At 45.5% G+C, this 72089-nt stretch overlaps 1 protein-coding gene across 1 annotated transcript; it reads left to right on the top strand.

The window, feature by feature from the left end:
• The first annotated feature begins 20999 nt into the window (after positions 1 to 20999).
• Positions 21000 to 57106, top strand: PLEKHB1 (pleckstrin homology domain containing B1). Its single transcript, XM_077451217.1, has 7 exons — positions 21000 to 21120; positions 29340 to 29394; positions 33654 to 33806; positions 36471 to 36573; positions 47829 to 47868; positions 50228 to 50327; positions 54222 to 57106. Exons 2-7 carry the CDS (start codon positions 29358 to 29360, stop codon positions 54353 to 54355), a joined length of 567 nt encoding a protein of 188 aa, XP_077307343.1. The 5' UTR covers positions 21000 to 21120; positions 29340 to 29357; the 3' UTR covers positions 54356 to 57106.
• Positions 57107 to 72089: the final 14983 nt, after the last annotated feature.

Here is a 72089-nt window from a genome sequence, read left to right as displayed (position 1 = left end):
GCACTGGGGCAGGATGGCACTGGGGCGGATGGCACTGGGGCGGATGGCTCTGGGGGAGGATGGCACTTTTTTTTAAACTTTTTTTTAAACTTTTTTTTTACTTTTTTTTTTTTTTTTTTCTTTTTTACACTGACGGCTGCTGCAGCCGTTCTTCTCTCCCCTCTCACACGCTGTCTGTGTGAGGAGGGAGAGCGGCGCTGAGAGATGATCTCATATGTTTACATATGAGATCATCTCCCATTGGACACGCCGATCACGCTGTAAACGGCCGCTGTGATTGGCCGTTTACAGCGATCTGTGTTTGCCTGTCCCCGGGGGACACGGCAAACACAGAACTTCCGCGATGCGCGCCCGCGGCGGCGCGCATTGCGGAAGTAAACACCAGGCCGTCCAGGGACGGCCAGGCGAGGGAAGCCGCCCGCCCTAAGGCCGTCATTCGGCTATAGGGCGGGCAGGAAGCGGTTAATAAAAATGCCATAAAACTATCCCCTATTTTGTAAACACTATAACTTTTGCGCAAACCAATCAATAATCGCTTTTTGCGATTTTTTTTACCAAAAATATGTAGAAGAATACGTATCGGCCTAAACTGAGGGAAACATTTTTTTTATATATATATTTTTGGGGGATATTTATTATAACAAAAAGTAAAAAATAATGCATTTTTTTTTCAAAATTGTCGCTCTTTTTTTGTTTATAGCACAAAAAGTAAAAACTGCAGAGGTGATCAAATACCACCAAAAGAAAGCTCTATTTGTGGGGAAAAAAAGGATGTCAATTTTGTTTGGGCACCACGTCGCACGACCGCGCTATTCTCAGTTATAGCGACACAGTGCCGAATCTCAAAAAGTGCTCTGGTCAGGCGGGGGGGGGGGGGGTCAATTCTTCTGGTTATTTTGCTGATGTTGGACAAGAAGACTTGCTCCACATGCCATGCTCAATAAGAAGCCCGGGCTCCACCCGGGCTTCTCCGGTTCCTCCACTCCGCACTCCACAAACTAGACGTGCCATCCTGCTGTAACAGAAGAGGGTAGGAGCATATGTAAAAAAGGGTAGGAGTGCACCTCCTGCTGGCTCACAAAGAAAGTGCAACATATTAATTATTATTATTATTATACAGGATTTATATAGCGCCAACAGTTTGCGTGGCGATTTACAACATGAGGGCAGACAGTACAGCTACAATACAAATCAATACAGGAGGAATTGTTAATAAACAATGTGTCATATTTACAGTATATAGTAATACACACGCACAGGCCATTTTATTAGGTACACCTGTTTAATTGTTTGGTAACACAAATTGCAAACTGGCCAATCACATGGCAGCAACTCAGTGCATTTAGGCACCTAGACGCGGTGAAGACGACTCGCTGAAGTTCAAACCGAGCCTCAGAATGGGGAGGAAAGGGGTATTTAAGTGACTTTGAACATGGTATGGTTGTTGGTGCCAGACGGGCTGGTCTTAGTATTTAAAAAGAAACAAAAACGGCTGATCTACTGGGATTTTCGCACACACAACCCTCTCTCTGGTTTACAGAGAATGGTCTGAAAAAAAGAGAAAATATCCAGTGAGCGGCAGTTGTGTGGAGGAAAATGCCTTGTTTGATGTCAGAGGAGAATGGGCAGACCAGTTCAAAATGATAAAAAGACAACAGTAACTCAAATAACCCCTCGTTACATCCAAAATATGCAGAATACCATCTCTGAACGCACAACACATCCAACCTTGAAGCAGATGGGCTACAGTAGCAGAAGGCCACAGCAGGTGCCACTCCTGTCCCCTAAGAACAGGAAACTACAATTGGCACAGGCTCACCAAAATTGGACAACAGAAGATTGGAAAAACGTTGCCTGGTCTGATGAGTCTGGATTTCAGCTGCGACATTCACATGGAATGGTCAGAATTTGGTGTAAACAACATGAAATTCTGGATCCATCCTGCCTTGTATCACCGGTTCAGGCTGGTGGTGGTGGTGTAATGGTGTGTGGGGGATATTTTCTTGGCACACTTTGGGCCCCTTAGTACCAATTGAGTATCATTTAAACCTCACGACCTACCTGAGTATTGTCGCTGACCATGTCCATCCCTTTATGACTACAGTGTCCCCATCTTCTGATGGCTCCTTCCAGCAGGATAATGCCCCATGTCACAAAGATCCGATCATCTCACCACTGGACAATGAGGTCCCTGTCCTCCAATGGCCTCCACACTCACCAGATCTCAATCCAATAGAGCACCTTTGGGATGTGGTGGAACGGGAGATTGGCATCATGGATGTGCAGCTGACAAGTCTGCAGCAACTGTGTGATGTTATCATGTCACTATGGAGCAAAATCTCTGAGGAACGTTTCCAACACCTTGTTGTATCTATGCCACGAAGAATGAAGGCAAAAGGGGGTCCAACCCTGGTACTAGGGAGGTGTATCTAATAAAGTGGCCGGTGAATGTATAAATACGGGAATAAAAAATACCCTTGTACTGAACCAACATACGCTGCAAGGGTTAAATGCTTGTTATGTGTGGGGCTGCCAGAATAAAGACTTGTTTTATTCCGGCCTCCCTCTATCTGTGCAACCAGGTCACTGAACCGCTAAACTTTTTTTTAACTGCCAATGGAAATGTATTTCTGCCCATCCAGTCCTGGGATTTATACAGCTCTGCCACCCAGCACATACCTGTGTTTTTTTTTTCTGTTGCACTTAAAGCGGAGCTCCACCCAAAAGGGGAAGCTCTGCTTGTTTGCAGCCTCCACTGCCACATTTGGCAGTTTTGGGGGGGGGGGGGTACCTGGTTTCTTTTTATATATTTTCCAAGTATTCCTAATATATGTTTAGTTCTTTGGTTTACTATTATATTTTAAGATGCCTAATTCATATCCATGTTCCCTTGTCCAACCAGCATTTACAATTCTATATGTTTATTTTTAAGTTTTACATTGTACTATCTGGGTAGATTTAACCCTTTAGGCCTCATGCACACGAGACGCAGTTAAACGCGCGTTCAGATGCAGTTGGACAGTTTTTTCAACTGCACCTGAACTCATTCAATGTTATCCTATGTGTCCATGCACACAGTCTCGTTTTTTTGCGTTTATATGCAGTTGCGTTTAATCACGTTTTTCCAGAAGCAAAAAAATGCGTTCAGAGACAAAAATTTCTGCGTTTCAGACGCAAAACGGGGCTAAACGCGGCTAAACGCGGCTGAACGCGGCAACCGCGTTTAGCCGCGTTTGCGTTTATATGCGTTTTTAAAGGTGACCTTTTTTTTTACATTAAAAATCTCAAAAATGATTGCAAATGATGAAAAACCATTAGAAAAATATTTTAAACAATTGCAATTGCAAGTGGACAATCCACAACTTGTGGCAAGTGACGTGGCAAGTGGACAATCCACAACTTGTGGCAAGTGACATGGCAGGTGGCAAGTGATGTGGCAAGTGGACAATCCACAACTTGTGGCAAGTGACGTGGCAGGTGAAGTGGCAAGTGACGTGGAAAGTGGACAATAGACAACTTGTGGCAGGTGACGTGGCAAGTGACCTGGCAGGTGACGCGGCAAGTGACTTGGCAGGTGACGTGGCAAGTGGAAAATCAACAACTTGTGGCAGGTGACTGGCATGTGACGTGGCAAGTGGACAATCCATAACTTGTGGCAGGTGACGTGGCAAGTGACGTGGCAAGTGGACAATCCACTTGTGGCAGGTGACGTGGCAGGGGACGTGGCAAGGGACGTGGCAAGTGGACGATCCACAACTTGTGGCAGGTGATGTGGCTGGTGACGTGGCAAGTGGACAATCCACATCTTGTGTCAGGTGACGTGGCAGGTGACGTGGAAAGTGGTGTGGCAAGTGGACAATCCACAACTTGTGGCAGGTGATGTGGCTGGTGACGTGGTAAGTGGACAATCCACAACTTGTGGCAGATGGCATGGCAGGTGACGTGGAAAGTGGACAATCCACATCTTGTGGCAAGTGACGTGGCAAGTGGACAATCCACAACTTGTGGCAGGTTATGTGGCAAGTGATGTGGCAGGTGATGTGACAAGTGGACAATCCACATCTTGTGGCAAGTGACGTGGCAGGTGATGTGGCAAGTGGACAATCCACAACTTGTGGCAGGTGACGTGGCAGGTGATGTGGCAAGTGACGTGGCAGCTGACGTGGCAAGTGGACAATCCAAAACTTGTGGCAGGTGACGTGGCAAGTGACGTGGCAGGTGACGTGGCAAGTGATGTGGCAAGTGGACAATCCACAGCTTGTGGCAAGTGACGTGGCAAGTGGACAATCCACAACTTGTGGCAGGTGATGTGGCAGGTGACGTGGCAAGTGAACAATCCACAACTTGTGGCAGGTGACGTGGCAAGTGACGTGACAGGTGAAGTGGCAAGTGACGCGGCAAGTAGACAATCCACAACTTGTGGCAGGTGATGTGGCAAGTGACGTGGCAGGTGATGTGGCAAGTCACGTGGCAAGTGGACAATCCACAACTTGTGGCAGGTGATGTGGCTGGTGACGTGTCAAGTGGACAATCCACAGCTTGTGGCAGGTGGCATGGCAGATGACGTGGAAAGTGGACAATCCACATCTCGTGGCAAGTGACGTGGCAGCTGACGTGGCAAGTGACATGGCAAGTGGACAATCCAAAACTTGTGGCAGGTGACGTGGCAAGTGACGTGGCAGGTGACGTGGCAAGTGACGTGGCAAGTGGACAATCCACAACTTGTGGCAGGTGACGTGGCAGGTGACGTGGCAAGTGAACAATCCACAACTTGTGGCAGGTGATGTGGCAAGTGACGTGGCAGGTGATGTGGCAAGTGACGCGGCAAGTAGACAATCCACAACTTGTGGCAGGTGATGTGGCTGGTGACGTGGCAAGTGGACAATCCACAGCTTGTGGCAGGTGGCATGGCAGATGACGTGGAAAGTGGACAATCCACATCTCGTGGCAGGTGATGTGGCAAGTGACGTGGCAAGTGGACAATCCACAATTTGTGGCAGGTGACGTGGCAGGTGATGTGGCAAGTGGACAATCCCCAACTTGTGGCAAGTGACGTGGCAAGTGGACAATCCACAACTTGTGGCAGGTGCCGTGGCAAGTGACACGGCAAATGCAAGTGTACAACTGCTCTCTATGCTGCTGCTGCTCACTCTGATCAAAATAGCAGAAATAGTTAAAAAAAATGCTTTGAGAGCTTGGGGAGGGTCTACATGATGTTATCTTTATAAACGCGTCTAAACGCAAACGCGTCTAAACGCGTCTAAACGCGTCTAAACGCGACATGCAAACGCGGCAAAACGCGCGTTTCTAAACGCGCGTTTCAGCTTTTTTTTGACAGAGGTTTCATCTGCGTCTCGTGTGCATGAGGCCTTACAGTGTGCGGTTTCCCTGATGAAATTTCAGTCTTTATGCCTAGCTTCATCTGACCAGTAGGGGGCCTTAATATAGATATGGCTGAGAACCAATGGCCTCAGTCAGGTGTACGCTATTAGTTAACTCAATCAACAGAGATACTGCTGTCGGAAGCCTGAAACACTTGATTTTATCAAAATTTGGCTGCTGTTAGGTACCATTGCTGGGCAACCGCACAGCATAAAGGAGGTGAGGTGTACGAAGATGGTGCCGCTCCCGATGACGTCTGCATGACGAAACGCGCAGGATGGAGGTTACAGCGTCACTAGGTCCCTTTTACGGTTTGGAGTTTCTGGTTTGTGGAACGCAACGCGTCCCAGACAAATTATAATACAGCTGTGGGAAAAGAACCCGCTCCAGGTGTCTGGGTCACAAAAAAATCTTCTCCTCCTCAAATAATGGTGCTGGCTCAGTATGCAAAATAGCATATAGAAAACGATTTAATCCGGATGGCCGCACTCCAACAACGATTTCTTTATTGGTTAAAAACCATAGAGCAAAAGATGAAATCAACAGCTGACATGTTTCACACCGTAACTACTGGTGCTTACTCATAGCTTTCCGGAAGCCTGAAACACTTGATTTTATCCAAATATGGCTACTGTTAGGTACCATTGCTGGGCAACCGCACAGCATAAAGGAGGTGAGGTGTACGAAGATGGTGCCGCTCCCGATGACGTCTGCATGACGAAACGCGCAGGGTGAAGGTTACAGCGTCACTAGGACCCTTTCCGGTTTGGAGTTTCTGGTTTGTGGAACCCAACTCGTCCCAGGCAAACTATAATACAGCTGTGGGAAAAGAATCTTCTCCTCCTCAAATATTGGTGCTGGCTCAGTATGCAAAATAGCATATAGAAAACAATTAATCTGGATGGCTGCACTTCAACAACGATTTCTTTATTGGTTAAAAACCATACAGCAAAAGACAAAATCAACAGCTGACATGTTTCACACCGTAACTACTGGTGCTTACTCATAGCTTTCCGGAAGCCTGATACACTTGATTTTATCCAAATATGGCCGCTGTTAGGTACCATTGCTGGGCAACCGCTCGGTATAAAGGAGGTGAGGTGTACGAAGATGCTATCGCTCCCAATGACGTCTGCATGACGAAACACATAGGGGGAGCTTACAGCGTCACTGGGTCCCTTTCCGGTTTGGAGTTTCTGGTTTGTGGAACGCAAGGCGTCCCAGACAAACTATAATACAGCTGTGTATATTATCTCCCAGCACTATTGAAAGTGCTTTTTATAAACTGTTACTTAAATAAATTTAACCACGATGGGATGCCCTCTTTCTTTACCTACTCCTATGTGATTGCACACAACGATGTTAGGTTTAGTCCCACTTTAAGTATTACATTTGTACTCCGGGCACAAAAACAATAAATTCCTCATTAGCCACGGAGAATATAAATCCACTTTATGTGTACTAAATACCTTTGCAAACCCAGGTATTATGTTGTAAAAGTAGAGGTGACATCATCACTGAGCTGTACATGGACTGTGTAGGGAGTAGAGCTGTGGGAGGGGCCCAGCAGGCCCCACCCACTACAGGCTGTCTGCAGAAAACTACAGGAAGGGGCGGAGACAAGACCGCTCACCCTGCGCTAACAGAGAGAGCAGCAGTGATCAGTCTTTGTTACAGAGGCAAAGTTTCACTCGGGATTACGGCACAGTAAAACATGAGAGCTACAGAACTGTAAAATAACAATGACTGTATAAAACCATAACAAGATTCTGTAACCATAATTGAGATAATTGGTCTTTAAACATATTTGAGTCTACAATTTAATTATAAGCTGTGTACATGTTTGCAGTCACACACATACACTTAATTCTCCTAAACTCTAATAAAGGAGATTTATTCTAATCACACATAAGAGGGATCTCCGGAATGTGAAGTAGTGGACATTATGTGGAATATGAAGGCTGATTCCAGGTCTCTTATTTTTGCCTTCCCTGGTTACTCCATACAGGCCCTCATACCTCCTGTCCCTTATTAGATCATTAATTTATTGACCAAGGCCCTCATACCTCCTGTCCCTTATTAGGTTATAACTTCTAATGACATAGTCCCTCATACCTCCTGTCCCCTATTAAATTACAGCTAATAATGACCAAGGCCCTCATACCTCCTGTCCCCGATTAGATTATACCTTCTAAGGACCAAGACCCTCATACCTCCTGTCCCTTATTAGGTTATAACTTCTAATGACATAGGCCCTCATACCTCCTGTCCCTTATTAGGTTATAACTTCTAAAGGCCAAGGCCTTCATGCCTACTGTCCCTTATTAGATCATTACTTTTGATGACCAAAGCCTACATACCTCTTGTCCCTTATTGGATCATAACTTCTGATGACATAGGCCCTCATGCCTCCTCCCCCCTATTAGATTGTAACTTCTAAGGACCAAGGCCCTTTTACCTCCTGTCTTTTATTAGATCATTACTTTAATGACCAAGGTCCACATACCTCTGGTCCCCTATTAGATTATAACCTCTAAGGGCCCAGGCCCTCATACCTCCTGTCCCCTATCAGATTTTAACTTCTAGAGGACCAAGACCCTTACACCTCCTGTCCTGGCATGAATAAGCTGCACTGATAAGGCGACACTGATATGCTGCACTAATGGGTACTGATATTCTGAACTGATGGGCATTGATAACTTCTAATGATCAAGGCCCTCATACCTCCTGTCCCCTATTAGATTATAACTTCTAGGACCAAGGCCCTCATGCCTCCTCTCCGTTTTTTTAGATCATTACTTTTGATGACCAAGGCCCACATACCTCCTGTCCCCTATTGGATCATAAATTCTGATGACATAGGCTCTCACACCTCCTGTGCCCTGTTATATTGTAACTTCTAATGACCAAGGCCTACATATGTCCTGTACCTTATTTGATCATTAATCTCATGCCCCCTGTTCCCTATTGAATTATAAATTATAAGGACCAAGGCTCTTATACCTCCTGTCCCCTAATAGATTATAACTTCTAAGGATCAAGGACCTCATACCTCCGGTCCCTTATTAAATCATTAATTTAATGACCAATGCCATCATACCTCCTATTTCCCGATGGATTATCACTTCTAAGTACCAAGGCCCCCATACCGCCTGTTCCCTATTAGATTATAACGTCTAAGAACCATGGCCCTCATGACCCCTGTCCCTTATTAGATCATTACTTTTGATGACCAAGGCCCACATACCTCCTGTCCCCTATTGGATCATTATTTCTAATAACCAAGGCCCTCATACCTACTGCCCCCTATTACATTATAACTTCTAAGGACCAAGGCCCTTATACCTCCTGTCCCTTATTAGATCATTACTTTAATGACCAAGGTCCACATAACTCCTGTCCCCTACTAGATTATAACTTCTAAGGATCAAGGTCAACATACCTCCTGTCTCCTATTAGATTATAACTTCTATGGACCAAGGTCCACATACCTCCTGCCACTTTTTAGATTATAACATCTAAGGCCCAAGGCCCTCATACCTCCTGCCCCCTATTAGATTATAACTTCTAAGGACCAAGACCCCTATACTTCCTGTCCCTTATTAGATCATTACTTTAATGACCAAGGTCCACATACCTCCTGTCTCCTACTAGATTATAACTTCTAAGGGCTAAGGGCCTCGTACCTCCTGTCTTCCTATAAGATTATAACTTCTAAGGACCAAGGCCCTCATGTCTCATTCCCCCTATTAGATTTTACCTTCTAGGGGACCAAGGCCCTTACACCTTCTGTCCCCTATTAGATTATAACTTCTAAGGACCAAGGCCCTCTTATGTCCTGTACCTTATTAGATCATCACTTCTGATGACGCAGGCCCTCATATCTCCTCTCCCCAACTCGATAACTTCTAAGGACCGAGGTCAACATACTTCCTGTCCCCTATTAGATTATAACTATTAAGGACCAAGGCCCTCATGCCTCCTGCCCTCTATTAGATCTAATAGATTCTAGAAGACCAAGGCCCTTACACCTCCTGTCCCTAATAGATTATAACTTCTAATGACCAATGCCCTCGCACCTCCTGTCCTCTGTTATATTATGACATCTAATGAATAATTACCTCTTATCTCTTGCCCCTTGTTAGACTGTAAGATTTAATAACTTGCGTATTCCCTCCACCTTGTACTCTCTGAGAAGCAGGGCCCTCGTAAATCCATTTCCCTATTAGACTGAAAAAAATGTAAAGAACAAGGTCCTCCTCACCTCCTCATACACAGATCAAAGGATTGGGCCTAATCTTTGTAATCAATCTCTTACTTTGAAGATCAGTAAAGCACAGTCACTGTGCAGAGTTTGCATATACTGTATAAGGGGTAAATATGTATGATAAAAATACATCCAAATAAAGTTTTGGGACATTATTAAGATTATTCACATCAAGCTGATCCCATTCATTCACGTAGTTGAAAAATGATAGCTTGACCCTTAAATATTCTCAGTGGTGACATCAGTTTGAGTAATCAAAGGATGAGAAGCTATTAGGGCAGGCTTTCCATAGGAAGGAGAGACAGGTGGATAACATACAGGATATGGTCATTAGGGAACGGACTTACCTCTTATCTGAATCATTGCATCTCACTTAGCTGAGTTATTACAGGGATTAGACCTTGATCTGTATTCTGCAAATGTGTTCAGATTCCACAAGAAGGAACACTCTGGTCACTGTCTGTAACTAAGTTGGCCACAAACTCTATAACTCAACGTAGTATTTCCATAGCTCCCAACTGTCCCTGATTTGGAACAATGTCCCTCTGTCCCGCTTTCCCCCTCATTTGTCCCTCATTTTGGTCTAATCCATATAGTTGTATATAAAATGCACTTTTTATCTTTCAAAAAGTGTTTCCCAGTGCTAAACCTTTCCTCCAAATTCTAAATTGCTGCATTTGTCAATTTAAAAAGCCAATATAAAGGAATAGTAGTGATAAAAAAAAAAGTCCTTGTAGATTTACCCCCTTCCTTCGATTTAACTGACAATTGCGCGGTCGTGCGACGTTGCACCCAAACAATTTTTTTCCCCACAAATAGAGCTTGCTTTTGGTGGTATTTGATCACCTCTGCGGTTTATATTTTTCGCGCTATAAACAAAAGAAGACCGACAATTTTGAAAAAAAAAAAAACAATATTTTTTACTTTTTGCTATAATAAATATCCAATTTTTTTAAAAACAAAAAACAAATTTTTCCTCAGTTTAGGCCGATACGTATTCTTCTACATATTTTTGGTAAAAAAAGCGTACATAGATTGGTTTGCGCTAAAAGTAATAGCATCTACAAAATAGGGGATATATTTATAGCATTTTTCTTTTTTTACTAGTAATGGCGGTGATCTGTGATTTTTTTTTGTGACTGCGACATTGTGACGGACATATCGAACACTTTTGACAAATTTTTATGACCATTCACATTTACACAGCGATCGGTTCTATAAAATTGCACTGATTACTGTGTAAATGTGACTGGCAGGGAAGGGGTTAACACCAGGGGGTGCTGCAGGGGTTAATATGTTCCCTATGGGAGTGATTCTAACTGTGGGGGGAGGGGACTCACAAGGGGAGGAGACCGATCGTTGTTCCTCTGTACTGGGAACACACCATCGGTCTCCTCTCCACTGACAGGACGTGGATCTGTGTGTTTACATACATAGATCCACGGTCCTGCTGTGTTCCCGGGCAATCGCGGGTGCTGCAGGGCACGCGCACTGGGTCCCGAGCGACGGCGCGGGCGCGTGCCCCTTTGGCAGCCGGGAATGGGAGGACGTCATATGACGCCCACCCAGGATGGGAGATCCCATCTGTGGGTGTCATATGACTATGGGTGGGTAGGGAAGTGGTTAATGAACCTTTTTTTTAGTTAATTCTCCTTTAAGCACTTCCCGACCAGCGCACGCCGATGTACGTCGGCAGAATGGCACGGGCAGGCATATTGGCGTACAGGTACATCCAGTTTTAAATGCCGCCCTGCCATGTAGGGACCCCCGTGAGTCCGGTCATGGGTCCCACGGACTCGATCGCCGCGGGGATACCCGCGAATCGTCTCACGGGGCGGCTGAATGAGGAGATGCCGTTGTAAACAGCATCTCCCCGTTCTGCTTAGCAACAAGTGACACTGATCTCTGCTCCATGTGATTGGAGCAGAGAACAGTGTTCACTAACAAAGCCCAGCCCCCCACAGTTAGTAACACACCCCCAGGAACACTTAACCCCTACACTGCCACCCCCTGGTTAAACCCTTCACTGCCAGTGTCATTTACACAGGAATCAGTGGATTTGTATAGCAGTGATTGCTGTATAAATGACAATGGTCCCAAAAATGTGTCAAAAATGTCCGATGTGTCCGCCATAATGTCACAGTCACAATAAAAATCGCTGATCGCCGCCATTACTAGTAAAAAAAAAATTATTAATAAAAATGCCATAAAACTATCCCCTATTTTGTAAACACTATAACTTTTGCGCAAACCAATCAATAATCGCTTATTGCGATTTTTTTTTTACCAAAAATATGTAGAAGAATACGTATCGGCCTAAACTGAGGGGAAAAAATGTTTTTTATATATTTTTGGGGGATATTATAACAAAAAGTAAAAAATAATGCGTTTTTTTCAAAATTGTCGCTCTATTTTTGTTTATAGCGCCAAAAATAAAATACCCAGAGGTGATCAAATACCACCAAAAGAAAGCTCTATTTGTGGGGAAAAAAGGACGTCAATTTTGTTTGGGAGCCACGTCACACGACCGCGCAATTGTCAGTTAAAGCGTTGCAGTGCCGAATCGCAAAAAGTGCCCTGGTCTTAAGCCAGCAAAATTGTCCGGGGCTGAAGTGGTTAATATTGATGTTGTATCCTTTATGTGGATGGTAAAAGCTTTTTCCCCTAATCATACTCATACACTGAGTACAAGAAAGACGAGGGAAAGATCCAAAATTAGGAGGACCTAAAAATGTTAAGCCAGCAAAATGGTCCGGGGCTGAAAGTGGTTATGGGGGTATATCTTATACCTACATACGTTTGCAAGTAGGTGTCCCTCATTCCCATCTCAAAATGTTGGGAGGTGTGCTATTTCCAGTATGATATCCCAGGCTTCTAACGGCCAGATCTGTTTGCAAGTAGACACAGGAAATCTGGCTGTATGATGGACCGGAGGTGAGGGGGAGCCTGTGCATGTTCACAGCCCAACAAGATCCTAACAAGAAGTATGAGGGCCCTGAGTGGTAGAGCATACACTCTTAAAAAGGAGAGGCGGTATGAAGATGTCCTGCAGCCAGGAAATGAGGTGGGTTATATCTGATTCTGCAGCTTCTAATTCACACTGTGAGAAGCTCACAGTGTGCAGTGAAATCAGAGTAAGCCATTTCAGTCCAGGAGAGGAGTCTGTACAACAAGGCTGGAGGTCAGATTGAAAGTGAACCTGTTTCTTTTCCCCTCCATGGGCTTAGTCCAGGTTGACTTTACAATGTAAGAGGGAGCTGCAGGTATTAGACCAAGAATCTCATCTCCTTTTCAGTACAATGTAGATATGAGTAGCAGTAATCTGGTATGTCTCTTTCCTCCATACTTCACCTCTGGGTCGGGGTGTAATGCAATTTTACATAAACTGTGCTGGGTGACAGTTGGACGCCGTCCAGGTAAACAGATCTTACATGGAGTTAAGTTGAGAATGATAACACCATAAATCTCCTCTGATCTCCAGCCTGACTATAAATAGGTACCTGTTACAGAACGGAGCAAAGTGGATTCCTGGTAGTTCCAGGATGTGGTATTTATAACGTCACTCATACAGGACTCTGTATACTAATCCCACTACACTGCTGTTTAAAACAATCCCATGCATTAACCAGAACAGCTCCCCGCCCCCCCATACCCCTTATAGACCAGAGAAAGTTTTACATTTACACTATAGGCCTTGTTAGTACGGCAACAACTTTATCATTTTGTCATTAATTAAATTGGAACTTCACCTCTAAAAGGGAAGTTCCTCTTTTTTGACCCCCCCCCCTTCAGCTTTTGGACACTAAGCGATCCGAGTGGATCCATTTAATGATGGGGACCATGATGTAAGAGGGGAGGACTCTGATGGGGATCATGATGTAAGAGGGGAGGACTCTGATGGGGATCATGATGTAAGAGGGGAGGACTCTGATGGGGATCATGATGTAAGAGGGGAGGTCTCTGATGGGGATCATGATGTAAGAGGGGAGGTCTCTGATGGGGATCATGATGTAAGAGGGGAGGACTCTGATGGGGATCATGATGTAAGAGGGGAGGTCTCTGATGGGGATCATGATGTAAGAGGGGAGGTCTCTAATGGGGATCATGATGTAAGAGGGGAGGACTCTGATGGGGATCATGATGTAAGAGGGGAGGTCTCTGATGGGGATCATGATGTAAGAGGGGAGGTCTCTGATGGTGATCATGATGTAAGAGGGGAGGACTCTGATGGTGATCATGATGTAAGAGGGGAGGACTCTGATGGGGATCATGATGTAAGAGGGGAGGTCTCTAATGGGGATCATGATGTAAGAGGGGAGGACTCTGATGGGGATCATGATGTAAGAGGGGAGGTCTCTGATGGGGATCATGATGTAAGAGGGGAGGTCTCTGATGGTGATCATGATGTAAGAGGGGAGGACTCTGATGGTGATCATGATGTAAGAGGGGAGGACTCTGATGGGGATCATGATGTAAGAGGGGAGGACTCTGATGGGGATCATGATGTAAGAGGGGAGGTCTCTGATGGTGATCATGATGTAAGAGGGGAGGACTCTGATGGGGATCATGATGTAAGAGGGGAGGTCTCTGATGGGGATCATGATGTAAGAGGGGAGGTCTCTGATGGTGATCATGATGTAAGAGGGGAGGACTCTGATGGTGATCATGATGTAAGAGGGGAGGACTCTGATGGGGATCATGATGTAAGAGGGGAGGACTCTGATGGGGATCATGATGTAAGAGGGGAGGTCTCTGATGGTGATCATGATGTAAGAGGGGAGGACTCTGATGGGGATCATGATGTAAGAGGGGAGGACTCTGATGGGGATCATGATGTAAGAGGGGAGGTCTCTGATGGTGATCATGATGTAAGAGGGGAGGACTCTGATGGGGATCATGATGTAAGAGGGGAGGACTCTGACGGGGATCATGATGTAAGAAAGGAGGACTCTGATGGGGACCATGATGTAAGGATGAAATGGATAAGAACTACAAACTAGTTTGAGGTTATCTGCTGCTATTTCCAATTAAAAAGTATAAATGTGCATGCACATTAGAAGTAAACACTCTCTGAGACACGTTCAGCTCAGGCTACTTCTAAATACTGATTTATTGGTGGGCGGTGTTAATATTTTATACAGAAAGATACGTCATTGCTATGTCAGTCTAATTGGTACATCTTATTGGTTACAATACAAGAGAAATGAAGAAACTGGATGCTTGAAGTTTGGTTGAAGCTGGTTCTGTTATCTCAAATGCATTCTTCTAACGCGTGGGATGTAGGGTATAGACGCCATCTTTAAAACTCCGAACAGAGAGTCAATCTGCATACTACATAATAAGTAAGGAACATGTATACACATAAGCAAATAGACATTTTCTGATTATAATTATTTACATTAGATTCCTTAACAAGGGGAGGACTCTGATGGGGACCATGATGTAAGAGGGTAGAATTATGATGGGGACCATGATGTAAGGGGAGGACTCTGAGGGGAACCATGATGTAAGAGGGTAGAATTATGATGGGGACCATGATGTAAGGGGAGAACTCTTATGGGAACCATGATGTAAGAGGGTAGAATTCTGATGGGGACCATGATGTAAGGGGAGGACTCTGAAGGGGACCATGATGTAAGGCCCATCAAATCTTGGATGAGAACCTCCTTCCCTCAGCCAGGGCAAGGAAAATGGGTCGTACATGGGTATTCCTGCATGACAATGACTCAAAACACATGGCCAAGGCCACAAAGGAGTGGCTCAAGAAGAAGCAAATTAGTAGCCTAGCCAGCCTCCAGACCTTAATCCCATAGAAAATATGTGGAGGGAGCTGAAGGTTCGCGTTACCAAACGTCAGCCTCTAAAACCCTAATGACATGGAGAGGATCTGCAAAGAGGAGTGGGAAAAAAATCCCTCCTGAGTAGTGATGGATGAACTTCCGACGGGACGTTTCGCGAACGCGGCCGAAAGTTTGCGAACCGCAAAGTTCCCGACAGGCCCCATTGACTTCAATGGCAGGCAAACTTTAAAAACCTAAAGGTCATATTTTCAGCCACAAAATACTTACTAGCTGTGCACACATAGTCCCACCACATGGACACTGACATAACACATGTATGAGGTGAATCTGGGATCGACAACGACAAGCATTCTTTTTTTATCTGTGAAATTTTGACAATTCAGGACTCGGGAGCGCATGAAGGCAATGGAGAAGAGGAAAGGTCAGGGTAGGTTATGAAGAGGGTGCAGGAGATGATCATCAGCACCGTGATAGAGAGCACTGACACCAGCACCGTGATAGAGTGCACTGACACCAGCACCATGATAGAGAGCACTGACACCAGCACCGTGATAGAGAGCACTGACACCAGCACCGTGATAGAGAGCACTGACACCAGCACCGTGATAGAGAGCACTGACACCAGCACCGTGATAGAGTGCACTGACACCAGCACCGTGATAGAGTGCACTGACACCAGCACCGTGATAGAGTGCACTGACACCAGCACCGTGATAGAGTGCACTGACACCAGCACCGTGATAGAGTGCACTGACACCAGCACCGTGATAGAGTGCACTGACACCAGCACCGTGATAGAGTGCACTGACACCAGCACCGTGATAAAGAGCACTGACACCAGCACCGTGATAGAGTGCACTGACACCAGCACCGTGATATAGAGCACTGACACCAGCACCGTGATATAGAGCACTGACACCAGCACCGTGATAGAGAGCACTGACACCAGCACCGTGATAGAGAGCACTGACACCAGCACTGAGATAGAGTGCACTGACACCAGCACTGAGATAGAGTGCACTGACACCACACCAGCACCGTGATATAGAGCACTGATAATAGCACCGTGATAGAGTGCACTGACACCACACCAGCACCGTGTAGCTAGTAATTTGCAGACTGTACCTCAATGATAAAGGACTGCTGCAGAATAGGGCAGCAGTCAAGTATAATATTCTTTCTATATTTGGAAGAAAGTATATTATACGTGTACAACCCTATATACTGTACACCTATACCAGTCCTTAAAAGGACCTTTGTGGACCTAATAGTAATAGCTAGTGATTAAACTGGTTGTCCCTGCTGCACACAGCGTCCTGTCCCTCTCTGCACTGACAAAAGACAGGCTGCTGCAATCACCAGCACAGCAGTGCACTGAACCCTATATACTGTACTACACCTATATCATACCAGTCCTTAAAAGGACTTTTGAGGACCTAATAGCTAGCGATTTGTGTCACTACAGTCTCTCCCTGCTCCACACAGCATCCTGTCCCTACACTGAAATAAGACAGAATGTAAAATTCTGACCAGATCGGGTCTATTTATAAGGTAGGGGGAATGTCCAATTGTCCATGTGCTGAAATGTCTCAATTAGCTGTCCTGTACACCGTGATGGATGTGTCATCATAGGTCAAAGTTCTTTCACACTGTAAACACATATGTCACAGCGGCAATAGTCTGCCGATGGGGCGAATCGCAAACACGCAAAATTCGCCGCAAAATGACCACCGGGCGAACAGTTCGGCCATCCCTACTCCTGAGATGTGTGCAAACCTGGTTGCCAACTACAAGAAACGTCTGACCTCTGTGATTGCCAACAAGGGTTTTGCCACCAAGTACTAAGTCATGTCACGAAGGGGTCAAATACTTATTTCACTCATTAAAATGCAAATCAAAACGACCTTTGAGGAAATGTGCAGTCTCTCCCAGGTCCCTAGACACGCATTATCTTTAATGTACAAAGAAATTCTCTCCCACACACACATAACACCCTACCCACCTTTAAACAAAAGTGGTCCAATGACCTAGATACCAAAATATCTCCAGGAGAATGGCATACCTCCTTCACATTTACCCATGAGTCTTTGATCTCCAGCTTCGCGCAGGAGAACTATAAACTACTCTCTAGATGGTATAGAGATCCAGTCTTGGTCCACAGAAAGTTCCCCAACACCCCCGATACCTACTGGAGTTGTCACAGAGGAAGAGGAACCTATCTCCATATTTGGTGGGAGTGTGCACGAGTTCGCCCCTTTGGGAAAAGCATATTTGAGGTATATAATGAAATGTATGATGACTCTCTTGCCCTCTCCCCTAAGGTGGCCCTACTGTCTATCCTCCCAGGTTCATTCAGATCCCAGAAAAATAACCTCTTCAGGTTTTTTCTGTCGGCAGCCTGTCAGCTGATTGTGAAATTCCAGAAATCAGAGGTAATCCCCCCTATCCTCAATGATGTCATGCTTATGGAGGAGATGCCGGCTAGAGAGGGAGACCACTGGGACAAACACCTAAAACCCCAGAGTATCACTGGGGAATATGGTCCCAGTGAGTTGATGACCACGTTCCAGTGAACGGCTTTCCAACCATTTTGTTTCATGGTGTTTGTCCACAACTGGGACAAACACCTTAAACTGTGGCATGTTTGGGTTCACTATTCCTCCTCGGATAGATTATTACATAGGCTAAACAAAGGTTGAGCTGAGGGAAACCCTACATCAGTGATTCTCAACCAGGGTTCTGTGGAAACCTAGGGTTCCTCCAAAGGTTGCTAGGGGTTCCTTCAGCATTGGGCAATTTCTGCCCCTCAGATAAGTTCCCACTGACACCATTGATCTTTTTAGCTATCTGTAAGGAGGTAATTCTTCCCAATGACCACAAGTGTGAGGACCATTCTTCCCACTGACCATCACACTAATGTATCATGAGTTGTAGATTTCTAATTTTTAGCAGGGGGTTCCCCCGAGACCAGAGAACTATTTCAAGGGTTCCTCAGTGTTGAAAAGTTTGAGAAAGGCTGCCATAGATGTTCAACCCTGGAGTATCACTGGGGAATATGGTCCCAGTGAGTTGATGACCACGCTCTAGTGAACGGCTTTCCAACCATTTTGTATCATGGTGTTTGTCCACAACTGGGACAAACACCTTAAACTGTGGTATGTTTGGGTTCACTATTCCACCTCGGATAGATTATTACACAGGCTAAACAGAGGTTGAGCTGAGGGAAACCCTAGATGTTCAACCCCAGAGTATCACTGGGGAATATGGTCCCAGTGAGTTGATGACCACGCTCTAGTGAACGGCTTTCCAACTATTTCATTTCAGTTACACTAAGAACGAATTATAACAAACATACTGTATGTATACCATTACCTTCCCCCATACCCTACCCCCCCCTTTCTTCTCTTCTCTCCCTTCCCCCTCCCTTCCCCTCAGGGCCATCTTTAATATTGATTGGACCCTGGGCAAAAATTTTCTTAGGGCCCCCCTCCCCCCAATTCCGCTCCCCACCTTCTCTGAGACATACAATAAATAGCAGCTAGACTTAAAATCAGTTTACTGTATAAGATCAAGCAGCGATTGCGATTGGTTGCCAGAGGTTACAGCATATCATTACTGCTTACTGACTGGTTGCTAGAGGTTACAGCACTCCTTAAGGCTCACTGATTAGTTGTTAGAGGTTACAGCACATTTCTGCTTGTTGATTGGCTGCTAGAGATTACTGTACAGTAATACTGCTCACTGGTTGCTATAGGTTCCAGCACATCTTCTCCTCACTAGAGGGGGGCATGATATACCTATGAATGCTGCCTTTATTTACATATCAATGCAGTTGGCCTCAGCTATTTACATATGCATGTCACTGCTGTTTACATATGAATGCCAGTATTTACATGTAAACACAGGGTCTGCAGGTGAGTCATCTGTACACAACAATAGGGCAGAGCTGGGCAGCATTAGTAGCAGCACAGGACTAAAACTTCAAGGGACAAGGGAATGTAAACTGGGATAGTTGGCAAGTATGAGGCAGCTGCTTTGGGCCCCACAACAATGACAGGGCCCAGGGCAGCTGCCCCTTTTGCCCTGCTTCCCCTATTTTGGCGGCTATATGCGTCCATCTACATGGACACACAGATTGTTTAGGACGCTGATTGCAAATCTTTTGCCCACTGTTATTCGCACTAACGTGAACTAATACTATGTACCGATTGGTGGTATCTGTTTACCACTACCCTCCCCCCCTTTTCTTTATTTTGTTCCCTCTATTGCTCTACTTGAAAAATGTTTAATAAAAATATAAAAAAACATAAAATGCAAATCAATTCATAACTTTTTTGAAATGCGTTTTTTTTGGGGTTAAAATAAACCGACCATTAAAATTATAGATTGATAGTTTCTTTGTCAGTAGGCAAACGTACAAAACCAGCAGGGGGTCAAATACTCCCCCCCCCCCCTCACTGTATATCAGCGTTTCTCAACTCCAGTCCTCAAGGTGCCCCACCAGGTCATGTTTTCATGATTTTCCTCAGATGAAATGGCTGTACACGCGATACGAAAAGCGGACGAAAAATACCGCTTCCGACGTGATCGTACGATAATCGGTTCGTTAGTACAGAGCTTTTTCGAGAGCCAATCAGGGCAATTCATCCGATATTATTCGATTGGACAAGTGCGAAAATTTTCCTCCTACGATACCAGATCGTACGATTTTCGTTTAGTCAGTACAGTTAGCATCCGAAAATACAATAGAAATACATTACAACTAGGGATGAGCTCGATGTTCGGGCCGAACATAGGTTTTGGCTCGAACACCAGGTGTTCGCCCGTTCGCCAAAGAACGAACATTATAGGGCGTTCGCGGCACATTTGAGCGCTGTGGAACGCCCCATAATGCACTGCGAGATTGCAGTGCATTGCTGTATGATGATTGGCCAAAGCATGCACCTGACCTGCATGCTTTGGCCAATCCCAGCGCCCTCTGCTAAGAGATCAATCATTGGCCAAAGGCAGGGTGCCTTGGGCCAATCATGGCTCAGGGGGTCTAAGTCCACCCCCCCCCCACACTTTTTTCAAAACTATGGCAAACCCATACAATCTAATCAATTTCTATCCATTGTATAGTTGCCACCTCGTCCCTTTAAACCCGAACATGCATGAATTACACAGGTTCTGAGGCTAATTTCATGCAGATAAGGCACCAAGTGATTTTAATTATCAACCTTAATATTTGTTCGGTTTTAAAGGGATGAGGTGGCAACCCTATTTGCATAGATATTGGTAGATCTAAAGGAGATTGTATAATCTGATTGTATAGTGTGCGGTCAGCTTATACTTTTCAGCCTCCGCCAAAAAACTGGGATATCAATTTGGGGATGGATTGGACCCTGGCCCGGCCGTCTCCATCCAGCTTTGCGCCTGGTCGCACCTGGGTGACACGCTCACCATAAGAGGATCAGGCAATTTACACACAACATGCTGTCACCTTTTCTGGAAGGCACCAGAAGTCCGCATTGCATGATGGGAGGTGTAGTCTGTGAGCTGCCAGAGGGCCCTGATCACAGGGGAGGGTGAGGACTACAAATCCCATCATCCCCCCTCCTAATCCTACCTGGGCTTTAAATATCCAGGCAGGAGAGAGGAGTGCAGACACACACAGAGGAGGCTGATCAGGTAAGGGCACAAGGCTGTGATTCCTCTCTTCGCTGGTCCTGAATATTCCTGTAAATAAATCAGAACTACAAGAGCTAGCATGCCCTGAACTCTGCGCCAGGCTGGGTGAGCATGCTGGGGCTTTTAGTTCTACAATAGCTGGAGAGTGACAGGCTTGGTATCCCGCTCTTGTTACTTTGTAACACTGGAGGTGATACTCGGGGATTTGTATTCATTGTTACCATATGTTGGTTATAGATTCAATATTTAGGGGACCTCAGATGGGGCGGGGGGGCCCCCAATTCCTCTTAGGGTAAGTACTCACCGGAGGCGTCCATTTAGCCAATGCTTAGGGCACCATAATGTGAAGTAGCAGATATGGAAAGGAGGTCCCATTAGGCCCCTTTCACACTTGTGCGACTTACCCTGCGACTTGGGACTGCAAAGTTGCATCCCCGCTTTATTTCCAATGAGTACCATTCATATCTGTGCCACTTCAAAGCAGTCCCTGTACTACTTGTTGGTCCAAATTTTAATGTGAGTTTGAGGTCCACAGACCAAGTTTACACAGGCATTCCCTGAAATCACGGCCGTAATATTGCGTGGCTTTCAAGTCGTGGTGGTGTGAAGGGGGGGGGGGGGGGGTGGCTTACTGTTATTGTTGGGAACATGAATGGTTGGTCTTTTGTTGTAGCCGACATACCGTAAGGCTCTGTTCACACTGCTGCGATTTAGGATGTGAGACCCCCGCCCCGCAAGTGTGAAATTCCATGTTCATCAATGAGCGCTGTCTTATTTGGCACCCCTGAAATTGCTCTGACTTTAGAAAAGGTTCCTGTACGGCGACGTCTATCCCGCTTGTGCCCATAGACTTTAATCAAAGTCACATCCAAGTCTGATCGTCTCATGTATTTATGTGATTTGGATATGACATTACAGGAAGGTTACCCAGGCATTCCCTGGAAGTCGCATCAAATTAGGACTCAAGTTGTCAAGTAGTCACCTGGTAGAGTTGCAGTAGTGTGAGCTCAGAATAAAAAAAAAAAAAAAAAAAAAAAAGAGAAATCTGGGCTATGTGATTCCCCTACCAGAGGACCCCGCTTAACCACTTCTGCCCCGGAAGGGTGTTTTTTTTTTTTTTTTTTTTTTTAAGCGATAAGGCACTGTATTGTATTGATTTAACTGACAATTGAGCAGTCGTGCAACGCTGTACCCAAAGAAAATTTTATTTTTTCTTCCACAAATAGAGCTTCCTTTTGGTGGTATTTGATCACCTCTGCGTTCTCTCTTCCTTTTTTTTTTTTTATTTTATTTTTTTTTTTTTTGTGCTATAAAAAAAAAGCACAAAAATTTGGGGGGGGGGAGGAATAAATAAAAAGAACTTATGCTATAAAACATCCAATGAAAAACGTAAAAAATCTCTTCATCCATTTAGGCCAATATGTAGTCTGATTTTTGTGAAAGGGGGGGGCGGAAATACCAATAAGTGTAAATTGGTTAATGCAAAAGTTATCATGTCTACAAAATGGGGGATATTTATATGGCATTTTTATTTTTACTAGTAATGGTGGCAATCAGCCTCTTCCCCCTTCTCCCTTCCTTTTTTTTTTATTTATTTTTATTTTTTTGGGATTGCGGCAGACAAATCGGACACAAAATTACATTTTGTGTGGACCAGTGACACCAGTACAGTAATCTATATATATATATATATATATATATATATATATATATATATATATATATATATATATATATATATATATATATATATATATATATATATATATATATATATATATATATATATATATATATATAAAAAAAAAATGCAGTCTCACTGTACTAATGCCACTGGCAGGGAAGGGGTTAACATCAAGGGGCAATCAAAGGGTTAAAGCGGAAGTAAACCCATCCATAAAACACGTGCCGGAAGTGTAACACTCCCATTGGTCGTGCTCTCAACCAAAAACTGTCAAACCATCCAGTGTCTGGTGTCATAACTGCATCACGGCAGTTGTAGATTAAACAGAGGCAAAGATGGCCGCTTCCTTGGCTAAAAAAACAATAGGAGGGTTTACTTCCACTTTAATCACTTCAACCACGGAAGAATGTACCCCCTTTCTGACCAGAGCACTTTTTGCGATTTGGCACTGTGTCGCTTTAACTGACAATTGCGTGGTTGTGCGACGTGGCCCCGTGCCACCCAAACAAAATTGACTGTTTTTTTTTCCTCACAAATAGAGCTTTCTTTTGGTGGTATTTGATCACCCCTGCAGTTTTTATTTTTTGCGCTATAAACAAAAAAAAAGCGCCAATTTAAAAAAATAAAAATAAAAAAACCCACAATATCTTAACTTTTTGTTATAGTAAATATCCCAAAAAATAAAATTGCGCCAATTTTGAAAATAAATGCATTATTTTTTGCTATAATAAATATCCCCCAAAAATATAAAAAAAATTATTTTTTTTCCCTCAATATGTATTCTTCATGTTTTTGGTAAAAAAAAAAATCGCAATAAGTGTTTATTGATTGGTTTGTGCAAAAGTTATAGTGTTATAATATATAGTGTATATATGGGGTTCATGCCACTAACCAGCAATTTAAAGGTGGATGGGGTGAGGTTTGATTACTGTCTCTAACCATGCAAGAGGGGAGGCTTTAACACTCCTGCCACTGACCACCAGTGAAAATAGGGAAGTTTAATATTACTGCCACTGTCAGGTTGTCTTGTACCTGACTGATGAGCCCTGGTAGAACAGACAGGATGCATGGGGGTGCAGAGTGGTATGAGAGCCTGGCGGGTTAGTTGCTGGAAGGGCGGCTCTGGGGTCCCAGATGTGATAGAGGCTGGCAACAGGAGCACCCGATATTCACACCCAGAAGTTGGAGCCAACAGTCCGTACACAGTCCAGGGTTAGTGGATTGTAAAGGAAGCCGGCAGGCTGGTAGATGCACAGACAGGTGATGCTGGAGCAGGGCAAACGGGTCAGATCACAGGCTGGGTCAACAGGCGGGCAGCGAGCTATCAGAGGAGCAGGCAGGTTCCAAGTCAGAGGCAGGCCGAGGTCAGGTGCAGGCAGAGCGCAAGGAGAGTCCAAAGGTCAAGCCGGGTCATTCAGGAGATCAAAACGCACAAGGCAGGCAAACGGGAGCAGGGGTCACAGGGAGCTGCAGATCAGACGGGCATCCAATGTGCATCTCCAGTTTAAGTAGGCCGTCTGACGCCAAGTGGCATGCGCCAGAGTGGCCAACACTGCGTCTTCTACTGGAACTTTCCTGACAGCTATTGACCACCAGTGCTGTGGGTTGTTATTATTATTATTATTATTATAATTATTATTGTTCACTTTTTTTTTTTTTCCGAACTCTTCCCCCCCCCCACTAGCAGTTGGCAGACGTGGCATGTAGCTTCTCGTTTCATTTACGGTGTTCCTCCTAATTTTTCAATTCATTGGCACCATATATAATTTTAAAGGAAAGCGCGGCACAGTGGTGAAGTGGGTAGCTCTCACCTAGCAGTAAAAAGGGTCGCTGATTCAAATCCCAACCACGACACTACCTGCCTGGAGTGTGCCTGCGTGGGTTTCCTCCGGGTACTCCAGTTTCTTCCCACTCCCCAAATGCTGGTAGATTCATTGGCTTCTGTCCAAAATTGGCCCTAGTATATAATTATGAGTTGGTGACCTTTGGATTGTGGGCTCCTTGAGGGTAGGGACTGATGTGATGTGTGGAGCGCTGCATAAATTGATCGCGCTATATGGGTACCTTTTTTAAATAATATAATAGATGAGCATCTTAATGAGACACAATGTACAGTAATGGGGACAAGTGCAGACACCCACACTCACTCAGGTTGAACTGGATGGACTGGTGTCTTTATTCAACCTTACTAACTATGTAAACTATGAGGTTTTGCAAACTTTCCTCCATTCCAACGCCAAAGCATTTCCAGCCCCCATTCATTGCCCTGGCTGGGATTCAGTTCTGGGTCCCTTTTGGCTGCTCTGTCCTCTGTGGCCAATGTCTGAGCTAACCAGCTGCAAAGTTGCTGACGTGGTGTGCTGGGATATGTAGTTTGCCAATATCTAGACCGCCAATCCCATTATGTTAACAGCGCATGGATGCTTGTGGTATATTAAATAACTTTGCTGTTAGATCAAAGTTAATCAAATTCAATTTCTTGTCATTATAAAAAACACTCAGAGCGACAATGAACGCTGACCCTGATCGCATTGCCATGAAAGTGAATTAGCTTCCCTACAGCTACAATATCAGATGTCAATTTCTACAAATTTTAATAATTAGCAGAGTGCTGAGTCTGTTCGGAAAGAAGGGTGTTTTTTTTTTTTTTTTTTTTTTTTTTTTCCTCCCTCCTCTTATGCTGTATCAGCAAGGGAGAAGGGCAATCAAACTTATGAACGTGCATATAGGGGAGAAGAGCAAAGGGACAACCTTTGTCTACTGTTGGTGCTCATTTATTGTCCAATCCATAGGCTGAGTTGCCCTACATAAAGATGGACTAGGCTATAAGAAGATTGCTAAGACCCTAAAACTGAGCTGCAGCACGGTGGCCAAGACTATATACAACAGTTTAACAGGACAGGTTCCACTCGGAACAGGCCTCGTCATGGTTGACCAAAGAAGTTGAGGTCACGTGCTCAGCGTTGTATCCAGAGGTTGTCTTTGGTAAATAGATGTATGAGTGCTGTCAGCATTGCTGCACAGGATGAAGGGGTGGGGTTCAGCCTGTCAGTGCTCAGACCATACGCCGCACACTGTATCAAATTGGTCTGCATGGCTATCGTCCCAGAAGGAAGCCTCTTCTAAAGATGATGCACAAGAGAGCCCCCAAACAGTTTGCTGAAGACAAGCAGACTAAGGACATGGATTACTGGAACCATGTCCTGTGCTCTGATGAGACCAAGATAAACTTATTTGGTGTCAGATGGTGACAAGCGTGTGTGGCGGCAACCAGGTGAGGAGGACAAAGGCAAGTGTGTCTTGCCTACAGCCAAGCATGGTGGTGGGAGTGTCATGGTCTGGGGCTGCATGAGTGCTGCCGGCACTGGGGAGCTACAGATCATTGAGGGAACCATGAATGCCAACATTTACTGTGACATACTGAAGCAGAGCATGATCTCCTACCTTTAGAGACTGGGCCGCAGGGCAGTATTCCAACATGGTAACGACCCCAAACACACCTCCAAGATGACCACTGCCTTGCTAAAGAATCTGAGGGTAAAGGTGATGGACTGGCCAAGCATGTCTCCAGACCTAAACCCTATTGAGCATCTGTGGGGCATCCTCAAACGGAAGGTGGAGGAGCGCAAGGTCTCCAACATCCACCAGCTCTGTGATGTCATCATGGAGGAGTGGAAGAGGACTCCAGTAGCTATCGGTGAACTCCATGCCCAATGGAGTTAAGGCAGTGCTGGAAAATAATGGTGGTCACACAAAATATTGATCCTTTGGGCCCAATTTGTAAATTTTCACGTAAGGGGTGTATTCGCTTTTGTTGCCAGTGGTTTAGACAATAATGGCTGTGTGTTGAGTTGTTTTAACCACTTGATCACTGGGCACTTAAACACCCTTAATAAGCAGACCAATTTTCAGCTTTCGGTGCTCTCACATTTTGAATGACAATTAGTCATGCAACACTGTACCCATATGAAATTTTTGTATTTTTTTCACACAAATGGAGCTTTCTTTTGGTGGTATTTAATCACAGCTGTGTTTTTTTTTTTTTATGCTATAAAAGAAAAGACCGCAAATAAATAAATAATAATAAAAAAAAATTATTTTGTTTCTGTTATAAAATTTAGCAGATAGAGTCCACAAGCTATGGTGCCAATAAAATTGATCACACCTGAAGTACTGACGGCCTATCTCATTTCTTGAGACCCTAACATGCCAGAAAAGTACAAATACCCCCATATGATCCCTTCTTGGAAAGAAGACATTCCAAGGTATTTAGTAGGAGGCATGATGAGTTTTTGAAGTTGTGATATCTTTTTTTTTTTTTTTTTTCTCCCACAATTCTTTGCAAAATCAAGTTTATTTATTTTCATAAAATTGTCATATTATCAGGTTATTTCTCACACACAGCATATTCATACCACAAATTACACCCCAAAACACATTCTGCTATTACTCCCGAGTACGGCGATACCACATGTGTGAGATGTGAAAGATGATGTTGCGCTGAGTAAATAGATACCTAACATGTTACCCTTCAAAATTGCACACGCTCGTGGAATGGTGCCAAACGTCGCTACTTAAAAATCCCCATAGACAACGCTTTAAATTTTTTTTTTACTAGTTACATGTTTTGAGTTTAGAGGAGGTCTAGGGCCAGAATTATCGCTCTTACTCTGACGTTTACAGTGATACCTCACATATGTGGTTTGAACACCGTTTTCATATGTGGACGGGACTTGCGTATGCGTTTGCTTCTGCATGTGGGGACAGGGGCGCTTTAAATTATTATTATTTTTTTTTTTTTTTTTTTTATTCATTTTACTTTATTTTAGTTTGACACTTTTATTTTTTTTTTATTTTTTCCCAAAAAATAAATTTTTTTTTGTTCACTTTTATTCCTATTACAAGGAATGTAAACATCCCTTGTAATAGGAATATGGCATAACAGGTCCTCTTTACATTGAGATATGGGGTCAATAAGACCCCGCATCTCACCTCTAGGCTGGGAAGCCTGAAATAAAATAAAAAAAGATACTGGCTTTGATCGTATTGGCGAGTCGGTAGAAGCACCGGGAGGGGGACGTCCCCTCTCGCCTCCTGTAAGAACGATCAAGCAGAGGAACAGCCGCTATGATTGTTCTTATAGTGTAGTGAATCGCCGACTAAAAAAGCTGATATCTGAATGATGCCTGTAGCTACACCCTTCATTCAGATATCCCCGCACAAAGTCAAGGACGTCATATGACGGCCTGTGGGCGGGAAGTGGTTAAAATGCTCTTCCCTCCCATTTTATTTTTTATTTTTTTAATTAAACACAAAAGTTATCCATTTTATACAATATTTCTAACACATAACATGTACATACCCAAAATGGATTCTCCTACTCCTCCTGAGTACAGCGATAACACGTGTGTGACTTCCCCCAGCCTGGCAACATACAGAGGCCAAGTACAGCCGAGCATGGCTGGTTATTGCAGAGTATCACCGGGTATTGCTGGGTATGGCAATTTATGGCAGAGTATTGGCGGGGCATTGCTGGGTATTCCAGGGAATTGAGGTGTTAATTGTCAGTGAGCAGCTTTGTGGGCACTGCAGATCCAGCCCACAGTGCTGCTGACACCGATCTCTGCCCTCCACTGTACCGATCAGTACAGAGAGGGGATGGAGGAACCGGCGTCATAACATGATGCCGGTTTGTTTACAAGTGATCACTCCGTAATTTGACGGAGTGATCACGTGGCAAACAGCCGCGGTCAGGGATGCTCTCGAGTGCGTGCCCCAGGGGGTGCGCGAGAGCGGAATTCTGGGAGGACGTCATATGACGGCCTCGCAGAGTTAAGCAACCGCCCTGTAGCGATCATTCGGGCCGTCAAATTTACACTGTTATACAAGCTGTACACTCACTACTTTACATTGTAGCAAAGTGTCATTTCTTCAGTGTTGTTACATGAAAAGATAGAATAAAATATTTACAAAAATGTGAGGGGTGTACACACACTTGTAAGATGGAGTATGTGTGGTGTGTACATTTTTATTTTTTTTATTTTATTTTTTTATTTTTTTTGTACTGGGTAGAAATATTTAAAGAAATACTTCATTCAGCTGTTTAAAATTCCCTTTTCTGGTAGTCCCACCCATTATATAGCAAGGATCTAGTGCCCACTTATCTGATTTTTGCTCCATCCCCAGAATGTAGGCAGGTCCTCATGTACTGGTGTCACTACTGCATTCCACATAATGACATTGGCGCGTAGCGTGGGACCTTATATCTTACACTACCAGGACTGTTCATTGCTGAGGATTCTTCAACAAGCTTGGCAATACAGCAAAGGGTGGTGGGGAAGGCTTATATTCCAGGCTGGATTTTATTAAACATTTATATGGTTTAAATTGAAAATTGCATGAACGAAACACTGGTTCTCTTTAAGGTGGCAAACTAGTCGCATGAAGACTGCTGGATTTATTGTTTTCCCCCAGTTAATCTTTACCATGAATTGTGTCTGGCTTCATGTAGATCTAATCTCTGTTCCTCTTGCAGACGATCCTGCGGTTGGAGATGGCTGTAGTGAAGAGCGGCTGGCTCTGGAGACAGAGTAAGTGGACTAAAATTATTTTACTGCATCTTATAGCGGCACAGTGGTGTAGTGGTTAGCGCTCTCGCCTAGCAGTAAAAAGGGTCGCTGGTTCGAATCCGAACCATGACACTACCTGCCTGGAGTTTGCATGTTCTCCCTGTGCCTGCGTGGGTTTCCTCCGGGTACTTTGATTTCCTCCCACACTTCAAAGACATGCAGGTAGGTTAATTGGCTTCTGTCCAAAATTGGCCCTAGTGTACGGGGACCTTGGATTGTGGGCTCCTTGAGGGTAGGGACCGATATGGATGATTGATGTACAGGGATGGGGAAAATTGTAGACACTCACTCAGGTTGAACTGGATGGACTGGTGTCTTTATTCAACCTTACTAACTATGTAACTTTATAGCCTCTGAAGACTGTAGTAGCTTGGTACCAACTTTGTATGGTCTGGAGTATGTGTGTTCTGGTTAGCCAGGGCAAGAGAAGACACCAGGGCTGGTTCTGTGCAGTACATGTAAGTTCTGTAGTTTGTACAGTCGGGACAACCATCAGAAATTTTGAGGCCCCTTACACAGCCTTATGCCGCGTACACACGACTAGACTTTTCGAGGGACTAGGTCCGACAGACTTTCCGAATGAACGGACTTGGCCACACACAATCGCATCAAAGTCCGACAGATTTGAATGTGATGACGTACGACTGGACTAGCATAAGGAAGTTCATAGCCAGTAGCCAATAGCTGCCCTAGCGTTGGTTTTTGTCCGTCGGAACCAGCATACACACGAACGGATTTCTCGGTCCGGCGGAGTTCCGGTGGAAATAAATGTAAAACATGTTCTATTTCTAAAGTCCGCTGGATTTTTGGCAAGCAAAGGTCCGATGGAGCCTACACAAGATCGAATTGTCCGACGGACTCGTTCCGTCGGACCTTTGCTGTCAAAAATTCTGGTCGTGTGTACGCAGCATTAGGCTTGGGCTTCCACCTGGGCCTGACCACCAACATTCTGTTTTCATAGGCAAGATCTCTGAGAAGTACACATTTCCTAGTGTAGCAGAATCTAGCAGTGTAGTCTAATAAGAACCTTTTGAGGCCACAGGCCACTGACATCCTTCAATATGTAGTGGGTTGTGAGGCATAGTGGGTGCAAAGATGGTGAAAGTCATTGGGCGCCAGACACTTCTTGAATGCAAAAGAGGTTTTATTTCTTTTAACAGTCCTTTTTAATATTTCGCAAGGGAAAGAGGGTAAGGGACAGGACACCCTTAAGTGGTTGCAATTTCAATAGGCAGACTCCAACATCATTAGGAATACAGCCGTACAGGGAAAGGCCCCAGCAAGGTGCCACTACTTCTGCATGTGCAGGTTTGTTGTCATCTATGGCAACAGTATTTAACCGCTCCTAACGCAAAGTTCAACAGTTCTCTCAGCTTCACTACAATGTCCACTTGTAGCTCTTCAGCCCCTTGAGCTCCTAGTCTCTCACTGGATTCTCTAATGCACTGATTCCGAATCCCGTGAACTCCTCAAGGCTTTTGCGGTGGTATCTCCCTCAAGCGTCACCCACACTTCCCTGCTGGGTCCCTAGCTTGGCACTCCAGATACTTCTCAAGCTTCACCCCTGCTGACCAGCTCGGTCCCTGGCTTGACACACAAGGCTCATCTGCAAGCGTCGCTTCCATTGGTTGGGGTCCCTGGCTTGATCACCAACTGAAGTTTCCCAATTCTCCACCGTGCCTGGATGGTGAGAATGTTACTCCGGTACTTGCTTCAGTTACTCGCTGTGGTCCCATGCAAAGGTGGTTGGTCCCTTAGTGGTGACAGCTTCCCTTCTACCTCCAACCCCGACAGGTTCTCTGGCCAGCAGAACCGCCACTTTTGGTTGGACTGCAAGCCGCAGTCCCAACCCTGTGCTGCCCTCTTACTTCTGGATAGGCCCTCACACAGCCTGGCAGCCAGATGTGCCCAGGATGGGCCCAATCTCAGGCCTAGCAGCCTGGGGCAAACGACATGCATCCACCCAGACAGCAGTCCGGGTGGCACACAACGCAAGTCACCTGACTCCACCCAAATATATAGGTTCTCCAAGCAGGCTAAGAGATTCAAGAAAACCCCTGCCCATTGGCTAAGATATCCCATATACCCATAACTTGACCTTGAAATGCCCTTCTCACGTCCAATGCCACCAAGTGCCTGGCCACCTAGTGGCAGAAGAGAAAGTACAAAAAGTCCAAACTAAGGGAGTAATCAATGGATCTCTAACAACGATCTACGGTAGCTATTCCTGACAAGGAATTTGGTAAGGAGCTCCCTGACTAAACCCCAGGGCGCTACATTAGCATTTATGTAATCAACATGGGAGAATATATCTGATATGTCCACTCTAATGGATAATTCATTGTAATGTCAGGATTTATATAACACCAGCAATTTGCGCAGCGCTTTACAATATTAAAAAGGAGACAATACAGTTACAATACAATAAAATACAAGGATTAAGAGGGCCCTGCTCAGAAGGGATTACAATCTAATGGGGTGGGGCAGGTGGTACAAAAGGTTGTAACTGTGGGGAATGAGCTGATGGAAGTGGTAGGAGATTAGTCGGAGATGTGATAGGCTTCCCTGAAGAGATGAGTTTTCAGGGATCGCCTGAAGGTAGCAAGAGTAGGGGATAGCCGGACCAGAGGAGGTAGTGAGTTCCATAGGGTGGGAGAGGCTCTGGAGAAATCCTGAAGACGAGCTTGAGAGTAGGAGGTCTTGAGATGAACAGAGGGGACGATTTGGGTGATATTTGGAGACAAGATTGGTGATGTAGCTCGGGGCAGAGTTGTGAATGGGTTTGTATGTTGTGGTTAGTATTTTGAATTTAATTAGCTGGGTGATTGGGAGCCAGTGTAGGGATTGGAGGAGAGGGTTGGCAGACACTGAGCGGTTGGTAAGGTGGATAAGTCTGGCAGCAGCATTCATGATGGACTGAAGAGGGGAGGAGCCTATGGAGAGGCAGGCCAATGAGAAGGAAGTTGTAATAGTCAAGGCGAGAGATAACAAGGGAGTGAATGAGGATCTTGGTAGTTTCATTTGTTAAAAATGGGCGAATTTTAGAGATGTTATGGAGGTGAATTCTACAAACGTTTGACAATGATTGGACTTGGGGCTGAAATGACAAGTCACAGTCTAGGGTTACACCTAGTACCCTGGCGTGAGGGGAGGGCCTGATGGTTGCATTGTTGATTTTGATGTAAAAGTCATGGAGGGGGGCATGTGCAGGGGGGAATATTAATATCTCAGTTTTAGAGAGGTTTAGTTTAAGGAAGTGGTGTGACATCCATGCTGATATGTTAGTTAGCAGGTTAGTAATGCGAGAGGAGACTGAAGGAGTGAGGTGAGGAGTAGACAGATAGATTTGGGAGTCATCGGCGTATAAGTGGTATTGGAAGCCGTGACTTGCTATCAAGTGACCAAGGGAGGAGGTGTAGATAAAGAGAAGGGGTCCAAGAACAGAGCCTTGGGGGACCCCCACAGAAAGAGGCAATGGAGAGGAGGATACAGAGTTGTAGGTGACACTGAAGGAGCGCTGTGATAGATAGGCAGAGAACCAGGAAAGAGCAGAATCTCGGAGGCCAAAGGAATTTAGTTTGAGGAGCGAGTGGTCAACAGTATCAAAGGCCTCAGAGAGGTCCAGTAGTAGGAGTATGGAGTACTGGCTGTTGGTTTTAGCCATTAGTAGATCGTTGGTGAGTTTTTTTTAGTAAGGGCCGGTTCACACTGGGGGCGAAGCGAGGCGACACGACTTGCCTCGCCGCGACCTGACAAGTCGCCCCCGTTCTGTACAATGGAACCGTTCTGAGAGGAGCGACTCGAGTCGCACCGACTCAGAAAAAAGGTTCCTGTACTACTTTTGGGCGACCTCGGGGCGACTTGCATTGACTTCTATACAGAAGTCATTTGCAAGTCGCCGCTGAGGTCGCGGCAGGTCGCGGCAAGGCAAGTCGGTGTCGCCTCGCATCGCCCGCAGTGTGAACCGGCCCTAAGGCAGTTTCTGTGGAGGGCTACGAGTGAAAGCCAGACTGTAAGGGGTCAAGAAGGTTATTTTCACTGAGTTAGGAGCTAAGACGGTTGTAGACTAAGCGTTCTAGAAGTTTAGAGGTGAATGGGAGCAATGAGATAGGTCTTAAGTTGTTCAGGTTGGTGGGGTCCAGAGAGGGTTTTTTAAGTATGGGGGTGATCTGCGCAGTATCTTCTGGAAGACTAAACCTGTACAACTGCTCACCCCACAGGTTCAGTTTTGCGCCGTTGGAAGAAGCACTGGTTTGACCTGTGGATGGACGGAGGTCTGGTCTATTATCCTGATGACAATCGAGAGAACATAGAAGAAAGAATACCACTAAGATTTACCTGTTTGAATGTTCTGTCGGGGCAGGAGTGTGGCGGTGAGGCTCTTGTCATTACCTCTAGTAGGTGCTGCCCAAAGAAACCTACTCTATTCTCTTTCACAGTTTTTTTTTATTCTTTCACTGTTTAATGTCTTCTGAGGGTCAGTCAACCCAAACTGATTTCTGTTCTATCTCTCGGGGACTCTATTGATGAGATCTCTATGCTTAGTTCCCAGGTCTCCATTTACTGTGCTTAAAATTAGGGGTTTCCAACATCCCAACATGAGTTCCTGGCTCTGCACACCTGTTGTGCCCATTATGAGGGGTTCCGACCATCCCTCAGCTGAGTTTCCAGATATACACACCTGTTGTGCCCATCATGAGGGGTTCCCAACATCCCTGAGCTGAGTTCCTGGATCTGCACAGCAGCAGTGCCCATTATGAAGTGTCTGCACCATCCCTGAGTGGAGATCCCAGGTCTGCACACCTGCTGTGCCCATTATGAGGGCTTCCTACCATTCCTGACCTGAATTCCAGGGTCTGCACACCTGCTGTGACCCTGATGAAAGGTTCTCTCCATCCCTGTGCTCAGTTTCCAGATGTGCACACTTGGGTTTTCCCCCCCTTTTTAGAATGGGTTCCTACCATCCCTCAGCTGAGTTTCACACACCTGCTGTGCCCATTATGAGGGGTTCCCACCATCCCTGAGCTGGGTTCCTGGATCTGCACAACAGCAATGCCCATTAGGTGTTTCCACCATCCCTGAGTGGAGTTTTTGGGTCTGTACACCTGCTGTGCCCATTATGAGGGGTTCCCACCATCTGATGTGCACAACTGCCGTGCTCCTTATAAATGGCACTCGCCATCACTTTGGAGCCCCTCATAATGGGCACAAGACATGTACTGACCCGGGAGCTCAGAAATGTCTTTTTATTGTTGTCGGGAACACCCAAACCCTCCCAGGTAGACAAGAGCAGATCAATACCAAACCCTGACCTTCATTCAGCAAAATATCCTTTTAATAAAGACAGCAGGAAATAAAAAAAAAAAAAAAAAAAACTCAAATGCATAGCAACCAGACTTTAGGGGTCTTTTCCCTAGAATGTGCTCTTGTTTAGCTGATAAGAACCACATATGCTTCCTTTTTCAATGCATATCCGTTAGTCAGTCCTACTATGATCCTCATAACTCCCCACATTTACAGCATATGGTTATAAAAAATGTTTAATCTTTGATCTGACCGAAGTCACCTCCCTACCTCACCCTGTAACTGGACCGTAAGCGGAAAAGCATCAGACTGATTAGCTCATCTGTCACTCTACTCTCTGCTCCTATTAGCAAGCTCCTTACACTGCAGCACAATTGACTGGCTCATTTGTGCTGCTTCTCCCTCCCCATCTTTGAGCTTTGCTGTACAGACAGCTAATAAATCAAATTCAGATTAAATTTCTTGTATTGTAAAAAAAATAAAAAATAAATTGTAATTATGAAGAATTGGTCAACTTTTTTGGATGAAGTGGTCATATGACTCTGGCCGCTCCTCCCACCACCATCATCTTTTTGGGTGCTGGGGGCAAGTAGTGGGCTGATGTAAGGGCAGTATGGCAATGGATTTTTATTTAATTTTTTTTTTTTCTTATAATATTATTATATTAATTTTTTTTTTTTTTTTTTTTTTTTTTCTCCAAACTTGGTGAGGCTCCAGCTAGGATAGGGTGACCAGACATCCCCGGTTTCCGGGGACAGTCTCCGGGTTGAGGACACTGTCCCCAGACCAAGTCTGTCCCTGGTTTTGTCCGTGGATTGGATTTGAACAGGGACTGGGGCAATTTCAAAGACAGTCCGTGCAGAATAAAAAATCAGAATTGCACACCTCCGCTCCGCCACTCCTACTAGCTTAGGGGGGTGTATTTTATTTTATTTGTATTTTTATTTTTATTTTCATTATCTGTGCCCCTTTCTGATGATGATGTGCTGGTCGGAGCGGAGGGAATATTTCTTCAGTTTCGGGCGCAGGCCCATTCAGCTCCGCTCACACGTTGTTCTGCCTTGGCTCAAGTCCCGGCCAGCCACCTGCCTGCTTACCTCCTTGCCTTCCCTGGCAGAGTGATATTCCTCTGCTCCCCACACAGTAGTAGCTGGGGCCTAGAGAGGAAGACTTGACACACTGTGAGGCGGGCGGTGGTGGCGCTAGGCAGAGAGTCGCTGATCGGCGCCATTACCAGTATCCCCGGATTTAATTTTAAAAATCTGGTCACCTTAAGCTAGGAGCTCCTGTCAATCAAGGAGATCAGGGGTGAGAGGGACGTCAACCAGACCAACCATGGAACTACAGGCACACATTTGTGTAGGCACAGCATCCTGTAGCTTGGATTAGAAGTTAAAGGATGTGAACTGACTACCAGAACCTACTTCTGTGCTGCTGCACTCTGGAGAACCTATAGCCCTGCATTGGATGTTAGGATCGCGAGAGACCATCCACTGCAGGAATATAGGGGAGTAGAGGACAGGGCCTGCTGCCAGGAAGGCAGAGGATTGGGTGAGAAAAGTGCTTCATGCGCCCCCTAGAGCTAAACAAGCATTAACTTTGCAAAGTGGGGTTAGCCCCACTACAAGGGAGCATTTGTTTTCCCCGGAGATGGACTTTAATGGCATATTGGTAATGCTGGTTAAACACCCTTTTTACAGGGCTTAATGTCATATTGCATGTCCCTTCTGCAGAGCTCCAGCCACCGGAGGGAAGCACCCAGGACTCCTTAGTCACCGTAGAATTCCAGGATCGCTCCAAACTTCTACTCTGTGCAGAGAGCGAGGACGACGCAGTGTAAGTAGCCAGCCGGTGGCAGAAGAACGTCACCTTAACACAAAGAGTTTACAACCTGCATTTTATGATGATGTTAAAGAGGCCTATTTTTAAAACATTTGATATGCGAAGCCCTCAAACATTCCCAATGATCTCACAAATGATCACTGTGTGTGTGTGGGTGTATAATATGTTTATTTCCTATGATCATCCGCTCCACCTACTGGCCATAATGTGGTTTCACTACCTGATTAAGGTATTTAGGGAAAATATCACAATATAGATACTAGATGGAGCTGACTTAACCACTTAAGGACCAGGCCTCTTTTTCAGACTTGGTGTTTCCATGTTTAACCACTTAACAACCGCCCATTGCCGATTAACGGCTTTAGGGCGGTTGTTTAACTCTGAGAGGCCGTTAATTAACGGCCTCCCAGAATTCTGCTCTCGCGCGCCCCCTGGGGCGCGCACTCGAGAGCATCCGTGACCGCCGGGTCCACAGGACCCGGCGCATCACGAATCACGGTAAACGGCCGCTCAGCGCGGCCGTTTACCACGTGATCGCTCCGTCAAATGACGGAGTGATCACTTGTAAACAAACCGGCGTCATGTTATGACGCCGGTTCCTCCCTCCCCCTCTCTGTACCGATCGGTACAGCGGAGGGGGAATAGATCGGTGTCAGCAGCGATGTGGGCTGCATCTGCAGTGCCCACATCGCTGCGCACCGAAATTTAACCCCTCAATTCCCTGCCAACACTCTGCAATAGCCTGCCATTACTCTGCATTACTCTGCAATACCCCCATTACTCTGCAATACCCCCATTACTCTGCATTACTCTGCAATACCCTCATTACTCTGCAATACCCTCATTACTCTGCATTACTCTGCAATACCCCCATTACCCTGCATTACCCTGCATTGCCCTGCATTACCCTGCATTGCCCTGCATTACCCTGCATTGCCCTGCAACGCTCTGCATTGCCCTGCAACGCTCTGCATTGCCCTGCAACGCTCTGCATTGCCCTGCAACGCTCTGCAATGCTCTGCAATGCCCTGCAACGCTCTGCAATGCCCTGCAACGCTCTGCAATGCCCTGCAACGCTCTGCAATGCCCTGCAACGCTCTGCAATGCCCTGCAACGCTCTGCAATGCCCTGCAACGCTCTGCAATGCCCTGCAACGCTCTGCAATGCCCTGCAACGCTCTGCAACACCTTGCAACGCTCTGCAACACCTTGCAACGCTCTGCAACACCTTGCAACGCTCTGCAACACCTTGCAACGCTCTGCAACACCTTGCAACGCTCTGCAACACCTTGCAACGCTCTGCAACACCTTGCAACGCTCTGCAACACCTTGCAACGCTCCGCAACACCTTGCAACGCTCCGCAACACCTTGCAACGCTCCGCAACACCTTGCAACGCTCCGCAACACCTTGCAACGCTCCGCAACACCTTGCAATACCCTGCAACACCTTGCAATACCCTGCAACACCTTGCAATACCCTGCAATACCCTGCAACACTCTGCAATGCTCTGCAACACCCGCCAATACCCTGCAATGCAATACTCTGCAACGCCATACTCTGAGATACCCAGCCATAGTCGGTGATACCCTGCAATACCCAGCCATAGACATCCCCCCCCTCCCGCCGCCCTCCGGTGCTTCTATCGAATCGCTAATACGATCAAAGACAATCTTTTTTTTTTTTTTTTTTTTTTTTCAGGCTTCCCAGCTTAGAGGTGAGATGCGGGGTCTTATTGACCCCATATCTCACTGTAAAGAGGACCTGTCATGCCATATTCCTATTACAAGGGATGTTTACATTCCTTGTAATAGGAATAAAAGTGATCAAAAAAATTATTTTTGGGGAAAAAAAATGTCAAACTAAAATGAACAATAAAAAAAAATGTTTTTTTTAAAGCGCCCCTGTCCCCATGTGCTCGCATGCAGAAGCGAACGCATACGTAAGTCCCGCCCACATATGAAAACGGTGTTCAAACCACACATGTGAGGTATCGCTGCGAACGTTAGAGTGAGAGCAATAATTCTAGCCCTAGACCTCCTCTGTAACTCAAAACATATAACCAGTAAAAAAAAAATTTAATTGTCGCCTATGGGGATTTTTAAGTAGCAACGTTTGGCGCCATTCCACGAGCGTGTGCAATTTTGAAGAGTGACATGTTAGGTATCTATTTACTCAGCGTAACTTCATCTTTCACATTATGGAAAAATTGGGCTAACTTTACTGTTTTTTTTTTTTTTTTTTTTTTTTTTAAGCCCAAAACTGTTTTTTTTTCCAAAAAAAAGCATTCGAAAAATTACTGCGCAAATACCGTGCGAGATAAAAAGTTGCAAAGACCACCATTGTATTCTCCAGGGCGTTTGCTAAAAAAACATATATAATGTTTTGGAGTTCTATGTAATTTTCTAGCAAATAAATGATGATTTTTACATGTAGGAGAGAAATGTCAGAATTGTCCTGGATGCTCCAGAACACCTGATGGCGCTCCCTGCATGTTGGGCCTCTGTATGTGGCCACACTGTGTAAAAGTCTCACACATGTGGTATCGCCATACTCGGGAGTAATAGCAGAATGTGTTTTGGGGTGTAATTTGTGGTATGCATATGCTGTGTGTGAGAAATAACCTGATAATATGACAATTTTGTGAAAAAAAAAAAAAAAGTAAAAAAAAATCTTGATTTTGCAAAGAATTGTGGGAAAAAATGACAACTTCAAAAAACTCATCATGCCTCTTACTAAATACCTTGGAATGTCTTCTTTCCAAAAAGGGGTAATTTGGGGGGTATTTGTACTTTTCTGGCATGTTAGGGTCTCAAGAATTGAAATAGGCCGTCAGTACTTCAGGTGTGATCAATTTTCAGATATTGGCACCATAGCTTGTGGACTCTATAACTTTCACAAAGACCAAATAATATCCACCAATTTGTACTTATTTTTACCAAAGATATGTAGTAGTATAAATTTTGGCCAAAATTTATGAAGAAAAAATTACTAATCTGCTAAATTTTCTAACAGAAACAAAGAAAAATTCATTTTTTTACAGAATTTTCGGTATTTTTTCCTTTATAGCACAAAAAATAAAAAACCCAGCGGTGATTAAATACCACCAAAAGAAAGCTCTATTTGTGTGAAAAAAAAGGACAAAAATTTCATGTGGGTACAGTGTTGCATGACTGAGTAATTGTCATTCAAAATGCGAGAGCACCGAAAGCTGAAAATTGGTCTGGTTATTAAGGGTGTTTAAGTGCCCAGTGGTCAAGTGGTTAAAACAGTTTTTTTTGCTAGAAAATTTCTTAGAACCCCCAAACATTTTATATTGTTTTTTTTTCTAACACCCTAGAGAATAAAATGGCGGTATTTAAATATCCTTTTTTTTATTTTATTTTTTTTCACACCGTATTTGCGCAGAGGTCTTACGCACTTTTTTTTTTTTTTATTTTTTTTTATTTTTTTTTTTTTTTATAAAAACATAAGACAACAGTAAAATTAGCCCAATTTTTTTTTTTTAATATTGTGAAAGATAATGATACGCCGAGTAAATTTAGCACTCGTGGAATGGCGTCAAACTTTTAGCCTCAAAAATCTCCATAAGCGACATTTAAAAAATTCTACAGGTTGCATTTTTTTGCGTTTACAGAGGAGGTCTAGGACTAGAATTATTGCTCTCGCTCTACCGATCACGGCGATACCTCACATGTGTGGTTTGACCACCGTTTTCATATCTCATATGCGCTCGCTTCTGTGCACAAGCTCGTTGTGATGGGGTGTTTTTAACCACTTGCTTACTGGGCACTTAAACACCCTTCCTGCCCAGACCAATTTTCAGCTTTCGGTGCTCTCACACTTTGAATGACAATTACTCAGTCATGCAACACTGTACCCAAATGAATTTTGTGTCCTTTTTTTCCCACAAATAGAGCTTTCTTTTGGTGGTATTTGATCACCTCTGGGGTTTTTATTTTTTGCGCTATAAATGAAAAAAGACCGAAAATTTTGAAAAAAAACGCATATTTCTTTGTTTCTGTGACAGAATTATGCAAATTATTAATTTTTCTTCATAAATTTTGGCCACAATTTATACTGCTACATATCTTTGGTAAAAATAACCCAAATTAGTGGATATTATTTGGTCTTTGTGAAAGTTAGAGAGTCTACAAGCTGTGGTGCGAATCGCACAAAATTGATCACATCTGATGTACTGGTGGCCTATCTCGCTTCTTGTGACCCAAACAAGTCAGGAAAGTACAAATACCCCCCAAATGACCCCTTTTTGGAAAGTAGACATTCCAAGGTATTTAGTAAGAGGCATGGTGAGCTTTTTGATGTTGTCATTTTTTTCCCACAATTCTTTGCAAAATGAAGATTTTTCATTTTCTTTATTTTTCTCCACAAAATTGTCGTCATTGTAATAGGTTATTTCTCTCACGTGGCATGTGTATACCACAAATGACACCCCCCAAAAAATTCTGCTACTCCTCCTGAGTATTACAATACCACATGTGTGGGACTTTTTCGCAGCCTGGCCACATAGAGAGGCCCAACATGCAGGGAGCGCCATCACGTGTTCTAGGAGCATAAATTACACATCTAACTTGTTGACTACTTATTACACTTTTGAAATACCAGGACAATGACACGTGACACTGATGACAGATGGCACTGATACGTGGCAATGATGACACTTATACGTGGCACTGATGACACGTGGCACTGATGACAGATGACACTAATATGTGGCACTAATACGTGGCACTGATGACACGTGGCACTGATGACACGTGGCACTAATATGTGGCACTGATGACACGTGGCACTAATGTGGCACTGATGACGCGTGGCACTGATGACATGTGGCACTAATACGTGCCACCGGTGACAGATGGCACTAATACGTGGCACCAATGACACGTGACACTGATGACAGATGGCACTGATAAGTGGCATTGATGACACGTGACACTGACAACAGATGGCACGTGACACTGACAGGTGGCACTGATGACAAATGGCACTGATACGTGGCACTGATGACAGATGGCACTAATACGTGGCACTGATGACAGATGGCACTATGTGGCACTAATAACACGTGGCACTGATGACAGATGCCACTTATACGTGGCACTGATGACAGATGGCACTGGGGACAAATGGCACTGACAACAGGTGGCACTGGGGACAGATAGCACTGCGGGCAGGTGGCACTGGGGTGGGGTGGATGGCACTGGGGCGGATGGCACTGGGGCAGGATGGCACTGGGGCAGGATGGCACTGGGGCGGATGGCACTGGGGCGGATGGCACTGGGGCAGGATGGCACTGGGGGGGGGGGGTGGCACTGGGGGAGGATGGCTCTGGGGGAGGATGGCACTTTTTATTAAACTTTTTTTTTTTTTACTTTTTTTTTTTTTTTTCTTTTTTACACTGACGGCTGCTGCAGCCGTTCTTCTCTCCCCTCTCACACGCTGTCTGTGTGAGGAGGGAGAGCGGCGCTGAGAGATGATCTCATATGTTTACATATGAGATCATCTCCCATTGGACACGCCGATCACGCTGTAAACGGCCGCTGTGATTGGCCGTTTACAGCGATCTGTGTTTGCCTGTCCCCGGGGGACACGGCAAACACAGAACTTCCGCGATGCGCGCCCGCGGCGGCGCGCATTGCGGAAGTAAACACCAGGCCGTCCAGGGACGGCCAGGCACGGGAAGCCGCCCGCCCTAAGGCCGGCATTCGGCTATAGGGCGGGCAGGAAGCGGTTAAAAAACACTTTTTTTTTTTTTCCTTTATTTTAATTGATTTTATTTTTACTGTTTAAAAAAAAAAAAAAATGGATCCCTTTTATTCCTATTACAAGGAATGTAAACATCCCTTGTAATAGAAAAAAGCATGACGGGTCCTCTTACATATAAGATCTGGGGTCAAAGTCCTCAGATCTCATATTTGGACTAAAATGCAAAAAATAAATAAATAAATTTAAATGACATTTAAAAAAATATATATACCTTTTTTAAGAGGTATGGGCGGAAGTGACGTTTTGACGTCGCTTCCACCCTCCTATGGTATAGAGACGAGTGGGGGCCATCTTGGCCTCACTCGTCTCCATACCCAGCTAGGAAAAGGACCCGATCGCCTCCGCCGCTACCGGCGGCTCCGGTAAGTGGCGGGAGGGGGGTTGGCACCTCTCCCGCCGCCGATAGCGGTGATCTCATGGCGAATCCGCTGCGGAGACCACAGTTATCGTACAGACGACCAGTGCCTGAAGAGATGGATATCTCGGTTGTGGCACCAGCTGCTGCCGTTACGGAGATATCCCTCTTCAAAAATAGGGCGTACATCGGCGTGCGGCGGTCGTTAAGTGGTTAATTTTACAAGGAAATTTCTCCAGCATGCAGGAGAAATGTAAACATTGCCGTTGCTTGAACCAATGGCAGCATTCGATCAGTGGTTTACAAAAGTGTTTTTCTTCCTTTTTTTTATTTTATTTTTTTTTCAGTTATATATACAGTTGTATTCATAAGTTTACACACCCTGGCAGAATTTAGGATTTTCTTGGCCATTTTTCAGAGAATATGAATGATAAACACAAACATTTCTTTCACTCATAGTTAGTGTTTGGTTGAAGCCATTTATTATCAATCAGCTGTGTTTACACTTTTTTTTTAATCATAATGGCAACAGAAACTTCCCAAATGACCCTGATCAAAAGTTTACATACCCTGGTGGTGGTTTCTTTTTCTGATAACATGCACACAAGTTGACACAAAGGGGTTTGAATGGCTATTAAAGGTAACCGTCCTCACCTGTGATCTGTCTGCTTCTCATTGGTGTGTGTGTATAAAAGATCAATGAGTTTCTGGACTCCTGACAGACCCTTGCACCTTTCATCCAGTGATGCACTGATGTTTCTGGATTCTGAGTTATGGGTAAAGCAAAATCATTGTCAAGGAATCTGCAGGAAAAGTTAGTTGAACTGTATAAAACAGGAAAGGGATATAAAAAAGCTATCCAAGGAAATTAGAATGCCAATCAGCCAGCACCAGGCTCAATGTTTTTGGGGGTCCACAAATAACTTCAGGTGAAATACAGGACTCTCTGAAAACCATGTGGTGTGGCTGTTTCAAGCTGCACAATAAGGAGGCACTTGAAGAAAAATGGGCTGTATGGTCGAGTCGCCAGAAGAAAGCCGTTACTACGCAAAAGTATCTCTCTTACAATACACCAAACAGCACAGAGACAAGCCTCAAACCTTCTGGCACAAAGTCATTTGGAGTGATGTCAACAAGGCCTATGATGAAAGGTCCACCATCCCTACTGTGAAACACGGTGGTGGATCACTGATGTTTTGGGGATGTGTGAGCTACAAAGGCACAGGAAATTTTGTCAAAATTATTGGCAAGGTAACATGCTGGAGGAACATTTGCATTTATCAGCCAGGAAGCTGCACATGGGATGTACTTGGACATTCCAACATGACAATGATCCAAAACACAAGGCCAAGTTTACCTGTCATTGGCTACAGCAGAATAAAGTGAAGGTTCTGGAGTGGCCATCTCAGTCTCCTGACCTCAATATCATTGAGCCACTCTGGGGAGATCTCAAACGTGCCGTTCATACAAGACAGACCAAGAATTTACAGGAACTGGAGTTTTTTTTTTTTTTTTTTTTCCCAAGAGGAATAGGCAGCTTTACCATCTGAGAAGATAAAGAGCCTCATCCACAAATACCACAAAAGACCTCAAGCTATCATTGATGTTAAAGGGGGCAATACACGGGATTAAGAACTGGGGTATGTAAACTTTTTTTGGTCATTTAGGTAGTTTATGTTGTCATAATGCATTTAACCACTAGGAGTCCGCGCTATAGCCAAAAGACAGCTGCAGAGCGGACACCAATTGCCGGGAGGCTGCCCTTGGATGTCCCCCTGTTTATTTCCCCTTTGCGTGCCGCTGTGGGCGCTTATCCGGGAAATTCTGTGTTGGCTGTGTCCATTTAGCACTCGATCTGAGTGCCCAATGAGACATGATCTCATATGTAAACATGAGATCCTCTCTCATCGCCGGCTCTCCCTCCTCGCGCAGAGACGGCGTGTGAGGAGGGAGCACAACCTCTGGCTGCAGAGTAAGTGAAATAAAAAAAATAAATAAATAAATAAAAAAATAAAAAAGCAAAAAAAGTGGCACGTATCTGTGCCATCTGTCATCGGTGTCACGGTGCTCCAGGGCTTTCAAAAGTGTAATGGGTAGTCAACAAGTTAGATGTTTAATTTATGCTCCTAGAACACCTCATGGCGCTCCCTGCATGTTGGGCCTCTCTATGTGGCCAGGCTGTGAAAAAGTCCCACACATGTGGCATCATAATACTCAGGAGGAGTAACAGAATTTTTTGTTTTGGGGTGTCATTTGTGGTATACACATGCCATGTGAGGGTAATAACCTATTACAATGACAATTTTGTGGACATTTTTTTTTTGTTTTTGTTTGTTTTTTTTTTTTTTTTTTTTTAATAAATAAAAAATCTTTAATTTTGCAAAGAATTGCGGGCGGGGGGGGGGGGGGGGGAATTACATCAAAAACCTCACCATGCCTCTTACTAAATACCTTGGAATGTCTACTTTCCAAAAAGGGGTCCTTTGGGGGGGTATTTGTACTTTCCTGGCTTGTTCGGGTCGCAAGAAATGAGATGGGTCGCCAATACATCAGATGTGATAAATTTTTATTTTTTATGACTTGCACTACAGCTTGTAGACTCTCTAACTTTCACAAAGACCAAATAATATCCACTAATTTGGGTTATTTTTACCAAAAATATGTTGCAGTATTAATCGCGGCCAAAATTTATGAAGGAAAAAAATAATTTGCAAAATTTTTATCACAGAAACAAAGAGAAATGCGTGTGGGGTTTTTTTTTTTTTGTGTGTGTGTTTGTGTGTCAAAAAATAAAAAAAACTGAAATTCCGATCGTCTGTAGCAATTCCGACGCGCCAAATTCCTACGCATGCTTGGAAGCATTGAACTTGATTTTCTCGGCTCGTCGTAGTGTTGTACGTCGCCGCGTTCTTGACGATCCAAAGTTCAGCAAACTTTTGTGTGACCGTGTGTATGCAAGCCGAGCTTGAATGTAATTCCGTCAGGAAAAACCATCCAAGATTTTTTTCCGAAAATCCGCTCGTGTGTGCGGGGCATAAGACTTCCATGATCCGTCCAATTTGGAGATCTTGTTTCTTGCAATGGGATAGTGGCGATTTTATTCCTGGTGGAGCTCACCTTAGTCAGCACGCAGTAAATTTAGGACAGGAGGATTATGGGTAGATCTTGCCAGTTGGCCGTAGTGGAGATTATGGAGAGTCTCTCGGTTCTTGGCTGTGTGATATAACCTCACCCCGCCTGACCTGAGCGAACCCGTCACCCTGGAACTGACTACTTGCGTAAGCCGGGGGTTTACATCATGGCCAAAAATCTGACTTGGGCTACAGGGGGCGGGGGTTCAGATTTAATGGCCACTCTGCCCAACATAAGTTTGCGTTTTTATATAAATGTGAAAAATACATGCGTTACATACAGTATTGTGTATAAAATGAATTGTATAAAATTTTATATACACCTCCAAATTGATCTATAAATTAGAAGAAATGAAAGTAAAACCTCATTTTACACTAGTGGTTGCGGAGGGGTGGTAAAACCATGCTTCTAAACTTCGGTTTTTATCGCTTCCTAACTGACTGCATGTTGCTGTATGTTGCGACCGCGATAATTTGCAGCACTGCAGAAATGATCCACACATCTGCGTTCAGCTGGCGGTTTCGCCCGCTGAATGTAACTGTACGGGGGGGGGGGGGTGCCCCCTGCAACTGCCCACAATGCACGCAGTTGCGGTCCACTAGTGTGGGTTTCAAGGGGTTAAAGCAGGCCGTACCACTCCTCCTCGCCACCTCTCGCATGCCATCTTGGGTCAGCCAGAGTCTATTTTAAAACCCTGGCTCCCCGGGTTTGCGTATGCGGATTGCTCTTCAGTGAGGAATGCGAGGTGTAAATTTAGATCGTAAAGCTAAAATTAATTTGATCATAAATACGGTGCCTTGAAAAAGTATTCATACCCCTTGACATTTTGTCATGTTACAAACATAAATGTATTTTATTGGGATTTTATGTGATGGACTAACACAAAGTGGCACATAATTGTGAAGTGAAAGAAAAATGTTTAAATGATTTTCCAATTATTATTATTTTTTTTTTTTTCAAATAATAAATATGGGAAAAGTGTGGGAGGTACATTTGTATGCCCCCCCCCGGAGTCAATACTTTGTAGAACCGCCTTTCACTACAATTACAGCTGCAAGTCTTTTTGGGGGTGTCTCTACCAGCTTTGCACATCTAGAGAGGGACATTTCTGCCCATTCTTCTTCTTTGCAAAATATCTCCAGCTCTGTCAGATTGGATGGAGAGCGTCTGTGAACAGCAATTTTCAAGTCTTGCCACAGATTCTCAATGTGATTTAGGTCTGGACTGTGACTGGACCATTCTAACACATGAATATGCGTTGATCTAAACCATTCCATTGTAGCTCTGGCTGGATGTTTTGGGTCGTTGTCCTGCTGGAAGGTGAACCTCCGCCCCAGTCTCAAGTCTTTTGCAGACCCTAATGCTGCGTACACACGACCAAACTTTCCAGCAGAAAAGGTCTGGCGGAATCATTCCATCGTGTGTGTGTGTGTGTGTGTTGTGTGTGTGTGTGTGTGTGTGTGTGTGTGTGTGTGTGTGTGGGGGGGGGGGGGGTGGGGGGGGCTTCATCTGACTTTTTTATTTATTTTTTCTTCAAAAATTCAGACGGACCTAGAATTTGAAACATGTTCTATTTCTATCGGGAAAACCGTTTGCCTGTATGCTGGTCCGACGGACCAAATACGACGCAAGGGACGCTATTGGCTACTGGCTATTGAACTTCCTTTTCTAGTCCCGTTGTACATCCTCATGTTCGAAACGAACGGCCTTTGGTCCATTCATGTATGGGCAAGTCCATTCATTCGGAAGTCCGTTGGAACTCCGTCTAATGACCGTCAGACCTTTTTCTGCCAGAAAGTCCGGTCGTGTGTACGCGGCATAACAGGTTTTCTTCTAAGATTGCCCTGTATTTGGCTCCATCCATCTTCCCATCAATCATTGGTTATTTATAGTGGAATTGTAGTATGAAAAAAGGTGTATTTCCCTCCTACATTTCATATTCTCTGTTCTGACTGTTGCAATCCCTCTATACAGAGCTTGGAAAATGGCCCTCCAGGACATGAGATCCAATCCGGTAAGTTGCTGTTTGTGTGTTTTCTGTGCTAGGATTATCATTAATAAGGATTTCTCTGATTTTTCTCTGTGTACACTGCAGAGAATGTTGTGTATGACCCAAATGAGACTGTCCTCTCCCCCTCAGTGGTATATAACTATTGGCAATTTATTATTTTTTTTTTATTTTTTTTTTTGGGGTCATGAACTGAGCAGATCAATCATCTATATGGATATACCTTCTCCCCCCTACCTTGTCAAAATTTATGCGGGCCTTTTTATGATGGGGGGGGGGGGGGGGGTAGTAGCAAAAAAAAAAAAAATGGTTCTGATTTTAAGCTCCTTCAGTGTGGGGCAGGAATCTCTACAACAAGCCCTATAGCGGGGGGTGTCAAAATCAATTTCATCAAGGGCCCCACCCATCAGCATTATGATTGCCCTCAAAGGGCTGGTTGTATCTGTAAGACTAGATGTCTAGCGCACCCCCCCCCCCCCCTTATATCACATGTCAAGAGTCGTTCCCCCCCCCCCCCACCCTCCCTTACATCATAGTGCACCCCCCTTTATCTTGTGCTGCTGTTGGGAAGAAGCTAGGGGTGGAGCTGGGAAGCAGAAAGTGACAGGTCTGGAGGTGGACCAGAGGAGGACTGGAGTCTCAGACCATGGAAGATGGAGACGAGGGTATGCTGGGGCTGCAAAGAAGTGGACGATCTGTAGGAGGAGATCTGTCCTCTTCCCTGCTGCCAACTGCTGAGGGGTGGGAGGGGGCCAGAGACTAGCTTCCCCGCACCTGCATGGAGAAGCGCATGACCTGGAGGAGGAGTTCTGTCCTCCTTTCTGCCTCCACCTTGTCTCAGCAGTAGAAACGAGGGGATTGCTGCAGCCGCAAGAGGTGCGAGGGCCACATGAAATGGGCTGGAAGGCCGGATTTTGCCCGCAGGCCTTGTGTTTTGCTACATGTGCTCTATAGTAATTGTTTTAGTAAAAATATAATGAGCGTAAGGAGAGACTCTGGCAGCATTGCATTCGAGGATTTGAATATTCACCAGACTACACTGGAGACAATCGCATCGCTGGAATAGTCCTTGAACTAGACCCGTGATCTCCAAACTGCGGCCCGGGTCTGATGGGGCCTTCACTTGCCTGTTTATCTGGCCCTTGGGGCACCATTTCACCATCATTAAATGCTGAGCCATTTTCTACTTCCACTGGCCACAGACCTCTAAAGCCTGAAGGACAGTAAACTGGCCATTGCTTAGGAAGTTTGGAGGACCTCTGACCTAATCGATTGTAAGCTCTTCTGTATCTGACTACTTCCCTTATTCCTTTTTTTTTTTTTTTTTAGACGGTTCATGCTTCTGCTGCATCTTTTGACCACTTGGGGACCACCCACCGTACATATACTGTGGCTGGGCGGCCGCTCTGTGTCAGGTCACGTACCTAGTATGTGATCTCACACTTTTGGGGTTCACCCGCCACCGGCGACCCACTCCTGCTCTGATCACACACACAGCGGGAGCCCAGCTGTGGGTACTACAGACTCGGTCTGCCGGCACCTGCCAATTAGACAGTACATAGGCAGATCACCGTTCTGCCAGAAGGGAAGGTATTGATCCTGTGTGCCTGCAAAGCAAATAACATGGATCAAATGCCTTCCTCCTAATCAAAGCACCTTCCCCAACTGTGAGAAAGCACAGGCTTGACACGGTTAACACTTCGTCCCTGATGAGGTTAACCCCTTTCCCAGCCAGTGTCATTAGTACAGTGACAGTGCATATTTTTTAGCATTTTAGTATTGGTGTCACTGGTTCCCCAAAAAGAGTCAAGTGTCGGTGTCCGGTTTGTCCGTCCACAATATCGCAGTCCTGCTAAAAGTTGATTGCTGCCATTACACGATATATAGATATTATCATTTTTATCTAGATCTCCCATCAGGCGGTTAACTGACTGTACATATCCCACACCCACTTCATCAACTAATAAACTATAGATATCGCAGTATATGGTTATGATGAGTGCAAAGGAGATATACAGTATAACATAGTATTTTGGCTCCCTCTAGTGGACTCCGAGTCACTTAGACCAGGGTTCAGCATTGATCTCTGCTAGGAAGCAAAGTTCAGTCTGTCATCTCCCCACCAGGGATTCTGGCAAATGGACCCCAATAAACTCTGCTAACACCACCCAAAATAAAGATCTGTGTGTTTGTTTGTTTTTTTTTTGTTTTTGTTTTTTTGAGGATCTGCTCTTATAACTTTGAAAGTTGTTCAGCATTTTAATAGGACACCTTGAGCATTTTAATGAGCACATGTATGATGTGTGATATTTTATTTTTTTATGAACACTGCTGATAATGGTCATTTGTTTTCCTGTCTTCCTAGGTGTACATCTACAATCCTTATGATGATTATTACCAGACTGTTCCCATGAATGCTCACCATGCGGTCTATGTCGACCACGGATACTGTGGCCACGGCTATGGTAGGTGCTGGAATTATGCAAGTATTGGCTTTCCCAAGGCATTAATATACTGCAGATTTCTTTTTTTCCTCTTCCCCCCCCCCCCCCTTTCTTTCTTTTTTTTTTTATTTTTTATTTTTTAATATAGTTCTAGTGGTCATCTGACTTGGCATTTCATGAGTCTCCCAAAAACGGTATAACCTCATATGGGTTTGTATGTATAATTCCTGCACTGGAAGAACATTTTTCAGAAAAAAAATAAATAAACTGAAATGAAAAGTTTGCATTAGGCAACTAGATGGTGCTAAGTTTCACTAGAAGTCTCTAGGGCAAATACGTTTTTTTTTTTTTTTTTTAATTCAAAGAAAAATGCTTGTCCAGCACAGTAAAAATGCCTGCTGGTCAAAGTCTAAAATTGTAACCTATTCAGCCAAAGAGGTCCATGTGAAGTGGTGGCCCGTGCATTGTGTGTGCCATCACCCCCATCCATGCGACCGGCCCCTTTCAGGGAAGCCGGATGAATGGACTCCTATGGCGGGGGTGTGGGTGTTTTTTTTTTTTTTATTTTTTTTTTTTTTTTTAGCGCGCGATTGGTGCCAGAGGCTCTAGTTGGCTCCAAAATGGGGTGAGCTTGGGGCGCAGAGAGTGCGCCCTGATCCCGACCAATTGTGTGACGATAGCGAATTTTATTTTTGCTATTTTCAAACTTTTCTACCCGCCAATCGGGAGACAGGTCATCCCAGACCTGTTTCCCGATTGGCCAAAGCGCCAGGCCATCCTATTGGACAAGGAAGGAAATCCCTGCCCCTGCTGCTCTGGTGAAGACACAGGACTTGGCACTGGCAGTAAGTGCCAGGGCGGTGCTGTCTGAGCTACGAGCGTGTGTGTGTGTGTGTGTGTGGGGGGGGGGGGTGTTGGAGGGGTTGCTGTCAGTGCCATGAGCCAGTGCAGATCGGTGATGCTGGGGCTGTGGTACAAGTCCTGACACAGGGGACGGAGTGGGTGGTATTCATAAGGGGGTGGGGCTCATGAGAAGTGTCAGGGGTTAAAAACGGAAGGCAGGGTCTGGTGTCGTTGACCTGTTTGGTGCAAAATGTATAGCTGGGGAACCTGAGCTTTCTTCTCTTTTTCTTTCTCTCTTTTTCTTTCTCTCTTTTTTTTCTTTCTCTCTTTTTTTCTTTCTCTCTTTTTTTCTTTCTCTCTTTTTTTTCTTTTCTCTCTTTTTTTCTTTCTCTCTTTTTTTTCTTTCTCTCTTTTTTTCTTTCTCTCTTTTTTTCTTTCTCTTTTTTTTTTTTCTTTCTCTCTTTTTTTTTTCTTTCTCTCTTTTTTTTTTCTTTCTCTCTTTTTTTTTCTTTCTCTCTTTTTTTTTCTTTCTCTCTTTTTTTTTTCTTTCTCTCTTTTTTTTTCTTTCTCTCTTTTTTTTTTCTTCTCTCTTTTTTTTTCTTTCTCTCCTCTGCCCGCAAAAATGAAGGCCCAATTCAGCCTAAAAGGTTTAGAAGGCTGTTGTTGCGATCTGTGACTCTACTGGGGTGATTCCCCTCTCTTCCTGTCAAGGTGACACCAGGACAAAGAAATGGGGGGGGGGGGGGAGGGCGTGAAGTGGTTGGGAAGGCAACCGAATTAAAACCTGTAGGTGTTATGCCCCTTTCTCATAATTTGCTGCTGCCTTTGCTTCCATTGGAGAGACGTTCCATCTCATCATTCCCTTTGATCCCCTGGATATGGGGCAGGAAGTAAATTCTTCCCCAAAGGAGTTGCAGATCTTTAGAGGTCTAACATTTACCCTCTGTGCTCCAAAATTTAGAGGGCCCCCTTTCCCCCCTCCCCCAACAATGAAACTGACACAACACTTATACATTACTTATATTACACATTATCTCACAAAAGTGAGTACACCCCTCATGTTTTTGTAAATATCTTAATATACCTTTCCTGTGACAACACTGAAGAAATGACACTTGTCTACAATGTAAAGTAGTGAGTGTACAGCTTGTATAAGAGTGCAAATTTTCTGTCCCCTCAAAATAACTCAACACACAGCCATTAATGTCTAAACCGCTGGCAACAAAAGTGAGTACACCCCTAAGTGAAAATGTCCAAATTGAGCCGAATTACCGATTTTTTTTTTTTTTTTTTTTTTTTTTGTTTTTTTTTTTTCCTCCTCTCCCCGGTGTCATGTGACTCATTAGTGTTACAAGGTCTTGGGTGTGAATGGGGAGCAGGTGTGTTAAATTTGGTGTTATCGCTGTCAAGCTCTCATACTGGCCACTGGAAGTTCAACATGGCACCTCATGGCAAAGACCTCTCTGAGGATCTGAAAAAATAAATGTTGCTCTACATAAAGATGGCATAGGCCAGGGGTATGCAATTAGCGGACCTCCAGCTGTTGCAAAACTACATGTCCACTCATGCCTCTGCTTGTGGCTGTCAGGGTCTTGCTATGCATCATGGGACTTTTAGTTCTGCAACAGCTGGAGGTCCACTAATTGCATATCCCTGGCCTAGGCTATAAGAATGCCAAGATCCTGAAACTGATCTGCAGCACGGTGCCCAAGGCCATACAGAGGTTTAACAGGACAGGTTCCACTCAGAACAGGCCTCGTCATGGTTAAGTAAAGGACATGAGTTCTGCCAGCATTGCTGCAGAGGTTGAAGGGGTGGGGGGGTCAACCTTTCAGTGCTCAGACCATACGCCGCACGCTGCATCAAATTTGTCTGCATGGCTGTCATCCCTGAAAGAAGCCTCTTCTAAAGATTATACGCAAGAAAACACTTATTTGGTTCAGATGGTGTCAAGCGTGTGTCGGTAACCAGGTGCGGAGGACAAAGACAAGTGTGTCTTGCCTACAGTCAAGCATAGCAGTGGGAATGTCATGGTCCGGGGCTGCATGAGTGCTGCCGGCACTGGGGAGCTACAGTTCATTGAGAGAACCATGAATGCCAACGTGTAATGAGGCAGACCATGATCCCCCTTCCCTTTGGAGACTGGGCCGCAGGGCAGTATTCCAATATAATGACCCCAAACACCCCTCCAATACAACCAAAGCCTTGCTAAAGAAGCTGAGGGTAAAGGTTATGGACTGGCCAAGCATGTCTCCAGCCCTAAACCCTATTGGGCATCAGTGGGGCAACCTGAAATGGAAGGTGGAGGAGCTCAATGTCTTTAACATCCACCAGCACCGTGATGTCATCATGGAGGAGGGGAAGAGGACTCCAGTGGTGACCTGTGAAGCTCTGGGGAACTCCATGCCCAAGAGGGTTAAGGCAGTGCTGGAAAATAATGGTGGCCACACAAAATATTGACACTTTGGGCCCAATTTGGACATTTTCACTTAGGGGGTGTACTCACTTTTGTTGCCAGTGGAACCCCAAAAAGACATTAATGGCTGTGTGTTGAGTTATTTTGAGGGGACAGCAAATTTACACTGTTATACAAGCTGTACACTCACTACTTTACATTGTAGACAAGTGTCATTTCTTCAGTGTTGTCACATGAAAAGAAGGAATAAAATATTTACAAAAATGTGAGGGGTGTACATACTTTTTTGAGATTGTGTGTGTGTGTGTGTGTACATATATCTCTTGTCATGTTTGAAAGATTTCACTTTACTTCCTGTTCTGCTGGAAGAACAAGTGCCCCCATTGGTAGATTTACCCCTCGCCTTCTGTCTTGTGACAACTTTTATATAGTTTTGTTTATAGATTTCCCATCACTTTCTTTTTCACAGACCACGGTTACCAGGAACCAATGGAAACAAATCTCCCCAGCAGGGACACAGCAATATAAACCTGATAGAGGGTTCTAACCCTTTCACACGCCGTCCAAAATCCCAAAAAAGAACATTTTTGATACACTTTGCTAAAACAAAATGTTACCTAGCTTGGTTGGTCACATCTTGACTTTTCTCCCCCCAGCTCCCGGTATGACGCATGTCGTTGTCAGAGACCAGCGTGAAACGTTCGGAGAACAGATGGCGCTGGGCCTGCTTGCCGGCGCCCTCACCTCCTCGGCCCTGGGCTCCTTGATGTGGCTGCCATGCTGGTTCTGAGGAGCCCTAAGCAGAACATGACAACAAATTCTCTGAGGAGCGTCCAATACGTCTTGTGTGATAATTAGGCCACCTACCTGCATCTTGTCCTAGGTTCTGTACCCTACATAATACTAGATTATACATTACAGTATAACTTATTGCCCTTATGTTGCATTGCTCAACGAGCTTCTGAGATCCTCCACCAGCAGATGTCTCCTTTTTTAAAATATTTTTTATATACGTAAATGCTTAAAGGAACTCTTCCATTTTTTGTTAGTCAGTGTGTATCAATGCTTTGAGTCATTTTTGTAATTTTTAATGGAAATTTTGTAAATTTCTCTCCCATACTACCTATATATTCAAATGGTGATTTGGATTCCAACTTCTATTTGTGTTGGCTGCTCTCCTGTCAAAGTACAGGGAGCCTGTTTTTTTTATGCATATGGCATCCCTGGCAATGGCGTTGGGTTTGAGGAGTTTCACCACTGGTGAGGCCTTTGGCCAAATGTCTAAAGCAGGCTTTCTCAACCTTTTAACTCTAGAGCAGGGATCTGCAATTAGCGGACCTCCAGCTGTTGGAAAACTACAAGTCCCATCATGCCTCTGCCTCTGGGTGTCATGCTTGTTGCTGTCAGAGTCTTGCTATGCCTCATGGGATTTGTAGTTCTGCAACAGCTGGAGGTCCACTAATTGCATATCTCTGGTCTAGAGGAACCCCAAAAATAATTTTTAAGTCTTGAGGAACCCTTACTAAAACAAATTCATCAGGGGGTCAATAGAACAATGCCCCTTATACTGGTGGTCACTAGGAAGAATGTTCCCCTTAAAATGGTGCTCAGAATGCCACCCTTAAAGACAGCTAAACATACATTATGTGTCATGCTGCTGGCTTTGCTAAGTGATGCTGAATTTTGAACCATGTAGGCACCATAAAAAAGGTGGTCCATCAGCCACAGCTCAAGAAACCCCAGGTTTCCACGGAACCTTGGCTGAGAATGGCTGGTTTAAAGGGATGCCAGGGTCCGGTGTCCTCATAAACACACTAGAGGAGCTCAGATATACTAATGTTGTATGTAGTTGACCCGTTTGACAAATGCCTTGGAATGTTGATTTTGGTTTTATTGTGGTTGAGGTGACTAGTAACTTGTAGGTAATCTAATGTCCCCAACTGATCACAAATCTTATATTTAGCTGAGCCTTGAACATTTGCCCAAAGCAGAGAGCCCACAAACTGGTCATATTAGTAGGGTTCGGATAGCAAAGTTTATGGGTCTCCTTGGTTTATGGAGAGCGGTAATCCGCTAATAATATCTCCGATTAAAGGAGTTAAAACAAAGAAAAAAAAATCGAATTATCAATAATATAGGTTTGTATAGCTCTGACATATATACCGCAGTGCTGTACGGAGAACATGAACCCAGCCACGTCAATTTCTGCACCAGATGAGCTTGCACTCTGTCACCCCCACAGTCACACACTATATTATACATTTTGTATAGCTCTGACATATACTGCAGTGCTGTACAGAGAACACTGAGCCAGTCACATCAGTACCAGCTTGCACCACAATCTCTCACTACTATATAATTGTATAGCTGTGACATGCCACAGTGCTATACAGAGAACCAGCCACATCAGTCTCCGCATCAGAGGAGCTTACACTCTATTCCCCCTCACAGTCACGCTCTATCTGTAATATTATCATTATACGTTTATATACAGTAGCTCTGGTATATTTCATAGTGCAGTACAGAGAACACTTCCAGTCCCATCAGTATCTGCACCAAAAGAGCTTACACTCTAATGTACTCCAAGGACATGTTAGTAGGTTAATTGGATCCTGTCGAAATTGGCCCTAGTATGTATGAATGTGAGTTGGGGACCTTAGATTGTAAGCTCCTTGAGGGTAGGGACTGATGTAAATGTATAATATATGTAAAGTGCTGTGTAACTTGACAGCACAATATAAGTAGCTGAAATGATGATGATAATAATGCTTTATTATTATATTTGTATGACATATACCACAGTGCTGTACATAGAATACCAAGCCAGACACACCTGTCTCAGCACCAGAGGAGCTTACACTTTAATGCCCCCCCCCCCCCTTCTCACAGTTGCACACTATTATATATATTTACATAGCTGTGACATATACTGCAGTGCTGTACAGCCAGTCGCATCAGAGGAGCCTTCTACTCTGTCACCCCACAGTCGCACACTATCATTACGCATTTATATAGCTCTGACATATACCGCAGTGCTGTACAACCAGTCACATCAGGCTCTGCACCGGCCCAACGTACACTCTAATGCCCCCCACCTTGTCACATTTCTTTTTTTGTTTTGTGTTTTTATATATAGCTCATACATATTCCATTGCACGGTGAGCCAGTCACATCAGTCCCTGCACCAGAGGAGCTTACACTCTAATTTCCCCCCCCACTGTCATAATTGTGATAGCTCTGACATATTCCACGGTGCCCCCCCCCCCCTCCACCGTCCTAGTTGCACACTATTATTATTATTATTATTATTATTATTACTACTATTATATCTTTTTTATAGCTCTGACATATTCCATTGCACGGTACAGCAAACACTGAGCCTGTCACATCAGTCCCTGCACCAGAGGAGCTTACACTCGAATTTCCCCCCACTGTGGCTTATTAATAATTTTGATAGCTCTGACATATTCCACGGCGTCATTTCCCCCCTTTCCTAGTTGCACACTATAATTATTATTATTATTATTATTATTATACCTTTTTTTTTTTTTTTTTTTTTTTTTTTTTTTTATATATAGCTCTGACATATTCCATTGCACGGTACAGCGAACACTGAGCCAGTCACATCAGTCCCTGCACCAGAGGAGCTTGCACTCTAATCCCCCCCCCCCCCCTACTGTCACTTATTGATGTATTCCATGGCGTCCCCACCCCCTTCCTAGTCACATATAATTATAACTTTATGTAGCTCTGACATATTCCATTGCACGGTACAGCGAACACTCAGCCAGTCACATCAGTCCCTGCACCAGAGGAGCTTGCACTCTAATCCCCCCCCCCCCCCTACTGTCACTTATTGATGTATTCCATGGCGTCCCCACCCCCTTCCTAGTCACATATAATTAGAACTTTATGTAGCTCTGACATATTCCATTGCACGGTGCAGTGAACACTCAGCCAGTCACATCAGTCCCTGCACCAGAACAGCTCATTTATTACAGGTACTTGTATAGTGCCGACAATTTACGCATCACGTTACATATACATATATTGTACATTCACATCAGTCCCTGCCCTCAAGGAAATCACAATCTATGGTAGCTTACACTCTATTCCCCCCCCCACTGTCACACACTAATATTTAATAATAATAATATTATTATAATATATGGCTCTGACATTCTGCAGTGTTGTACAGAGCCAGTCACATCCGTCTTTGCACCAGAGTAGCTTATGCACTAAAGTCCCCCCACAGTCACACGTGTGTTTTTTGTTTTTTTTATTATATTATGCATTTATATATCTCTGACATATACCGCAGTGCTTTACAGAGAACACTGGACCAGTCACATCAGCCTCTGTACCAGAGGAGCTTACACTCTAATGTTACACGATATTAGACATAAAAAAAAATAAATAAAAAAAGTGTTGTGTAGTATGCAGTCCAACATGCGCCCCCATACACACATACATACTGCCTACAATTAATTCATGCAATGACTGAGTGATGTGAAGACACGCGGACCAATCGTGAGGTGCGGGAGGGGGTGTGGCCAGATCCAGGTCACGGAAATAAGGTCAGAATTTGCATATTAAAGTGCCCCAGGTCTCTGAGATTCCAGGGGGCAATGTGGGAAAATTGGAGAGCATGAAACTTTTAATATGGCGGCGTCCCATCATTTTTATTCCAGTACACATTAAATGATCTGTCCCACTGTCTAATCACCACCTACAAGTCATCTGTTACTTTTATATAAAGTGTTTCTGAGGATTATTGGTGTGTTTCTGTTCTGATCTAATTTATTTCTAATTCATATTTTATTTTATTTTTTGTTCTAGACAGTTTTATATCTTTTTATAGTTTGACTCTATCTAGCAGCTTACAGTTGGTTTTACAGGGCAATGATAAAATGTATTTTTAAGGCGACTTTTATGGATCTTTCTTCTTAAATAAATAAAATGTAAGTACTGCCAGTGTCTGAGAGTCTCCTTGTCTCCTAAATCTGTTGTACAGCTACAATTACATTCCATACTGTCGTCTCTATGGATGCCAGGAGTCCAGGTGAACTCTCTGGGGTTGATTTTTTTTTTTTTGCTAAAAGCAAGTTCACTTTGCAAGGAAATGTTCCCTTGGCTTAGTGAATGTGGTGAAAATTCAATGTGTAATGAACTCCCAATCGCATGCAAGGTAAAATAACATTTGTATGTATGCTTGCACATGATTGGATGATGGGAAGTCTGCAAGAGCTTCAACTCATTCACTAAGTTAAGGGAAAATTCCCCTGCAGAGTAAATGGCCTAATTGCCATTAGTAAATCAATTACTTGGTCTCATGCTGAACATTGGAGGGTTGGGTCCAGCGTGATTGTATTGTAGTAAACTGCAGTGATTCTGAAGGTACTTGCTGGTAGAGGAGTGCTGCATTTTACTGAAAAGTGGCTGAGGGAGTATAGAGTGCTGCTGCATTGTTACCTAAGAGTGCTGCACTCTCATTGAGAGGCTGCATGTTACCAGAAAGTGTTGTCTTGGAAAGAAACCATGATTACATCAAGTCTAGCCTTTTCTTCTTGGTTGAGGACAGGCATTTCCAAACATTTAAAACAAAGGGCCAGTTTACTGTCCTTCAGACTTTAGGGGGCTGGACGGTGGCCAGTGGGAGTAGAAAATGTCCTGGCATCAGAGGGAGTAAGCAATGCCTCGGGTTTGGTGGTCATCAGAATAGTTAAAAATTGCATAGCATCTCCTCCAGTAAGAGGAGAAATGGTGCCCCTTGGATGATACCAGTTGGAGGAATAGTGCCCCATTGATAGTACCAGTGGAAGGACTAGTGCCCTATTAATGGTGGTAGTGAGAGGAATTGTGCCCCATTGTTGGCACCAGTGGGAGGAATTGTCGCATCAGTGTGAGAAATGGTGCCCCATTGGTGGTACTAGTGTGGCGGAATAGTGCCCCATCAATGGTACCAGTGGGAGGAATGGTGCCACATCTCTAATGTCAGTGGGAGGAACCGGCTTCTATTATATTAGTAGAAAGAATAGTGCTCCAACTTTTGGTCTTGGTGAAACCAATGGTGTCTCTTTGTTGGTGTCAGTACGAAGAATGGTGTCCGAGGGCCAGATAAAGGCAAACAAAGGGCCACAGTTTGAAAGACAGAGAGCCTGCATCATGCTCCTCAGGTAACATCTATTGGGAAGTATGGTTTACAGAAGTGATGATATGGGCTATATTTTGTATCGCTGACTGTTTATGGGTCTACTGAGTAGAAGATCCAATCTGCAGGGTTTATTTACAGTATATTTCTGCTTGGTGTTTCTTCAGACAATGGTTAAAGAAAAGACAAAGCATGTTTCTCTTCCCCCCCCCCCCCCCCCCCCAAAGAAATGATGTGCCTCTTGTAAGGCTTCCCTTAGGGCAGGGGTCTCAAACTGGTGGCCCTCCAGCTGTTTGCGAAACTACAAGTCCCATGAGGCTTTGCAAGGCTGACAGATACAAGCATGACCCCCACAGGCAGAGGCATGATGGGACTTGTTGCAAAACTACAACTGGAGGGCTGCCAGTTTGAGACTCTTGCCTTAGGGATTCTTCGACCAAACCTTTGTGCAGGTCCTGCATAGCAGATTTGGTCGGAGGAGATTTCTACGAAAGCGTCCTCTGCCCAACCTAGTGAGATGCTCAATTCATTCCGGAAGAAGTTGGAAGACACTTTGCAGTCGTTCCGCTCCTATTTGGATAAACATCCGGTGGCACAATCAACGGATGGTTCTCCATCCAGCCCTCACAAGCTGGGAAAGGGGTATCACCTCTCCAGGTAGATCAGATTGGAATGAACCTCTCCGCTAAATTAGAAGCTACAGGTGCTGGCAATGCATATAGCAATGAGGACAGCTAGACTCCAAAAATTCTCCTTTATTCGTAAAAATAAAAATATGATCAAAAATACATGCCACAGCAGAACGGACAGAAGGTCTGACGTGTTTCACACTATCAAACCGTGCTAAATCATAGCTAACAATCACAAAAATGAATTTCATGTAAATACCTGTCTCTTTTGGCCATGTGACCAAAGAAGCGATTGGGTCCAATCAACAAATTCTGTGGGCTCAATCAAAAACGCAACTAACCTATGTATTACATTAAATAAATCGCTTATTTGGTCACATGGTCAAAAGAGACAAATATTTATGTGAACTTCATTTTTGTGATTGTTGGCTATGATTAAGCATTGTTTGATAGTGTTAAATGCGTCCGTCTTCTGTCCGTTCTGCTGTGGCATGTATTTTTAATTAAATTTTTTTTACGAAGCTGTGTGGCCTACCTTTTGAGGGGGATCTGGTGTTTGCCAGCTTAAAAAGAAAGTTGCACAGCAACCTAAGATAAATTGTCGTCCTTTTCAACAGACCCGGAACTCAAAGGAAACACAACAGAAGAAACCTTGGCGGTCCCAGAGTGGTTGAGGGAGGACGGGGGTGTTTTGTCCCCCCCCCCCCCCCCCCCAGCCAACCCACAAAGACCCAGTGATGGTCTTCGAACTGTGGGAGGAAGACTGCAGTTTTTTTCTTTCACAGTGGGAGGGGGGCGATGTCCTCAAAATAATCTTGGAGTGATACGCACTGGAGTTCTTGGAAAACCCACCATCTCGAGTTGGGATTTAACGGTGGTTTTGCAAGGTCTGACTGGAAGACCTTTCGAACAACCAGAAGAAGCCACAATTAAATTTTTAGGTCATTAAAACTTACACTGCTGGTAGCAGTTACCTCGGCTATAAGGGTCAGCGAACTGCAGGCATTTTCTATCATTGAGCCTTTCCTGTCCGTTTTTCTGGACCAGGCAGTACTGAGGACAGACCCAGCGTTCTTGCCCAAGGTCGCTTCAGTTTTTCACAGATTCCAAAGGATGGTGCTACAAAAGTTCTGTCCATCTCCAACAGAGCTAAGAAAGTCCAATTCTCTGTTTATTTTGATTTCGTGGTCTTATAAGGGTTACGGAGCTTCTAAAAGCACGATTGGAAGGTGGCTTTGGATGGCTATACTTGCAGCTTTTAGAGCTGCGGAAGTAGAACCACCCGCAGGGGTAGTGGCCCTGTCAGACTAGCACTTACCGAACCGGTGAGTCCGCTTGGGCAGAGGGTGGTCTCCCGTACGTGTCCGACTTACAACCCCTGATAAAGTACACAGGTGGCTGAGAGTGCAGAGTGGTAAGAGAGCCTGTGGTATGGCTCCAGGAGCAGGAACTTGCAGGAAACTTCCAGCAGCAGGTGCGTAGGCAGGACACAGGCAAACTGGGTACGGAGCAGGAGCTGAGCAGACAGGTCCAGGCAGGGTTTGGCAACAGGCGGACAGCAGAGGTACAGAAGGAGCAGGCAGGAGCGAGGTCAAACAGGCCGAGGTCAGGTGCAGGCAGAGGTCAGAGGTGTCCAAGGAGAGCCGGGTCGTCAGGAAACAGGAACGCAGAATACGGGCAACGGAACAGGAACCGGGGAGCTGTTGATCAGGCAGCACCTGAACAGTCTAAGCAGCAGGCCTAAATAGGCCGATTGGCGGCAAGCGCCGCGCGCACACCCGGGCGCCAGCACACACACCAATGCCACCCGAAGTGCCCACAACAGCGCGCACCGGCGCCAGCAGGAGCACGCAAGGGCACACACCGGCACGCACCAGCGCCCGCAAGGGGCGCGCACCACCGCGCACACAGGAACACGCACCCCCGCAAGCACCGCAGGACATCGGCGCACACCAGCGCGGGCAGCACCGCGACCATCCAGGTAACATTCCTGACAGTGCCCCCTCCTTAAGGGCAGACTCCGGCTGCCCAGGTGAACCGATCTGGAAACCTGGCGGTTCTTGAAGGCCCGCAAAAGTTCTTGAGCATGTAGGTTGCCCTCAGGCTCCCAGGAGTTGTCTTCAGGGCCATACCCCTTCCATTTGATGAGGTACTGGGTTACATTACCCTTCTTCCTACAGTCAAGAATTGCTTCGACCTCAAACTCTTCTTCATTGTCCACTATAACAGTTTCGGGTGGGCCAGTAGTGCGGCCAGCAAAGGGATTTGGGGTAACAGGTTTCAATAAGGTCACATGAAAGACTGGGTGCACTCTAAAAGAGTCAGGTAGATTAAGTTCATAGGCAACTTCATTTATCTTCCTCTTTACTGTGAAAGGACCCATGAATTTAGGGCCTAATTTCCTGGAGGGACAGGCCATCTTTAGGTTAGCTGTGGATAACCATACTTGGGCGCCAGAACAAGTTCTCCACGTCTCTTCTTGTCAAACGCCCGTTTGTAGTATTCCTGGGACTGGGCCATAGTCTCCTTTAGGAGTTTGTTGTTATCGGAGAAGTAGTCCAATGTCTCGGAAACTGCCGGAACAGTGCATTCTGGAACTGAACTGGGTAAAAAAGCTGGGTGGAAGCTGTAATTGGCAAAGAACGGTGTTTGGTTGATGGCGGAATGCAAGGAGTTGTTATATGCGAACTCCGCCATAGGTAGTAACGAGACCCAGTCATCTTGCAAGAAAGAAGAAAAACAGCGGATGTACTGCTCCAGGGACTGATTGGTTCTTTCCGTTTGTCCATTTGTCTGGGGGTGATAAGCGGATGAAAATGCCAATTCAATTTCAAGAGACCCGCAGAGCGCCTTCCAAAACCTTGAAGTGAATTGGACACCTCGATCGGACACAATACTTGCCGGAACCCCATGCAGCCTTACAATTTTTTTGACAAAGATCTTGGCCGTCTCCATTGCCGAGGGGGGTACCCTTCATCGGGAGGAAGTGGGCCATTTTGGACAACCTATCTACAACAACAAAGATAGTAGAGAACCCCTCGGATAGGGGAAGTTCCACGATAAAGTCCATCAAAATCATTTTCCACGGTCTCTCAGGGACAGGCAAAGGTTTCAGTAGACCCCAAGCCCGTGTCCGGCTGTTTTTACTTCGGGTACAAGTGCTACAAGAGTCCACATAGTCCTTGCAATCCTTAAGTAGTTGAGGCCACCAAAAGGTGCGCTGAACCAGTTTGGCAGTCTTCAAGGTACCAAAGTGTCCGGCCATCTTATGGTCGTGACAGAGCTCCAGCACGTTCACCTTCAAGGCTTCAGGGACCACAATTTTGCCTTTATGCCAGAACAACCCCTCACTACAGCTGACTTCAGGGCTCGGGGGCATTCCCACAGAAGCCTGTCTGATTCGGGAGATAAGGTCCCCTTGGAGGAGCAGGAAGTTCCCAGAAGGGAGAATTGTATCAGGAGGCCGAGTCTTTTCAGGGTTAGAAAACATACGTGACAGCGCATCCGGCTTGACGTTTTTAGAACCAGGTCTATAGGTGATGTGGAATTGAAACCAGGAGAAAAAAAAAGAGCCCATCTGGCTTGCCGTGGTCTAAGTCTTTTGGCAGTTCTCAGATATTCCAAGTTTTTATGGTCAGTGTAGACCAGGATAGGATGTGCAGCACCCTCCAATAGATAACGCCATTCCTCCAGAGCCGCCTTAATGGCCAGAAGTTCTCGGTCCCCAACGTCATAGTTCCTTTCGGATGACCACAGTTTACGGGAAAAGAACGCCACCGGAAAAAAAAAGGGCCTTGGCACCCTGCCGCCGGAAGAGCACTGCCCCCACGTCGATTTCTGAAGCATCAACCTCAAGGACAAAGGGTAAGGCTGGATCCGGATGTTTCAGAATAGAGGCAGAAGTAAATAGTGTCTTGAGTCTTTCAAAGGCCAGCTGAGCCTCAGGGGTCCAAGAAAATCGGGTACCCTGCCTGGTCAGTTCGGTGATGGGAGCAATAATTGCAGAGAAACCCCTGATAAATTTCCGGTAGAAGTTGGAAAAGCCAATGAAGCGCTGTACACCCTTCTTGTCCACAGGCGCAGGCCAGTCCAGGATGGCAGACACTTTTTGGGGATCCATCTTGATGCCCTCCACTAATATAACCAGGCCAAGGAATTGGATGGACTGGCGTTCAAACTCACACTTTTCAAGTTTTGCATAGAGCCCGTGTACCCTGAGTCGAGTTAAAACGCTACGGACATGTCTACGATGGTCCTCCAATGATGAGGAAAAGATTAAGATATCGTCCAGGCATGCAATTACATATAGGTCCAGGTAGTCACGAAAAATGTCGTTGACAAAATGTTGAAAGGTCGCGGGTGCATTACATAACCCGAAGGGCATGACAAGGTACTCGAAGTGCCCAAAACGAGTACGGAGCGCTGTCTTCCATTCGTCCCCTTCTCGGATACGGATTAGATTATAAGCTCCGCAAAGATCCAATTTCGAAAAGATGACTGCAGACCCCAGCCTTTGGAATAACTCGGGTACTAGGGGTAAAGGATAACGGTTTTTAACAGTTATCTTGTTCAATTCCCGATAGTCAATGCAGGGGCGTAGGGAATGGTCCTTTTTTTCGACGAAGAAAATGCCAGCACCGGCAGGGGAAGTAGGACGGATAAACCCCTTTTTCAGGTTCTCATCAATATAATCTTTCAGCGTGCCTAACTCCTGCTCCGTTAATGGAAAAATTCTCCCAAAAGGAACTTCGGTGCCTGGTAACAGTTCTATAGGGCAGTCATAAGGCCTGTGGGGGGGAAGAGTCTCTGCCCCTTTCTTGCTGAATACATCCAGAAAGTCTTTATAGGGTTCGAGAATGGACTGATGCAATTCCGGATTGACATCCAAACAGAGAAGTTGAGAGGAAATATTGGTTGGTCGGCCCAAGCAGTGTTGTTGACAGTATTCAGAAAGGAACTTTACTTCTCCTGTGGTCCAGTTTATGCTTGGATTGTGGGCCTGCAACCAGGGTATCCCCAGGATAATGGGAAACAGGGGGGAGGAGATGGCATCCAGACGTAGGTGCTCCTAGTGACAGGTGCCCATAGTAGCCAGCAAAGGGAGAGTCTCTTGCGTGACAGGACCGGAACTAAAAGCGGAGCCATCTGCTAGGTGTACAGCAAGCCCCTGAGCCTTAGGTAGAAGCGAGATGTGATGGTTGGCAGCGAAAGTCAGATCGATGAAGCAGCTGCATGCTCTGGAGTCAATGATGGCTGACACTGGGAAACTCCCTCCTGGAAGCTGCAAAGTGAGGAGAAAGGCAAGGTGAGAACTGGGTTTTCGTAGAACAGAGGCACACATGAAGGAAGAGGAAACACACTTACGTGTCTTGTTGGGGCAGGCCCTGACATAGTGCCCAGGTTCCCCACAGTAGAGACATAGGTTGTGGGCACGTCTGCGCTGCTTTTCTTCAGGGGTCAACGAGGGCCGAAGTAAACTGAGCTGCATCGGTTCAGGAGCTTCCAGAGCGGGAGCCGAAGAGGTGGAAGAGAACTGACCAGCAGAACTGGGAACCTTGGGGAGCATCCAGGTGGGACGGAAGTGGCTGGAGGACTTCTCCGACCGGCGCTCCCTTAAGCGACGATCAATCTGAAAGGAGAGATTGACTAACTCATCCAGGGTTTGTGGTATTCCTACCCGTGCCAACTCATCCTTAAGGGGGTCAGAAAGTCCCATCCAGAACTGGTGGCGCAAGGCGGCGTCATTCCAATCCGTGTCGGAACTCCAACGGCGGAATTCCACCGCATAGTCCTCGGCCGCCCTGCGACCTTGTTGGAGAGAATGCAGTGCTGCTTTTGCAGTCGCAGTCAATTGGGGGTCCTCATATAATTGAGACATGGCCAAGAAGAAATTATCAAGGCTATCCAGGGTTCCAGATTTCTGCTCCAGCAGACGGTGGGCCCAGGTCTGAGGCTCGCCGGACAACAGGGATATTACAAAGCCCACCTTGGTTGCCTCTAGAGAGAATGTCCGGGGCTGCAGTGCGAAGTACAGTTCGCAAGAGTTGCGAAACGCACGATACTTGGTGCGATCGCCAGAAAACCTCTCGGGCGCAGGTACTCGTGGCTCTGGAGGAAGCATCACTATGGAGGGTGCGGATGAAAGGCCGGTGGAAGAGGTTCCTTGAGGGTTAGATGAGGAGGACAAGGCTTGAACTTGCTCCTCCAATCTTGAGTAGCCTTCCTGGAGGTTCTTCACGGCTTGGGTCAGACCAGCCAAATGTCTGCATAATTCATCCATGGGGGAGGCCCCCTGCCCGGACTCAATCATGGCTGCCTGATACTGTCAGACTAGCACTTACCGAACCGGTGAGTCCGCTTGGGCAGAGGGTGGTCTCCTGTACGTGTCCGACTTACAACCCGATAGAGTAGACAGGTGGCTGAGAGTGCGGAGTGGTGAGAAAGCCTGTGGTATGGCTCCAGGAGCAGGAACTTGCAGGAAACTTCCAGCAGCAGGTGCGTAGGCAGGACACAGGCAAACGGTACGGAGCAGGAGCTGAGCAGGCAGGTCAGGGTTCAGGCAGGGTTTGGCAACAGGCGGACAGCAGAGGTACAGAAGGAGCAGGCAGGAGCGAGGTCAAACAGGCCGAGGTCAGATGCAGGCAGAGGTCAGAGGTGTCCTAGGAGAGCCGGGTCGTCAGGAGATCAGGAAACAGGAACGCAGAATACGGGCAACGGAACAGGAACCGGGGAGCTGTTGATCAGGCAGCACCTGAACGGTCTAAGCAGCAGGCCTAAATAGGCCGATTGGCGCCAAGCGGCGCGCACGTGTGCGCCAGCACACACACCAGTGCCACCCGAAGTGCCCACAACAGCGTGCACCGGCGCCAGCAGGAGCACGCAAGGGCACACACCGGCGCGCACCATCGCCCGCAGGAGCACGCACCACCGCGCGCACAGGAACACGCGCCGCAGGACATCGGCGCACACCAGCGTGGGCAGCACCGCGACCATCCAGGTAACGTCCCTGACAGGCCCATTCAACTCAGGCTGTACCAACGTCCTGGGCGTAAAGACATGGGGCTTCACCAGGGCGAGTTATTCCACCTTCACTCGTCACTATAGGATGGACCTGCTCTCGGCAGCAGAGCAATCGTTTGACAGGAAGGTCCTCCAGGCCGTGGTCTGACCCTAAGAGTAAGTACTGGCTTATAATCTCCAGGTGCTGTCCTGACGGAATGAGAAAACCTTAGAGCAGGGATATCCAATTAGCGGACCTCCAGCTGTTGCAGAACTACAACTCCCATGAGGCATATCAAGACTCGGACAGCCACAAGCACACCCAGAGGCAGAGGCATGATGGGACTTGTAGTTTTGCAACAGCTGGAGGTCCGCTAATTGCATATCCCTGCCTTAGACTTACTGGTAACGATATTTCAGTTGTTCGGGACATTGCTGATGACCCTCCCTTGTTTATGAATGTTTTTTTGCTATGTTCTGCTTATAAATTCAGCATGGCTGGAGGTACTCAATAACGACTGAGGCCATGGTGAAAGTGTCCAAGTTTTAAAGAAATTACTTCAGTATTTCCTGACAAGGGGATGGAGCTGCGCTCTCTGCAGGTGCTGCCTGAAAGACTCCTAGAAATACCGTTACCAGTAAGTCTAACTAATGCCGCGTACACACGGGCGGACTGTATGGCGTACCTAGTCCATCGAAAAAAACATTTCAGCGGACAGTCCGCTCGTGTGTGGGCTTCAGCGGACTTTTTCAGCGTGCAGTCTGGCGTACTAAGTATTTCGGATTTTTCGAAATTCTGTCCGTCGTACTTTGGTTTCAGCGGACAATACGCTCGTCAGTAGGCTAGTTCGACGGACTAAGAATGGCGCATGCCCAGAAAGGATTTACACGGCGGAAGGGTGCTTTGCTGTGTATTGGACTTCCTATTTCTAGTCCCGTCGTACGTGCTGTACACGTCATTGCGCAAGCTTTCGACGGACTATTTGGGTATCCGTGTGTGGTCAAGTCCGTTCAGTCGAAAGTATGACGGACTGTCCGTCGGATTGTATGACGGACTAAGTACGCCATACAGTCCGCTCGTGTGTACGCGGCATCAGGTTTTCTGGCCTGGACCTACCTTTTACACAAGAATGATGTGTCCTTCCAGCAGCCTCCTGGGATTTTGTATGTCACATTTCCCCATAGGCATTGTCTTGGAACTGGTGGTGCATCATCAGGGGCCTGGCTGCAGAACTCCAAGGAGACAGCTGGATCCTGATGATGTAGAAGAGAAGACAGCAGGCTCAGAGGTGGGTTTGAAGTTGCTCTTTGAAGTCACTACAGAATGGCCAATCTTGTTCATGATGACCGGAAGTCCACAACTGATCCAATAACCATCCCTAAAAGTAGCGCTATGCCAAAGGCCATCATCAACATCTCACCATTCTTCCTGGCTCTGCAAACATGGCTGTGCATCCTTTCCCATAATCTCCTCTTAGTATCAAAGCTGGTGGTAATAGTACACCTGTTAATCAGTGGCAGGTGGTGAAGTTTTAGGATGGGGGGTGCCAGACCCCGCCCTTCCTTTTTGATCCCTCCCACTTGGTGAAATGGGCATGGTTTCAGCGATATAGTGGGCGTGGCTCTAAGGTGGTGTGGTTAGTGTCTGAGATGAATGAGGGAGAGAGGGATGGAGGGACAGCAGGCCCAGATCCTACACAACAATAGAAATATGTGTATTCTAGAAAGTTTGACAATCAGCAGATACAGATATTTCAAACACCTGGTGTTAGCACTTCAGTCATTCCGGCACAATGGTTGTTATGGTGTTAGGATGATTGAAGCACATTATTTATATTATAACATTGTAATATAAAATTAAATCATTCAACCCACCATAATGCAGAATTAGTGGGAGCCCTGAGCATGTCACTAGCCACGCCGCCTGCCACCAGATGCCATCAGGTTTCCCCAGCACAGTCCATCCTTACATCAGGTTCCCCCAGCGGAGTCCCTCCTTACATGCAGCCTGTGTCTCACCAAATGCAGCCTGTGTCCCACCAAATTTCAGCAGCCTGTGTCACCATCAATTGCAGCAGCATGTGTCACCACCAAATTGTGGCAGCATGTGTCCCACCAAATTGCAGCAGCATGTGTCACCATCAAATTGCAGCAGCATGTGTCACCATCAAATTGCAGCAGCCTGTGTCACCATCAATTGCAACAGCATGTGTCACCACCAAATTGCAGCAGCATGTGTCACCATCAATTGCAGCAGCATGTGTCATCACCAAATTGCAGCACCATGTGTCACCATCAATTGCAGCAGCATGTGTCCCCACCAAATTGCAGCAGCATGTGTCACCATCAAATTGCAGCAGCATGTGTCACCATCAGTTGCAGCAGCATGTGTCACCACCAAATTGCAGCAGTATGTGTCACCATCAAATTGCAGCAGCATGTGTCATCATCAATTGTAGCAGCATGTTTTACCACCAAATTGCAGCAGCATGCGTCCTACCAAGTTGCAGCAGCATGTGTCACCACCAAATTGCAGCATGTGTCACCATAAAATTGCAGCATGTGTCACCATCAATTTCAGCAGCATGCATCCCACCAAGTTGCAGCAGCATGCGTCCCACCAAGTTGCAGCAGCATGTGTCGCCACCAATTGCAGCAGCATGTGTCACTGCCAAATTGCAGCAGCATGTGTTCCACCAAGTTGCAGCTGCATGTGTCCCACCAAACTGCAGCAGCATGTGTAACCATCAATTGCAGCAGCATGCGTCCCACCAAGTTGCAGCAGCATGTGTCACCATCAATTGCAGCAGCATGCGTCCCACTAAGTTGCAGCAGCATGCATCCCACCAAATTGCAGCAACATGTGTCACTATCAATTGCAGCAGCATGCGTCCCACCAAATTGCAGCAGCATGCGTCCCACCAAGTTGCAGTAGCATACGTCCCACCAAGTTGCAGCAGCATGTGTCACCAAGTTGCAGCAGCATGTGTCCCACCAAGTTGCAGCAGCATGTGTCTCCCCATGTTGCAGCATCATGTGTCCCACCAAGTTGCAGCAGCATGTGTCCCACCAAGTTGCAGCAGCATGTGTCACCATCAATTGCAGCAGCCTGTGTCACGATCAATTGCAACAGCATGAGTCCCACCAAAGTGATGCAGCATGCATCCCACCAAGTTGCAGCAGTATGTGTCCCCCCAAGTTGCAGCAGCATGTGTCACCAAGTTGCAGGATCATGTGTCCCACCAAGTTGCAGCAGCATGCATCCCACCATGTTGCAGCAGCATGTGTCCCACCAAGTTTCAGCAGCCTCACGTCAAACCCCCCATTACTTACCTTGCAGTATGTTGTCCTCTCCAACAATGCGTCTGTGCAAATTCCGATCGTGTGTACACAATGCTGACGCATAAGGTGCCACGCATTGCTCGGAATCAAGCAGAAGAGCAGCACTGGCTATTGAGCTTAATTTCCCTCGGCTTGTTGTACGTGTTGTACGTAACCACGTTCTTGATGTTCGGAATTTCCAACCAACTTTGTGTGACTGTGTGTATGCAAGACAAGTTTGAGCCAACATCTGTCGGAAAAAAAAACATTGGATTTTGTTGTCGGAATGTGCGATCGTCTGTACGGGGCATTAAAGTTTGTCCTCGTATTCTATGGTTTTGACAAATGTGAAGACTAATATCTGCAGAAAATCTAATATTGTGTATTGGGTCTTAGTCTGTAGGGTTCATTATTAAGTTGGCCCACTCTTTACAGCTATAACAGCTTTAGCTTTTCTTGGGAAGGCCGTCCACAAGGTTTAGGAGTGTGTCTATGGGAATGTTTGACCATTCTTCCAGAAGCAGATTTGTGAGGTCAGGCACTGATGTTGAACGAGAAGGCCTGGCTCGCAGTCTCCGCTCTAATTCATCACAAAGGTGTTCTGTCGGGTTGAGGTCAGGACTCTGTGCAGGCCAGACAAGTTCCTCCACCCCAAACTCGCTCATCCATGTCTTTATGGACTTTGTGCACTGGTGCACAGTCATGTTGGAACAGGAAAGGGCCATCCCCAAACTGTTCCCACAAAATTGGGAGCATGAAATTGTCCACAATGTCTTCGTATGCTGACGCCTTAAGAGTTCCCTTCACTGGAACTAAGGGGCCAAGCCCAACCCCTTAAAAACAACCCCACACCATAATCCCCCCTCCACCAAATGATTTGGACCAGTGCCTAAAGCAAGGTCCATAAAGACATAGATATGCGAGTTTGGGGTGGAGGAACTTGACTGTCCTGATCTCAACCCGATAGAACACCTTTGGGATGAATTAAAGTGGAGACTCTGAACCAGGCCTTCTCGTCCTGACCTCACAAATGCTCTTCTGGAAGAATGGTCAAACATTCCCATAGACACATCTATTAAACCTTGTGGGCGGCTTTCCCAGAAGAGTTGAAGCTGTTATAGCGGCAAAGGGTGAGCCAACCCAATATTAAACCCTACGGACTAAGACTGGGATGCCATTAAAGTTCATGTGAGTTTAAAGGCAGGCGTCCCGATACTTTTGGCAATATAGTGTATAATCACAATTTGTTGGAGCACTGGATCGGTGTTTAAGACAGAAGCTATCTTTAATTTAGGTGTAAGTATTTGGCATGGGTGCTTTTAGATTATAGATTTCCTATGAAAGCCAATTTTGCCCTGTACTTCCTGCGTCCCGATCCTTCCTATTGGTCAAAGAAGTGTCTCACCACCAACAGGGGGGGGCCA

This window comes from Lithobates pipiens, unplaced genomic scaffold (assembly GCF_037356315.1).
Source record: "Lithobates pipiens isolate NorthernLeopardFrog02 unplaced genomic scaffold, aLitPip1_a1.2 Scaffold_23, whole genome shotgun sequence".
Taxonomy (NCBI): Eukaryota; Metazoa; Chordata; class Amphibia; order Anura; family Ranidae; genus Lithobates; species Lithobates pipiens.
Note: the sequence above shows the minus strand (reverse complement) of the source record. Positions and strands in the feature narration are given on the sequence as shown.

Excerpts from the sequence above, each read along its gene's own strand:
- PLEKHB1 (XM_077451217.1), top strand. The coding sequence starts at position 29,358 with ATGGCTGTAGTGAAGAGCGGCTGGCTCTGGAGACAGA. Across the intron at positions 29,395-33,653 it reads CGGCTGGCTCTGGAGACAGA|GTTCAGTTTTGCGCCGTTGG; the intron begins GTAAGTGGACTA and ends CTCACCCCACAG. Across the intron at positions 33,807-36,470 it reads GTCGGGGCAGGAGTGTGGCG|AGCTCCAGCCACCGGAGGGA; the intron begins GTGAGGCTCTTG and ends TCCCTTCTGCAG.